The 72,089-nt window shown below is 34.6% G+C and overlaps 1 protein-coding gene across 3 annotated transcripts; it reads right to left on the bottom strand.

Annotated features, from left to right (window-relative positions):
- Window positions 1-5,026: 5,026 nt before the first annotated feature.
- On the bottom strand, window positions 5,027-35,632 carry LOC124353750 (polycomb protein suz12-A-like). 3 transcript variants are annotated; one of them, XM_046803738.1, is made up of 12 exons: window positions 35,422-35,632; window positions 25,491-25,537; window positions 21,836-22,016; window positions 20,150-20,241; window positions 14,359-14,539; window positions 13,579-13,793; window positions 11,948-12,125; window positions 10,970-11,163; window positions 10,074-10,327; window positions 8,754-8,939; window positions 7,017-7,221; window positions 5,027-5,218 (listed from the first exon to the last, which is right to left on the bottom strand). In XM_046803738.1, the coding sequence occupies exons 1-12, from the start codon at window positions 35,516-35,518 to the stop codon at window positions 5,042-5,044; spliced, it is 2,007 nt and encodes a 668-aa protein (XP_046659694.1). In that variant the 5' UTR covers window positions 35,519-35,632; the 3' UTR covers window positions 5,027-5,041. The 3 variants fall into 3 exon arrangements, with proteins under 3 accessions (XP_046659694.1, XP_046659692.1, XP_046659693.1); XM_046803736.1 differs by having other exon boundaries at window positions 14,359-14,599; XM_046803737.1 differs by lacking the exon at window positions 5,027-5,218 and adding an exon at window positions 5,295-5,486 and having other exon boundaries at window positions 14,359-14,599.
- Between the last annotated feature and the right edge of the window lie 36,457 nt (window positions 35,633-72,089).

Below are 72,089 nucleotides of genomic sequence, written 5' to 3' on the forward strand. Positions count from 1 at the left end.
TGACATTTTATGTTTCACACAAATAAGCAACAACTTATTATTAACATTTATTACACATCAGTCCTTCAGAATGCAAGGGCTTTTCACACATTTTTTGTACAGTATACTATGCTGGTCACAATGCCTTGTACTCAAATACAAGAAGCCCTATACATTTTAGATAGGGTTTACTTTCCTTTGAAGTTCTCATCACAAAGTCTGAACTGGCCCTTGTATCCTGGAGGTCTGAGCTACATCAGAAAGGCACTTGGAATTTAAATTTTAAAGTTTATCTTAAAAAAAAAACCAACACAACTTTACACACTAATAGTTCAGGATTCTAACTTTATACTTGTCAACACCGCAGGTTGATCCATACACATGCTAGATTTAAATTTTTGTTGTTCCAAAAATAAAAGAAAAATATCAATAATAAAATAAGTCTTAACCCTCGATTAAAGGTTAAACTTAATTTAAATATGTTAACTGTATTTCATGTGATTCGAAATTGTGATAAAAGTAAGCTGTTACTAGGTTATAAACACAAAACAATTCGCAACAAACAGATAAACATCAATTACGGTTTTGTGTGTTTACATTACTGTAAATAGTAAAAACTTGACATTAAATACTGTAAGGACACTCATCAGTTGTGTCTGTTTACTCCGCTCTACATTACCCCCAAACTGATTTTAAAATGCACCTAATTTGAGCAACTCCACTCTTATCCAAACTTTCAACAGTTTCAGTACAACAAACAATTGAACATGACTGAGCGAAACTGGTCTATAATGACTTCAAAGTTATTTAGCAGTTATCTGAATAATCCATTATCTTTATGTCTCACACCATGAGATTATAATAAAATTATTCGGCTAATAAATATTACATAACCCAATTTATTAAAATTTTGTCATCACAATATTAATTCCAAATTAAATATAAAATTGAAGTTTACATCAAATTAATGAATTCCAGTTCAAAATCAGTCACAATCATATCATGCTCACATTTCTTTGAGAAACACAAACATACACATTAACATAAACATTGCATGGCTTTTCAAAGTATTTGAGTATTTCTAACAATCTTACATCATTACGATATAATGTTAGTGTAAACTTAGCGGCAGTGGTTTAGCATAGTTTTCCACAACTATAATCACAAAGAAATATAATTGGCAGTCAAATGTGGAAAACAATTACAATTTCAATACAACAACAAAATTTAACACCCACAGTACAAATTAATCTCACTTTTGTTTTTAGGATTTTTTAAATATCACAAAATCCAAACATATTTCATAACAATAACCAAAATGGCTTTTGGGACATGCTCCAAACATAACGAAAAACAAAGCAAGATACAAAGTGAAAATCTTCATTTAAAATATGAATAAAATCTTACTAAAATCTTAAAACAAATACAACTAAAATCGAAGAATAGGCTGAAGTAAAATACTAAAAAAAGGTTAATGATTTGGATGTATTGTCCATAAAGTTTAACTAATTGATTCTACACAATAAAACTTAAGTTTTATTTTTAAAAGGTAACTAAAACAAAATAGACAGGATTTGTAAATTCTAAAAGTATAGAGTAGAATCTTACAACACAGCCAGAATAAAGTGACTTTTGATAAAATTAGTATTGATGGTATGGTTATAGTGATTGATATCACTCAAAAAGTTTGATTTAATTACTACACAGTATTATTACTAATAACAATACAGTTATTATGGTCAAATTGCTTAATAATATTTTTTTTATTCAGTGAAGTTTTTATTTATATTTCTTTTCCATACAGCTTTTGATCAGTCTTTCAATAGTTTATTTTCACCTGAAAGTTGCTAATAGAACAACAATAAACAAATAACTTTAAAATAAACAACTCAATACAATCCCTAAATAAAATCCCAACTTATCAGACATTAATAAATGACATTTCAATGTTAAAACTTGAAACTACTATGTACAACTTTCAACGTATTCACCTTTATTATGCTTGTTCGGTTAGGTAGAATAATAGTAAAACTAAAGTGCCTCGATAGGTTCACCATAATTATTGTTGTTTTTAAATTACATTTAATGTTTGGAATTTTTGTAAAATAATGTAGTTTATTTCATTTACCATCTACATTAAAGTATTTTATTCTTTAAAATATGACATATTAATCAACTAGAATCGACAAAACCAAATATTTATGGCAGTGAGTTAGCCTTTAAGGTTATTTTTAGGCAGCGTTCTTTTACATTAAAGCATAAACTAAACAGTGAGGTAGACAATCGTATGGTACATTATTGATATTGAAATAAGAGGACTTTTTGTTAATACTTTCAATAAATAAAAAATAAACTAAGCTTTAATCCAAAGCGTTTCCTGTTTTTGTTTCCATGATTTTGAACATATTTCTAAATGAAAATCTAGCGTTATCTAATTCTCTACAAATACAGATGTTGGGTGCAAACTAAATGTTTGACGGTGGATTTTACAAAAAAAATCTAACTGGAGTGTGGCTGAGTTTGCTATTGTTGTATTATGAAAAACTGAAATATACTGATTTTAAATTTCTCATACAGGACACTCTATAAACAACATCATATTTAAGCTTTAAACTAATTTACATCGCACTTCTCTAAACATAATGTTTCAATTTTACCATAACACAACAATAGCAAGTAATAGTACCAATACTAATATCCTTCATGTTTAGGTCAAACACTGGAACGCAAACTAAAGTTCTTAAAAGCTATGTTGGTGTATCTACCACTAATAAACCTCTTGCGAAATTGGATGACGTTATAGAAGAAGGCTAAAAGGTACAACACCTACACACTAATCCCGACCAAAAATATTTGAAAAATTAGGCACAGGCCCTGAGATTGACAAAGATAGAAAGTCAAGACACTGTGATTGTACTGCTGACTGACGTGGTGAACGGACCGAGCGAACTAAGCATACAACAATAATGACTAGCTAACACCACTTTTGGTAGTACTGGGCAGTGTGTTGACTACACCGTTCTCAAGTGTCTTTTTCCGCAATGCATCCGTTGCTCCTGCAAACGATTTTCTTCTCAAAAGCACCACAGGATTGTTTGTTTCAATGACTGTAGATGATTTCCTTCGCAACTTTATAGCTGCCATTTCTTTTTCTTTATTTATACCGTTCTGGGACGGTTTAGTTGCTGTAACTGCACCACTGACTAATGCTTTCTTTTTTAAGATATCGCTTTTCTCCTTTTCTTTATCGTTCTTCTCACCTGGTTTTTCAACCACTTTGATCTTATTTACAAGCTTTTTATCCTTTTCACTTCCTAAATTTGGTTTCCCTGCAAACATAGTTTAAAATTTACACATTTCTTAAATTGCAATGTGTAGGTTCTATTGTAACATGAACTTAGGAACATTTATAATGTGTGATATGAACACAAATCAATTTAACAAAGCAAAATATGGAATGGGATAATAAACAAAGCATTCCACTTAGACAACATGCACAAACATTAAATTAAATAAGAAATAGTGAATTTCTTTTTTAAATTTTGTTAAAATTGATGTAATTTGTTCAATTTGATTCAAGTTGAAAGTCAGTAGGCCAAGCTTTAATTCCGAGCAGAATGATTATACTAATTACCTGCAATGTTGAGTTTTTTCTTGGCAGGGGGCGTTGATTGTGAGTCATCACTACGGACCTGTTCACTTGTTCGTTTCTTGCTGACATTTTCCGGTTGCTGTATGGGTGTCCGTTTCTCACCCTTGGGCTGCAGGCTAAAGTTAGAGGGCTTGCGTCGTTCCGCTGGTCCCTGTGCAGGACTAGCTAGCCTGCGCGGCTCTAGTGCACGACTTGCTCCCTCCGTCACCCAGTGCTGCCTCTGAGCGTGACACGACTGCTGCAACACCTAGTGAACAGAATCAAACCATTTAGAGAGTGTGGTTGTTTTGCAGGACTAGCCAGCCTGCTCGGCTCTAGTGCACGACTTGCTCCCTCCGTCACCCAGTGCTGCCTCTGAGCGTGACACGACTGCTGCAACACCTAGTGAACAGAATCAAACCATTTAGAGAGTGTGGTTGTTTTGCAGGACTAGCTAGCCTGCGCGGCTCTAGTGCACGACTTGCTCCCTCCGTCACCCAGTGCTGCCTCTGAGCGTGACACGACTGCTGCAACACCTAGTGAACAGAATCAAACCATTTAGAGAGTGTGGTTGTTTTGCAGGACTAGCCAGCCTGCGCGGCTCTAGTGCACGACTTGCTCCCTCCGTCACCCAGTGCTGCCTCTGAGCGTGACACGACTGCTGCAACACCTAGTGAACAGAATCAAACCATTTAGAGAGTGTGGTTGTTTTGCAGGACTAGCTAGCCTGCGCGGCTCTAGTGCACGACTTGCTCCCTCCGTCACCCAGTGCTGCCTCTGAGCGTGACACGACTGCTGCAACACCTAGTGAACAGAATCAAACCATTTAGAGAGTGTGGTTGTTTTACAGGACTAGCCAGCCTGCGCGGCTCTAGTGCACGACTTGCTCCCTCCGTCACCCAGTGCTGCCTCTGAGCGTGACACGACTGCTGCAACACCTAGTGAACAGAATCAAACCATTTAGAGAGTGTGGTTGTTTTGCAGGACTAGCTAGCCTGCGCGGCTCTAGTGCACGACTTGCTCCCTCCGTCACCCAGTGCTGCCTCTGAGCGTGACACGACTGCTGCAACACCTAGTGAACAGAATCAAACCATTTAGAGAGTGTGGTTGTTTTGCAGGACTAGCCAGCCTGCACGGCTCTAGTGCACGACTTGCTCCCTCCGTCACCCAGTGCTGCCTCTGAGCGTGACACGACTGCTGCAACACCTAGTGAACAGAATCAAACCATTTAGAGAGTGTGGTTGTTTTGCAGGACTAGCCAGCCTGCACGGCTCTAGTGCACGACTTGCTCCCTCCGTCACCCAGTGCTGCCTCTGAGCGTGACACGACTGCTGCAACACCTAGTGAACAGAATCAAACCATTTAGAGAGTGTGGTTGTTTTGCAGGACTAGCCAGCCTGCGCGGCTCTAGTGCACGACTTGCTCCCTCCGTCACCCAGTGCTGCCTCTGAGCGTGACACGACTGCTGCAACACCTAGTGAACAGAATCAAACCATTTACAGTGTGTGGTCCCTGTGCAGGACTAGCTAGCCTGCGCGGCTCTAGTGCACGACTTGCTCCCTCCGTCACCCAGTGCTGCCTCTGAGCGTGACACGACTGCTGCAACACCTAGTGAACAGAATCAAACCATTTACAGTGTGTGGTTGTTTTGCAGGACTAGCCAGCCTGCGCGGCTCTAGTGCACGACTTGCTCCCTCCGTCACTTAGTACTGCCTCTGAGCGTGACACGACTGCTGCAACACCTAGTGAACAAAATCAAACCATTTACAGTGTGTGGTCCCTGTGCAGGACTAGCTAGTCTGCGCGGCTCTAGTGCACGACTTGCTCCCTCCGTCACCCAGTGCTGCCTCTGAGCGTGACACGACTGCTGCAACACACTTAGTGAACAAAATCAAACCATTTACAGTGTGTGGTCCCTGTGCAGGACTAGCTAGTCTGCGCGGCTCTAGTGCACGACTTGCTCCCTCCGTCACTTAGTACTGCCTCTGAGCGTGACACGACTGCTGCAACACCTAGTGAACAGAATCAAACCATTTACAGAATGTGTGGTCCCTGTTGTACAGGACTAGCTATTGCGCCTCTCCACAAGTGCACGACTTGTAAATCCCTCCGTCATAATTAAAAATTTTACTGCACAGGACAGCATCTATAATGTATAACAAATGAATAAAGAAACACTAAAATAATGATTTTGAATTCCTCTTATAATGTCATCCTTTCAGCGATCCTTTTCAAATTACAGATGGGTCGATTCTGATACTCAATTGCTCAATTTATAGTTGTATTTGAGAAATTGAACATTCTCAATACTGTGGCTCTTTTCACTCGATTGTGATTCCAATATTTTTAAAGTATTTTATGACAAATAATGAATCAAATATACCAGAAGTACTTAAAATAAAGTTGGAAATTAACCATGTCACAATATCACAGCTGTGATGTATGTCGAAGCTTAATCTTGAATTCACTGGATCTTCCAAAAAGTCTATCCTCGGACCACAGCTGATTGGCATTACGCAAATTACTAAAATGTGTTATTGTTGTGTTTAATGTATGAAAAACATAGATGGATTACAAAATTATACTAGTTTTGTACATAGTCTTTCGCTTGCAGTTTCTATTTTCTACATCTATGTATGTTTGTGCATCGCAGTTGTCCATTTTGTCTATGCACAGACATCTACTTCTCAGTAGTAAACAGACGTTCTAATTAATGTTTATCTTGTAATTTGTGTAGTTGTGTAAATATGTTCTCTACTAGAATACATGTATGTTTATGTTTTAAAATGTTTATCATGGTTAATGTCTGAAAGTTTTTGATGGCTAGATTTTTTTTATGGTAACAAAACAAATCTAGTTAGTGTATTATAGTCTTAGTCTTAGTCTTAGTTACTATTTATGGCTAAAGAAGGCATAAAGCCAGGTTTTAACATGAGAATTTAGATAGGAAAGGAAGAGCTGACTGAACTTTACCAGACTGGAAGATATTTATTCCAGTTCTTCTACATAGAGTGTGTCCTTTTTAATGTATCTATCACGAGTAAAAGGAAAATCCTTCCATTCTGGCGAAGTTAAGCCGGCTCTTCCTATCCTCACCAGATTCTGTAGTTACTATTTAGTTATTATTATTTATTCAGGGATCGGTATCACATTCCAGAATCGAGACAACATTTTGGTATTGGTATCGGAATCAAATCTTTTTGGTATTGCTCCAGTCCTAGTAAAAATTTTAATAAAATATTTATGGAATCGGGCTATATTATATCTCAGTAACAAATACCACAGGAATTGGACTTTAATTTGGAATTAAGACATTGAATTTGAGATTAGAATATATGTTTATGGAATTAGTACAGCACTAATTATAAAGTACACACACTATCTCACAGGTGATGAGGGCACTGACCTTACTCTCGTCACCACCCTCCTTGACGAGATCCTGTAGCCGTTTGATGGTGGTGTAGACAATAGCCGATCCCACCAGTCCAAAGTCAAACAAGTTACACAGGTGCAACACGTAGTTGCGGTAGAGGTTCTTCTTGAGCAACTCCTGTCCCTTGGCCTGCAGGAACATGGAACAGGCCAGCGGTATCTGGCAGTCGCCTACGTAACTGTTCCAACACATGCAGATATATTCAATTTGATTACTCAACCATTGCTATAAGAGAGATCATACATGAACAACTGATCCAAATCAAACCTCTTAAATCCATATCTATCATAAACATACATGCATATGAAATACAGAAGGCTATAAATAGATTCTGTTATTATTATAAAGAGGGGTCACTAGGCACTTCTGCCCACCAATCACTGTGAACAATGTGATATACTCCACATATTTTATATTTCATATTTGCTACAAGAGACTCTCAAAATAGAGTAGGAAAATTTTAGGGTTCACATATTTACATACGTCTCTTACCACATACATGAAGTTAATTGTAAAATAAGACAAGCATTATTACACATTTCTATAACATTCATTGATTAACAAATTTGCAATGTATTGAAGACTTCTTAAAGATGATTTAATTTTCCATAATAGATAAATAATAATAATACAAAAAAAAGAACAAGAAACTAGAAACAAGAACTAGAAGATGATATATAAGGATACAAGAAATATATAAGGATAATATTAGAAAAAAGGTAAAGAATTTATTTTGTGTAAGAAGAATAAACTAAAATGATTTCTGAATAGTTATCCTAACAAAAACTACATAGCCTAGCCAATCTAATAATCTTTATTTAAGATTACACAATCTCAGGTGTAATTTTTCTGAAGATAATTTTTTTAATTTTAGCAATTACTTGCCTTAAAAAACCACATACAATTATACTTTTTGTATAACTACTTTGTATCAGTGTGAGTGACACCTTATTTGTGTTCAAAAATAGGCTTTAAACTATTTTTAGGCAGTTATGCACTATTTTGTGTACACTCTTGTTTATAAAACCTATTCTTCTAAGAGTAAATAGTTTCTGTTGTAATTTCTTCCAAGTTGAAATTCTAAAATAAAAGTTCAAATTTTTTGTTTTCATTACACTTGGTTCAAACTTACATGGGAAACAGCATGCAGATATAATCAAACTCCAAAGATTTATACCTTACTTGAGTAATAAAATTGACATTTGAACTCGTTCCATTACAATGCCTAAGATAAGACTATAATGGTAAAGATATTTTTTTACAATTAGTGAGAAATAACCGGCAATAATATTGTCTGTCAAAAAAAGGACCAAGTATAGTATTTGGAAAAGAAGTATATCTGTTATGAATTAAAGAAAAAGATAACAAAATAGGCCTAAATGGGATTGATGTTAATAAAAGAGTATGTTTAATCGGTCTGTTATTTTTTTAACTGGACTTTAAGTTCTGACTCCAAGATGACACTGACACCGACAAAAGACTTTATTTCAACATTATGTACAAAAGAAGAAATTTAGGGCCTTAATGTCCGTCTTACAAGTTACCCTAATCAACAAGTGTCTTTTAATTATTATTTACATAGTCAGATAAAAGAGTGCTCGTATGTCAATACAGTTAAGCCATAAAATGCGATAAATGATACTAATTCTGAAGATCGATCTCTCTTAATTTTCACCACACCAGTTGACAACATATGACTGCCTTACTCACCCGTGCCGCATCACATGCAGATTCCACATTTTCATGAGCTCCTTCTCGCCCTCATTGACATCTGTGAAATCGTCAATCATCATCATGGTCTTGGCCTGGAGCCACTTGGGGTCATTCTCATCCTCACTGTCCACGTCCATCTCCTTGGGGTAGATTGGCAGACATGTGGTTGTGTGGTGATACAACCTAGACAAATATTACTGTAGTGGGCACTTAATATATTTTTGGATAAATCCTCATGATTTATTATCATTACTCAATTTCTTATCCATGAGAATGCCTTAGAACAAGTATGTGCTTAAATATTTGACAATATTCACAAAATGTGCTGGATAAAACAGCTCAGAAGCTTAGTTAAACCTTACCCCGGATTATCTCTACTTGATAGGGTTTTTCCATAAATTACTAAGACTAAAAATATCTGTTATATACAGTTCCGAGATACAAAAAATATGTTCATTACAAAATGTCAAGGTAATGCTAAAAGTATTCCAGACAACTTTTGTGCTTTGTCTAGGTTCATAAATAATGGAGTTGTGAATATTTTTTAAAGTTTGGATGGCTGCACACTAAAACGAAATGGCATACAAGCTGGCAATTGAACGTATAATATTCATAAGATCAATTTTTGTAACAAGCTTCAAACTGTTTAGGCCAGTTATTGTTTCCTTAACTCAATTATAGAGTATACATATATAAACACTTTTGAATGGGGAGGTTTTGTGTTTTGTGAGATAGGCTACTGATTTAGTTATGTAGAAATTTTCCCTAAGTTCTACTGAGAATAGTTGCAATAAGCTGATTTTGTGAACAAAATTCCATGGAAAACCCCATTTAAGGGAGTATAATTTTTAGATTTCATTCCACACCATGCATCAAAAGGGAAAGAAACCATGGCACATCCAAGAAAAATTTTTTTTAAAAACCGTCTTCCTACTTAGGTCTAATTAATCTTTGGATGAGTCTTTCCTCCTCAACTCAATTAAAAAAAACACTGTTCAAAACTGTACCCTTGTTTAAATAGTACATTACATGAATAATGAATGTCTGGCTTTGATTTAAAACTAAAACGTAAAGTAAAGAATGTCTTATATTTTGATCTTGTTCTATTTAATCTCATTCCAAAAGAATCCCTCAGGACTCCTCAATTCTTCTCTCCTCCAGTAATTCAGTAACTACACAGGACACAGATCTTTAACAGTACAAACCTACAATTAATAGCTCAAGTAATACATTTTATGTAAGGTGCGAAACAGAATGAATTAACATAAAATATTTATAATTTTAAAAATAAAAGTTAAAAGCGACAGCTGAACCTACCTGTTGTGGCCAGTGATGTAAGGTCTTTGGCCGTCAAATTCGTTCTCATCCAATTCCAAAAACTCAGACAGCGAGGGTTGCGGCCGCTTGGGATAACAGACGAGGATGTTGGAAACACTAGTACGACGGACCGGGCCGTTTCTCGAGAATGCCATCCCGGGTGGTTGTGAGATGAGATCCTGGGGGCTCCCAGAGTACGAACCGTCATAGTATTCATTGATGGCCACATCGATCCGCGCTCCTCCCGGGATAGGCTGTGTAACATGATTCATAACAATTTCAACACAGAAATTAACTAATGTAAGTATTCATTTCCTTCCATAACATATTTATAAAGGCATCCTATCAAACTAAGAAGGCAATTCAAATTATGATAACAAATGTGGCAAATTATTGTATGATCACCTGAATAGGTATATACCTATTTATTGTTAATAACAGCTCCAACGTAAAATATTACCTCTTCATTATTCATAACCTGATTTTAATAACTTATACACCATTGTCTCACTCCACTACCTGGACTAATATGGGTTAAAATAATTGGACTACCACAAGAACACAAGAATGTGTATTATTCATCTATCAGTCACCAAAATTGTATATCCCTAGCTGTTACTTGTCTAGACGTTTTTATTTATCATGTGAAAATATCATTTACTACTACAATCGAACATAATTAGTTTGCGATTGAATGATAAGGTAAACTGTTATTAGGGACCTACTGAAAATCCTCTCAGTGAGGTATCAGAATCATGTTAGTAGCTCAGCAGTAGTTAAAAAGGGGATGAGGTTACGACAAACTTGCATGTAGGTAGTATGGGGGAGTATGTCACTGAGTACCTCTGAGTGAATTCCATCATACTCTAGCCTTGTAAAATTCAAATTGTACTCACGACATAAGTGAAGGTGAACCTAGAGTGACACAGTTTGAGGTGTTTGAGTAGACAGTAGAGTGTTGTACAGTCCAGCGAACACCACGGACAGTGAAGATCCTCGCACGCTTCAGTCTGCTGCCGGCTGTTGTTGTTGTACAGGAACTGGTACACAATCTGAAGGCGGTTCTCACATTTGTTGTCTTCTTTCTCAGCTGGAACAGACAAGTCATTTGTCATTTACCTAGCAATACCGTTTACATATTGAAAATAGTATACATGGATAGTTAAAAATTTCTTGGCTCACAATTAGATCATGGGTTACGCTGGAATGATCTTGTAGAAGTGATCATTACAAAGCTACTTCTGGTCTTTAAGTATTTAGAGTTATTTATGCAAGAAAGTTATTTATGTCGCTTTAAACGTTATACGATAATCACATTAACTTCCACACATCTTATAGTATGTGTGCTTACGGAGAAAGTTTTCATTCATTATTCTCTGGAGACCAACTAATGATACAAGTTTATAGTTAGTGCGAATTTGGTAAACTACCGATAAAGCAAAAGTGAGACGGTAAAATTTACTGTCTAAACCATTTAACGGTTTACATGTACATCAAAACATATTGCAATCAAATATTCATAATAATCCTAGATATAAAATTAAAGTAACAATCTATCTTTGTTTTGTACATTTTTTACTTGAACAGTAATATTTTCTTTCAATGTTAATTCTTTCCATAGCAGTAAACAGACAATGCAAATTTTCTTTAGTATAGTTTGATACTTTAAGTGGCTGTACATATATATATAAAAAATTTTGATCCCAATTGTTTCATCAGTTATTTTTAGATATGGTAAAATTTGAAATCCTCCATAGGACCAACAAGTTTATCTTCACAACATTGTTCAGATCATATTACACTCCAAACTGTCTAAAATAAGAAAATAAGTTAGAATGTTCCACGATTAATGACAGATAAGTGGTAACACTGACCTGGCCTATCATTTTCCTTGTTGCTGTTGGTATCTAACGTATCTTCCACTGCAGGATTCACAAGTTTGGGTCGGTCGACAAGTTTGGTGACCGGTTCCCTCGACCATCTCAGTCGAAACTTCAGCGTAGGGCCTGTACTGAACTGTTCAAATGATGAAGACAACTGGTCTGCTTGGTCCTAGCAAGAAAACATATTGAAAAATAATTTTCAAAGAAAAATTTGATACCCAAAATAGAATACAATTTATTTTGATTCCCCACCATTCTAAAGAGTGATCTTTCACAATTTTATCATCTCATTCATGAAGGCCTCAATAAAGTTATTGACTATAATGCCAAAAGTACAAATAAGTGAAATAATTAGATGTGATGATCTTTATCGTCAAAAGTAAATTAATCAAATGCTTTCACGCTTGTTATTATTGGCATTTATCCAAATTCCAGGAAAGCCATATAGATGAATGATGGTGTAGCTTTCATTCTTAATAAGCACTTTGGAAAACTTAACACTTCAGCTTGTATACATGCACAGTCTGATCTTTGAACGGGAGTATGTGAGACAGGATTTTATCTGATCACTTTATAGATATATCTTCACTAATACCTCTATTGATATAATTACTCATGATCAAAGATCTTAAAGGCCATTGGACAATCAATCGACACATAACAAATTATATTAAGCAGCTTGGACACACCCCTTACAGCAGAGTAATCCCATTGTTTTAAATACTAAAGCAAGTTTTTCTACAAGAAAACATAAAACAACTATTCACTATGAGTTTCCTGACTCATTTATTAAACGTTTTCAACAGTGTTGATTGTTCTTTATTGCTAGTTAATGTAAAAAAATTAGCATTCAACAAATCTTTAAAACGGTCCTAGTTATATTTGTAAAAATAAATTTTGTAAATGACAAAATTATAAAGTCAAGTTCAAACTGAAACTAAGCCAAATAAACGTAGACATACTGTACCCCAAGGATTCATTACATTATTTCTCCTATCTCTTTGTTATTTAAAAGATATAAAAAACTGGCACCAATTGGAACCACAAAGACTCAAATTAAAATTAATAAGTGTCAAGCAAGACAAAAGAAGAAATAGCTATAGAACACAATTCAGCACAATTTTACGATAGACGATTTAATTATAACTGAGAAAACAAAACTCATAGTTTTTACAGCAATATAGTAAGGTTTAGAGAGCTTATTAGGGCACGTACTATAATTAATAGCTACAGCTCTAATATACGGCTCTCTAACCGAGAGGTCACAAGTACAGTTCCTAGGGAGGTCAATAAATATTTGTATGTGGGTTTGGACCATTTCCCATAAAAAACATTTAGATGTTCAATTGAAATACTGTAGGTGTAAAAAGAACCCCCTTAAAAAGTGTTTTTCAGTATAAATTATATTCGAGAAACAAAGTTAGTTATTTTATTTATTCTGTTTATAAATCAAGCCAAGCTTTAAACTTACTAAATAACTAAGAAAATTATTAATAAAAAAAATGTTATATACAATTCTACAATGAAAGCTAAACTTAGTGTTCAACAATACTTGTACGTTTCAAACTGCAAACATTCAAGAATGTGTGTTGGAGCTCAGCATGTTGTACTGTTAATTCTACCTCCTTGATGGGTCCGATGTACTCCCAGGCAGAGAGGGCATGTGAGATCTTTGCTCCCGGAGTGAGAGCCTCCAGCAGCAGCTCATAGTCCCCATCGGACAGCAAGCAACGGTTCTGCTTGTCGTAGATGATGAGGTCAGTGCCGTACTGGTGCCAGCCTCCTTCTTCACCCTCCCCATCACCTTTCACTGACTTCCTTCTCTTGTGTGGCGGCTCTGTACAACCAACGAGACAGCTTGTTATTGCAAACATTCAGTGTTCAAGCAGCTACTACAATGGGAACACTACTTGTGACTAATATACAACTAGTGCGCTTGACTAGAAATCAATCATGACACATTTCAATGGGTAAAACTTGCAAAAGTTAATTCCACAGATTTTTCATAGAACAGCTTATTATAATACTATTATTTGAAAGGTTACAAACAAAAATATAATGTAAGAGGCTTGTAATTTTAAGTACTGTGAGTACCATTTTGATATATTAAAAAACAGGTAAACTCTTTGTAACAATATTATTTTTAAATGAAAGCCTACACTTTAATCTACTTTCTAAATAATTTCCACCAATATTAAAAAGGCACTTATCATATTGAACAACAACCCTGTTGTATGCTGTCATGATAGGACAATGACTTCAATACGATCATTTTGACACTATTGTCATCATCTCGGCACTGAAGATGCTTCTTCAGTTGCAAAAACACATGATAGTTACTGGGCAGTATGATATTAAGGCTGTATTGTATAGTAAAGTTACAATTGACAGGTACTACATACCGGAGTCAATGTCCCCGTTGGGGATGGGGTTGTGGGGTCCAACTCGCAGAAGCAGATGGTAGGACTTGACCTGGTTCCCCTCAGTAAGACTGAAGCATTCTGTGGGGATAGACAAGGCCGGCACCTTCGTCAGACTATCCTCAGGTGGGTTGTAAGCTACGAAGCTGGTGCCCAGTGACTTCTGTAACAACAGTGCACCCGGGTTGGCAGCCGTGACAAATGAAAATTCACGGGAAGTACCCTGTTTCACAATAAATAATGTCAAAATAATGCACTGTCTTTCTTCTTTCAAATATTAGAAATGTCATTTCACCGCTTTAACATTATCAGACAGTTCTATAAAATCTAAGTTCATATGGTGTTATAATCCTCATCGTTGATATTTTATTGTTGTGCATAAAAAATAAATTTATATTTAAAAAGCGACCTTCATGAATACGTTGTTTATGTCATTTTAAAGATTTAAGGGGACCAAGAGGGTTGTATCTTCTCCATGTTATTTTGTATATTTTGTTTACAGTTTTGTCAGAAACCATCAGAGATATTTCAACAAAATCTTCAACATGTATTCTTTACATATAGTAGTACACTTTATCATGTGGATTTCAAAAAGAATACATAAATTATTTTTTAGATTTTCAAATGTTATATGAAATGTATTCAAACAAATTAGACTTACAAATTATTGTTCTAAATTGAAAAAGAAAAGTAATTTTGTCATTTCCCCACGTTAAAGTGTGCATCAGGATGTGAAGAATATGTGGTAAGAATTTGGTTCAATTATACGCAGTACTTCCTGAGAAAACCGTGCACCAAATTATAAAAACACTGTTTTCAGGAAACGGCGACAAAAGAAATAAATGAACAAAAATTAATGTAAAACTTGTGTTAACAGAACCTTTATTATTTAAAACATGCCAGCTCGTTAGCTTGGATCATCAGGGTCTTCTTTAGTGTCCTCCAACTTGACTTTTCTTCTGTCTTGGTAGTTTTTTCATGTCTGGTGAGTTGCGTTCGAAATCCTGGATTGTGCGTTCATCCATTTTTTCATACTAATGATTGTTTTTTCCAATGTTTATGCCTAAATTTATAAAAATCATACACTTAGTTGCATTTCCACTGTTAAGATGATACAGCATCAAACAACCAAAATGTAGATTTTTTTAAACCAACAATGCCAATTTTTTGTAACAACAACCAAATCACAGTGTTGAAACTTTCATTAGAATTTTGTTTCTTATCATGGAGACTTAAAAACAAAAATAAATCTTTGAAAGATTTTTGAAGACTGGCTTTATAAACTCCATTATGGGAACTGAAATATTATATTTGTAAGTATAAGTTTTTCCTTCAGCAACAGCCTATTCGTGGCTGCACCAACTCGTTTTGCCTTTAGGGCATGTCCGTGGTATGAGTCATCATCAGTCCAATTTTTTGTTCATATTTTTCTCTTGTGATACTCTTAATGGGCTATATATAGTGAAAGTTTAGTTGAAATTGGTAGAAACATTAAAACAATATTTTAATAAACTGTTATGTAAATATTTAGAGGAACACAGTTGATACTATACTGGCATCTAATAAATAGTTTTAAAACATTTACAAAACCGTATTTTATTTTTACTTTTTTGCTTTTTTACTAAAAACATGTTACTAGTTAAATTTAAATTAACAACATAATTCACTAAAGTGTAGATCTGCTTGACAAATGTAGTCACTTGATCCATTCATATAGTTACATACATATGACCAATTCTGAAATATAACTGTTGTAGCTCTAATTTCTCAAATCTGATATTTCTATAATAGAGTTTTGAGAACCACTATAACACTTTCTACTATATATGAAAGAGAAACAAAATAAATAAAAGAAAACACAAGTTAAAGTAGTGCCAAAATAGTACTATATTTTCTATCCCTAACTAAAAGATTCCTATTTTTAATCGACTCTTTACTTAATCAGTTATTAAGTAAAAAAACCTATACCAGAAAAGTGAGGTCACATTTTATTCTTTTAACCCTAGAACTGTTAATCGACATAATTATGTCGGTTAATGCCGCTTTTGTGGTGTTAACAGTCAAAATTTTGTCGATCAAACATTCCCTCGTATAATTACTTTTTATAATATACTCCGGTAACGTATCGATATAATTCATGCACCATTGGATTCGGGAAGAAAAAATTCTAAGGAACAGAGGAGTTTTATTCCTCTTTGTATTATGGTTATGACGTAGCAAGCTTGTTATTTTTGAACGTAAAAGAAAACGCGACGCCGTTTGTTGTGACCGCCATATTGCCGCTGCCGTTCCGTATCACTTTCGTGCCGAGCTGTGGATATTTGTAAGTTTTTAATAGTTTTACGCGTGTTTTAGTGTCGTATTTAATGTGTAGTGTGTTGTTTGATGTCGTAGTAGTGTAAACATATATATTTTTAGAATAAATCAATTTCTATTTACTGAAATATGTTTGAGAAATTACCGGCTTTGTGTAGGCTATGGCAAAATGACTTGGCTAAAATTCATTTCACATAGTTTGTTATTGTTTTCACTTACTAAACGTTATTTATAGCACTCTTTTAGCTCTGAAGTAACTATTTATTTTTGGTAAATAGATAGTTTTCACAATAATATATATATTGCCTGTAATTTCTTTGGTTATATATAATAACTGTTTGGGTTATTCTATATTTTTTCAATATCTTTAGTTATTTATAGTTTTCTAACTACATAATATTTCCTATTACTTATAAACCATAAATTTATAAATTTTGATATAGTACAAGCTTTAGAAACTATTTTATATTTTGCTGAATGAAAATGTTTCGCAAAATTTTTGAATAATGGAAAAATTTAACTTTTTTACTTTTCAAAAAAATAATTTATGGTAATTATTTCATTACTACTGTATATTCTATTTTATTCTAAGTAATAAAATATGCAAAATAACATGTATTCATAGATAAATGTATTAGCAAAAACTTGTTTTACCAAAGTCTTACGTGTACACCCGATTTTCAGAATTTATACGCATCGCTGCTTTTTGTTCTATAGCTTTATGATGCTTTCATAAATGTGTATAATGTTTATGTTTTTCTGAAACTAGATAAAATTTGACACAGAATGGCTATCTCACTTATAAATATTTCTCACTATAACTTCATTTGCTAGGTATGGTCCCCCCCAAATTTAAGAAATATTTTTCGTAAATTTTATATTTGATTAAAAAAAGTGTTTATTAGAAAATTTTTGATGGTTAATTTTACAATATAGTGCAATTCTACGTTTAATTCTGAACACAAAAATATATACTCTTATTTATATTGCTTTTATTTTATATTTTTAATAATTTTTTTAAAAAAACCTTGCGCGAAGCTCCAAAACAGCCCGACACTACAGGATGAAATGACCGCCAGTTCTAGGGTTAATTTACGTAGTGTATTAAAATCCCATAAAATGAATATGGACCCTATTTTACATTTTTTTTTAGTTGTTAGTATTGTTGTAAAGATTTTCAAAAAGCACATCAATAGGTAGAGTGATTATACCTCTCAGCTGATACCTAACTGAAATATAATGCATTATTTAACACAATTCTGTTAACGGCTAATCCATTCAATTAAGGAGTTCTTATGCAAAAGCTTCTTTTTTTGTTCCGAAACAAGGTTTCATATTGGCCTGAAACAAGGAAAGAGTGTGGGCAACTATATTTATGGAAGCTGTCTGTATTGCTGCCTAATGAGAAAACTGTGTCCTTCCACACTCTTTTTCTTTTGTACAATTACTGTAGTAGCCACTGTCACCACCATTCCTTCCGGAGTTGTACCTAATCTAATTAGCCTGTCTCAACTACGAAGCTAAATACTGTGAGCTCTATCAATATTAATTTTATGGAAAGTAATAATTATTAAGCTGAGAGCTACTTACTGTAGTAGCCACTGTCACCACCATTCCTTCCGGAGTTGTACCTAATCTAATTAGCCTGTCTCAACTACGAAGCTAAATACTGTGAGCTCTATCAATATTAATTTTATGGAAAGTAATAATTATTAAGCTGAGAGCTACTTACTGTAGTAGCCACTGTCACCACCATTCCTTCCTGAGTTGCACCTAATCTAATTAGCCTGTCTCAACTACGAAGCTAAATACTGTGAGCTCTATCAATATTAATTTTATGGAAAGTAATAATTATTAAGCTGAGAGCTACTTACTGTAGTAGCCACTGTCACCACCATTCCTTCCTGAGTTGCACCTAATCTAATTAGCCTGTCTCAACTACGAAGCTAAATACTGTGAGCTCTATCAATATTAATTTTATGGAAAGTAATAATTATTAAGCTGAGAGCTACTTACTGTAGTAGCCACTGTCACCACCATTCCTTCCGGAGTTGTACCTAATCTAATTAGCCTGTCTCAACTACGAAGCTAAATACTGTGAGCTCTATCAATATTAATTTTATGGAAAGTAATAATTATTAAGCTGAGAGCTACTTACTGTAGTAGCCACTGTCACCACCATTCCTTCCGGAGTTGTACCTAATCTAATTAGCCTGTCTCAACTACGAAGCTAAATACTGTGAGCTCTATCAATATTAATTTTATGGAAAGTAATAATTATTAAGCTGAGAGCTACTTACTGTAGTAGCCACTGTCACCACCATTCCTTCCTGAGTTGCACCTAATCTAATTAGCCTGTCTCAACTACGAAGCTAAATACTGTGAGCTCTATCAATATTAATTTTATGGAAAGTAATAATTAATAAGCTGAGAGCTACTTACTGTAGTAGCCACTGTCACCACCATTCCTTCCTGAGTTGCACCTAATCTAATTAGCCTGTCTCAACTACGAAGCTAAATACTGTGAGCTCTATCAATATTATTTTTGTGGAAAGTAATAATTATTAAGCTGAGAGCTACTTACTGTAGTAGCCACTGTCACCACCATTCCTTCCTGAGTTGCACCTAATCTAATTAGCCTGTCTCAACTACGAAGCTAAATACTGTGAGCTCTATCAATATTAATTTTGTGGAAAGTAATAATTATTAAGCTGAGAGCTACTTACTGTAGTAGCCACTGTCACCACCATTCCTTCCTGAGTTGCACCTAATCTAATTAGCCTGTCTCAACTACGAAGCTAAATACTGTGAGCTCTATCAATATTAATTTTATGGAAAGTAATAATTAATAAGCTGAGAGCTACTTACAAATATTTATATTAACATATTGCATAGTAAATAATAAAAGTAATTCAGTTCTTACCTTTATGGTTTGATAATCAAAACCAGCAATGAAGTTGTACATGCTTAACCCTTCTGGTGAAGTAGATTCTTTTTTATTATTTAATGTCTTGGCTTAAAGCTAATTAGTTTGGGGTTGTTTTAGGCGGATTTGTGGTCATCAACATTTTGTGATCATCCTTACACTTCATAGTCAATATTTGTGGTTGTCAAGTTTCGTGGTAGTAACACTTCATAGTCATCAACATGGAATTAAAGGGATCCGTAATCCAGTTAAAGGGAAATATTTTTATTATGAAAATTATTCAAGAAGTTTATGATGTTATAAAGGAAGTTTTCAGGGTTTAGGAGTGAAAGACTATGTTGACTAAAGGCTATGTAAATTTAGTCAACGATATTTGATATTTGTACCAGACAAGACGTCAGTATGTTACATCACAGTGTAATAATAAATCAGTATTATCAGCCCTGAAAGGCTGAGATTTATTTATTGGTGTATAACCCCTGTACTTCGATATAATCTTTAAGATCTTAGGTCAGTTAATATTAAATTTACCGTTTGAACAGGGCACGAACTCTCTTTCCTCTTCTTGTGGCAAATTTTGAGTAGAAGAGTTTCCACCTTTACAGCATCTTCATTGCTGCCACCTGGATAAATCCAGAATAAACTAGTTACCAAACATCAACAGATTATTTAAGGATAGTAGATAGATAATTATTGTACATTTATAAATAGACTATAAATATATATAAATCTTTTGACAGTGTTTCTTACAACAAACTAATTGATAGATGTCCAATCTATATATATAAAAATGAATGTTTGTATGTTTGTCCTTTATGGAATCGTGAACTATTGGACCGATCATGATGAAAATTTGTACGGATATGTATTTTTCCACGGAGAAGGTTTATAAGCTATGCCCATCCCTTTCCCGATTCAGGATTCCGCCCCACTGGTTACAGAAATACCCATAAGAAATGCATTGCAGCAAACATATGTTAACGTCTTTTCAAATTTTTAATCAGCTGTTCTTTGTAAACATATATTACACTTATAGTTTTAAAGCATAGAGTAAGCTTAAGAGAAACGACAAATTTTGTTTAAACTGTTTTTGCAATCACTGTTAAACATAGACTTTACTATCCAGATAATACAATTCAAATTTGACGTAAAAATTCACCTTTAACTGCAATATTTATTTAATATAAACCATGCTCATGCTTGATCAGAAGAGTAATGCAGATATCATAATTACTATCTTACGTTGGCTACAAATATAAAGAATGTTATAAAATCAACCTTAGTTGTTTTTTTTTGACAGAAGTATGGTTCTCAAAACTCCGTGTGTACATATTCTCTCGATCGAGACAACAAAGCAAGCTCAATCGTGGCATCGGAGATATAACTAATTTAATCTAAAATTTATTATAGTAAAAAAAAAAATTTACTAAGTAATATAAGGACTTCGGTTCTTAAGATTTGCGTGCGAAGCCGTGGGTAACAGCTAGATAGAGGCAGGAATATGGTACATACCTTCATAATACGCCCAAGAGGCTCACGATGGAACGACTATCAATTATCTCAGCAATGTTTAGAATGTGATAGAAAAAGAATAAGTGAATATAGTGTACTGTTTTCAACGGGAAATTGCGTGCGAAGCCGCGGGCAACTTTTGCAAAAAATTATTGAAATGCGCAGCAAAGCGCGCCGGGCCCGCTAGTTTAGACATAAAAGGGCCACCCACTTCATGTTTAAGATGATATTTTTATAGTGAAATGCACATTAAAATAACTTTGATAATATTACGCTATAAGTAAAAAAATAGTTAGAAATATTAAACATGTAACAGTTTTAGTTTTATTCAGATGGACATAATAAAAATATGTGATGCACAGCATAGTAGTTAAGTAACTCACCTCAGTAATACCACGAGAATGTCATGCTAATGAACTAAAATCTGAACTAAGACTACTGACTGAAAGTATAAAAATGTATTTACAATAATTTTTATTTTAGATTGTATTCAATGGGTACCACAGTATTTTAGATGGGAGAAGTGTAATTATTACTTTATATGTGTATTAAAGTATATTTGATCTCTACGAACTCAAAAGTCAATCAAAATTTTGTATAATACAATTTTAAAGTTTTTGTATTTTCTATCTGCAAGTGTTCAAATATAGCAGGAATCAAGAGAACACTTGGAATTAAGATTGAATTTAAACTATTGCAACGTACCCTTTTTATCGTAGAAGCCCAGAAAGGTGAGAGTCATATAGCCCGACATTGGATGTTGGCCAACACTCTGCGCTCGCTCCACACGTTCCAGTAGAGAGTCTATGCGGAATGCCTTCCGAGACTTGTTTGACCGGGACATACGTCCTCGCATGTACGTCAATGTACGATTCAAAAATATGGGCTGCAAACATAGCATGTATTAATTTTCATCTGCCATCGGTTTATAAACACATTGGAGGATACAGTTCAAGAGCAGTAAAATTTTAAAAATACACAAAGCGGGATCAAACATGTTACAATGTTACAATCCCATATAATTGTAATGAGTTGTTCTCTTAAAAGCCGTGCTAGTTTTGGTGGAGGTCGAAAAGGAAGGGTATCAAAAATTTAAATATACCAAAGGTTACATATATATAACCTATATTTTACATATTGTAACACATAGGTCATTTTTGTAACTATATACAGTTAAAAACCTAATAATTTGTTTTAAGCTTGTCAAGCTAAAAATTTATGACCTGTAAAAACGTTTAGGTTTGATAATTTTAACACAAATTCCCTTCGATTTTGACCCCCACAGAAATTGTGGAGATGATGACTAAATTTTTTATTAGAAGGAAATTCTTATGCCAATTTCAGGAGAAACTAAGTTGTTTGTTTATACAATGCAAATTTCTTATTGGCTCCCAATCTAAATGCACTAGAGAAATATTACGCTTCTTATTATAATATGGTTAAAATAGAACAAGGAAAACAAACAAACAGCAAATTTCTTTAACTGTTATTAAATAAGTACCATTTTGGTATATACAAAAAAAAGTAAATTTTGTGAATATTTTATGTTTACATGAAAGCATCTGAAGTATTACCTACTTTTCTCACATAATTTCCATCAATATTAAGGTAGTTATCATATAGAACAACAAACTTTTGTATAGACATTGTCACAGAACTTTGCTACTGATTTAACAGCCACTACACAACATGGTAATTCTAATGTTACTGTCGTCATTGTGGTGCTAAACTCCAAGATGATACTTGTTACAAAAATACATCTAATCACTGGGTGATGTATGGAGGACAATCATATTGTTCTCAGCCAAATCATGGGATAAGATCTTCAGTTTGTTTTGCCTGATGTGGTCAGGTATTGTAATGCAGGAAAACAATCTCTTAAATCAGTACGCCTCAATTTTTACTTTGAATTGCATTTTAAGGTCTCAAAGTATATTTTGGAATTGATCGTGTCACCAATAAGAAAAAACCAATAAGCATACCTCGTACCTGTCTCAAAACATAGTAAGTTCAGTGATTTTCTGAGCTGAAAATAATAATGTCTCCTTGAATTTCACTTTCTTGGTTGATATGGAATGTCTATTCCGTAGACTCTTCATTTGATTCCGGTGTAAAGTAGACCATCCATGTATGAAAATGTGTGAGACATTTTGGTTTGAATAATCATTACCTTCAGCATTGCTACTCAAGAAAAGTTATCAAGGGGCTGCCTATTTGTTTTTTCTGACCGCCTAAACAAATGATTTTTTTGTACTCATTGTGAGCTCAATTTTCACTGTTCCCTAAACTGCCTTAGAATTAATCGCCTTTTGGTTCAATCGCCGGCTTTCCAGGAATTTAGTTCTACTGAAATATTCAAAGCAATCTAATTCAATATATCTTTATTCAGTAATGGTACAGTACTGTATGTGTAATGGTACCCAATTAAATAGATACACATTTCATTAAAACAAAAGAGAAGTGAAACTCACAGATCCAGACAGTCTTACAAAGGACATATTTTTATATTCTATCAATCAGTACTGTATGTAACATTCAAGTTGACTGCAAGCAACTCTTATAATAAACATTATAATACTTAATCTTCAAAGAACTCTTGGAATAAATAAATAAACTTGTTACTTAAATATTGTTTTAAAGACTTTATCAAAGGAGTTTACGGTTTGACAGCAATTCCACAGGCAATCTAGCAAAAAGCTTGTTATCCATGTATGTAATTTCTTAAAAAAAAAACTAATTTGTGATGATAAATTATTATATTGTAACATGTGGTGTAGCCATGATTGAATATTAATTAAGAGTAATCACTATTGTCAATTATGTGTTTAATTGTTTTCAGTCATGAACAAACTATTAATATGTATAATCAAATCTGTTTTAGTTTTAGGTTTATTACAGTTCTAATTGCTTTCTTCTGCTGAAGTAGAATTCCATTAAAATTATTCAAGTTGTGGTTTTATACATGCTAATATATCATGGCAATATATCCAATGAATAATTTACAATTTTTAGTGATTTCAAATCGCAATATCTGGACTTCAGACAAAATGCGTTACCAGTGAACGTTTTCTGGAACACAATATTTACATGATAATTCCACTTCCCATTTTGCACTATTAACTTGTATGATATCTTCTTCACACAAATGTTTAGTACAAGGAAACATTTTACTTTCTTTTTTCAAAGTCCAGTAAAACAATGAAACAAGTGATATTTTTAAAAGACTTTATTGAACATGTGGCATGACTCTATATTCAATAGACCAATATTGAAACAAACGTACAAAAGAAAATCACAGGCTTTTAAAATATCTCATAGTGTTCACAACATAATATATTTTAAATATAAATGTAAAATATTTTATTCAATACTACTTCCACAGTTATATTTTCTATGAGTTAAATGTATATTCAATAAAATAATAAACACCCTTATATAATGTTTTATGGCTTAATCTATTTTTTGTCAAAGGTTATGTTGTTGGTGATTTGTTCGAACCAACATTTTCTGTATCCAACAAAACTTCAGTCTCTAGGGAGTTGGTTAAGAGGGCACTTAGTGTACTAAAAATGTCCTAGAGAGTACCTTTTGAAACTTGAGGGAATTCTTTTGATAACTATGAAATCAAGAAGCATTTTTTTCATTTTCTGTATCAAATTATCAGTGATTACTGGGCGTCATTTCTTCATCATAACCATTCTTTTGGTAATTTCTGAAAGTTCTTTGCACAGCATTCCATCCCTCAATGTTTTATCAGTAAAACTTCACAAAACAGACTGAATTTCAACTGTTTTCACGTCTGTAGCACTAGGAAAATGAATAACGGTGTGTATTCCTGTTTCTAGGATTTTCATTTGGCGTAGGTATTTTAAATACGCATAACAGTTATAAATACGATTGATTGATGCCCTAATGGTTATCTGTAGCTTGCCAACATATGCAATATGTTTACAAATGATGGAACTAATGTATAATGATTCAATATGCACCAGCAAAAAAAATTGTACAATTTGCACTGCTCGCAGACTTTCATGACATCCAGTAGCTGCAATTTTCATCATAAACCTTTACAACTTTGGCAAAGACGGGATAGTTATTTTGGCATAAAAACCATAAATCCTAAAAGGTTTAATTGTCTAATTTTAATAATTACTAATGATATCTTCTCAGGATTAATTTGTAAAAAATTATGGTCAATAAAAAACATTAAAATTAACTTATCAGTATAGTTACAAATCAATCAAAGTGAATTCTATTTAACAGACCTTAAACTAAATTTTAGAAGTGATTTTCCAAAACTTCATGTATATTTAATATAATAATTTTAGTCTCATTTAAAAAAATGACACTGAATACTTACACATAACATATTCCTCGATCGTAAAAATCTGTAGATTTGGGTCGGTTCTGAAACAAATTTATCAATTATTTATATTTAGACTTGGTAGCAAGACTTATTTTAATACAAAACAAAGTCAAAGTAACTTGGAATGTAATCCGGTCAAAGAAAGGGAGAGGTATAAAAACTTGATGTTTTCGGAGTTATTTCTTCTTATAAAAATAATATTCATCTGAGATGAATGAAACTCCAATAACAGTAATAACAAAAATCAGTAATAAGAATTTTAAAACCATTGGTACACTTCATTAACTCCTAATCCATTTCTGTGTATTTCCCAAATGAACTGAAAATATTTTAAAAATTTATATTTTAAAAAGTGACAGAGATGTTACAGGTTATAAACCGGTTTCATTGCTTCCATAATTTTCCAAAATATTTGAAAGAATAGTGGATATTCAACTGATCAAGTTGATTTGAATCAACTGGATTCAAATAATTTATTGGACAAGGAGCAGCATAGATCCAGGACAAATAAATCAACTAAAGGAGTTCAGTTTATTAAAAACATTGTTCTTAAAATCTTATGGAATACAATCAAAAGAATCTGCTTGATTTTCCTCATACTTAAATAAGTATTAGATATTAGTTTCAAAACTATTAATTTTAAATTGTATTGTATTTATACGTTTCACAGCTACTCAGGCTCTGCATATATATGAGTAAGTTACAGAATGTGCCCTCTGACATTAGTGGTAACGCAGTGTACGTAGGTGACATTAACATTAACATTTTTGATGAATTATCTATTATTATGCACAGTGTAATGTACAATTTTGGTTATGTATCAATGATAATGTACCAACCACGATAACTGTAATAAATAGATGTCTCGATCTTATTTTTGTTAAATGGAGAAATATTACAAGTCGTAGTTCAGTTTTTGATTTAAATCTCACTGATCATTGTTTAGTAGGGTTAACACTTATTTTTTAAAGAGTATTGGAGAAGAGGAAATACAAAAATGTAATAATAAACTATAAGTTAATTATGAAATTGTTAATGATAAGCTGAACAAGTATAATTTTAATGATTATTATAACATTAGTGATGTAAATGCTTTAATAGGCTAATACAACTTTTAAGTGAAATTGTAAAGAGTAGCACTATTAAAAAGAATAAAGGTAATCGTAGAATGCCTGAGTCAGTCCTTGCCTGTAAGAACAGGGGTGCCACAAGACTCGAGTTATCTCGGCAACCCACTTCTTAATTTTTATAAATAATCTTTTAAATTTGGATTTCTTCCTTAATATAGCTGCTTTTCCCGATGACATCGCTTTCTTGTACACCAAAATAGATTGACAAATTTATCCAATAATATAAATAAGGACCTATGGATAGCAAAAGCATGTTCATTAACTTTGACTTAATTGATCTACCATGAAACAAATTGTAGTGGAATATTTTACAATTGCCGAGTTAGTAATTTTAAGTACCTAGGTGTCATTTTAGATACAAAAATTATATTGGGACAAACATGTAATTAATTTCCTAAGTAAACTTAGAAAATCAGTCTCTGAAAAGTTTTCTTTTTCAGAAAATTTTCTCAATTACCCTTACTTAAGGGGAGTTGAAGGTCGAAGGGTCAAAAAATAACAAAAAAATTTTTTTTTAGCTAAATTTGTTCTCTGTATCTTTCTGTACATTTTGATACCAAACATGGCCTATAAAAGTTGTTCTAAGTATTTTTTATTTAATTTTATAAAATAGTCTGCATAGCCAATTTGCGACCAGTTCAGCTTTCACCAACTTCTATTGACGATAATTATTTCTGTATTTGTTTGCACTTTGCATAGTACTCAAAGTGAAGAGTAAAGGTTGAAGAAAAATCAATGTTGGCAACACTTACTGCATATTATTTGTTGTCTATTGCTGTTTTTTTTGTCTGCTTAGACTAACCTAGTATTGTTTACTGTTGTTTTCTGGTTTGTCAGTGAGAAAGGTAAACAAAGTGTTGTTGTTTATGTTTATTATTTATAATAGTGAAATATTTTAGAGTTTAGTTGTAAATATGCCGAGAGAGTGCAAATAAAAAAAAAACGTAAGTTTCACGGTAACAGGTTTACAAATGCTAATCCAAGGCAGGAAGCAGAGACTGAGTTTAGGCCTAGGCCTTCAGTCATCAGTTCTGCTGAAAAAGAAAATTGTAGGCAAATTAGATACTTATGATAGCTTTGATGCTTCAGATAGAAACTTATTAATTTCATACAACATTTTGTGTTCAGTGTTTTTCTAACTTTGTAGCTTGTAAGGAGTGTGGATCTGACGTTTTTGATAAAAGACGATATAGAAAAGCGTAATGGGCTGGCAAGTAATTTAGTTCTAAAGTGTACAAATGATGACTGCACATTTAGTCATGAATTTTACTCTTCTAATTTTATTGATAAAAAATAATACTTTTGATATCAATCTAAGAATGTTTTATGGTTTGCGGTGCATTGGAAAGGGGCCAGAAGCTGGAAAACTTTTTGTGTGGAATGTTGAACTTGCCTTCGCCTTGCACCTATGTAAGTAAATATACGAATACTCTCAGAAACTCTCTAGCTACTGTTACTGATAGTTGTATGAAAAAATGCCACATTAGAAGCAATAAATGAGAATATAGATGATAAAGATGAAAAAAAAAATTAGTACAGACATTCCAATTGCTTTTGTTGGAACGTGGCAAAAGAGAGGATTCGTATCCAAAAATGCGTGTGTTGTACTGTTACGAGTGTTGATACCGGAAAAGTGTTGGATGTGGATGTGGAAGTGTTGACAAAGTACTGCAGTGGATGTGAAAAAACAAAAGGCAACGAAGGTTAAAATAAAAAGTCATGAACCTAATTGTTTAAAAAATTATGAGGGGGACAAGTGGCGGCATGGAGTGCGTGGGCTGCTGTTGCAGTTTGTCGACGATCGATACCTACGCGTGGCGTACGGTATGTAAAATTTTTAGGTGACGGCGACTCTAAGGCTCATCTGGCTGTAGTGGAAGATAATCCTTATGGTGATGACACCCCTGTTGAGAAGCTTGAATGTACAGGGCATATTTCCAAGAGAATGGGCACAAGGCTGCGAAAAAATTAAAAAGCAAGGCTTGGCGGTAAACCTCTGTCAGATGGTAAATCTATAAAAGGAGTAGGTAGACTTACAGATAAAGTTATTGATAAATTTCAGTCATATTATAGCAATGCAATTAGAGCTAATGTAAATAGTTTGGATAAAATGAAACGTTCTGTATGGTCCATATATTTCCATTACATCTCTACGGATGAACACCCGAGCCATCAGCTATGTCCACCTGCACGGAAACTTGGTGCAAGTACAATAAAGCTGTTTATGAAAAAAAAGACTTCAAGCATAAAAAATACAGTTCCTGTTGCAGTAATGGAAGTTATAAAACCTATTTTTCAATCATTGGCTGATCCTAGTCTCCAAAATGCCTACATGGAAAAACCGACTTCAAAAAGGCTGCACAGGATGCAACCAAAGAATCCAGAATTGCTAAAAGAAGAAAGAAACTTGAAGAAAGAAGAAGGAGCATCCTCTCAATACTGCCAGGTGGATTTTAAGGTAAAATATTCACAATAATAAGCTGATTTTTTACATTTATGTCGTTTTCCGAAAGTTGCATTTTTTAGTTTTAGGAACCATTATCTCAGGTACTAGTTAGAGTTATTGCTTTGAAATTTTTACTGGCTGTTTGTATATATGTAATGTACAAGATAAACTACAATGAATAAAATTCTTCAACTAGAAAAAAAAAATATATAATATTAAAAATCTTTGAAAAAAAAATTTGCGATTGAAAAAAAATTTATAATTTTCAAGTTATATTACCTATCAAGCTAATTGTAGTTTATTTTACTTATTATGATGCAACAATCAAGCATAAAAAAATTGTATGCTGTTAGTTGCTATGGTTACCCAGATATGTGTTCCTAAAATTCTTACTTTTAACATGGGCGGGAATGGGGCCTTCAACTCCCCTTACAATTTTATAAAAATTTTTTGATACATTCAAACTTCAATATGGAATAACATATGGGGGGGGAGAACTTTTACTTACCTCGTTAATAAAATCAGAACAAATCAAAAATTTTGTTAAAGAATAATTTTACATAAAAGAATGCTAGAGAGTTCATTTCCCCTTTTTGCTTCTTGAACATTTTACCCATATAACACTTGTATGTCTATAAAGTACTGAGATTATTTTATTTCAGATATGGCAATAGGGGTAACATAAATATTCCTCATGACATTTGAAGTTCTCGGATATTTAGATTAACAAAAGTTAATAAATACATTTTCAGACATTCCTTCCAAATCGAAATTTTCAGGCTGGATCCAAATACTTCAAATTCTGTAATAAATTACCTCAGCATCTTAAAAGTATTCAGGACTTAGCAAAGTTATGCATGAAACTTAAGATCTGGCTACTTGAGCATGACAGTTTAGAAGTCCTTAAAAAGTGTTGTAATAGTGCAAGTAGCTAATCAATCAGTTTTAATAACCTTTGTAAGTCTGGTTATTATTATTAACACGATAAAAAATATTGTCCTAATACTGCTCTTTATTGTATTAACAGCATTTTGATTTATCATTTATCCTTCTTAATAGTAGTGTATATTTGTTAAAATTGTAGCTGATGCCATTGAGCTAAATACTTCAGAAATCAGAGATTCTTTATTAATAATCTTTAAGATTAAAAGTAGCGTCAATGAAAATAAGATGTACATAGGTGTTAAGTCTTATTATAAAAAGTATTAGTGGTCTTGATTGAGTTGCCTCCAAGAATAGAATTCCTCTATTGTATAGATGGTTCTCTGCAGTAGCCAGTTCTTCATTGCTGTCTTCATTTTCTTGAGATTATCTTGATTATTCTTGATTTCTTCTAACAGAGCATTAAAGAGTTTCTTCCCAGCGTAGGTAGGTTTTTTCTCCAATAAGGCTGTTCTGTGAAGAGGTAGTGGGAAGTCTTGACCATGTCTTGTATTATGCTCATGGAGGTCACCATTTCGAGGAAGGTCTCTTGTTTGGCAATACAATATTGTTTCTATTATGTAAAGGGATGTTACCGTAAGTATTTTCAATTCTTTAAACGTAGCTCTACAACTTTCTCTAGGTCCTAGGTTGCCCATTAAACGTATTGATTTTTTTTTTTTTTTAAGGACTTTTGAAAGGTTGAATTTTGTTGTGCTTCCCCATGCTGCTATTCAATACCTAAGATGACTTACAAATAGCGCATAGTACGCTATTTTAGTGGGTTCAAGGTTGCTAGTTGCATGGGTTCGTCGTAAGGCATATAGAGATGAATTTAGCTTTAAGCATAAATTGTCAATGTGATTTGTCCAAGTTAAATTATTATTTATTGTTATTCCTAAATAATTCATGTGTTCTGCTTCTTGAAGGTCAGGGAGTTCGGCCACATAGTTTTTATTAGTTCCTATAGTGATTTGCTTAGTCTTGGAGCTGTTTAATACTAGATCATTGTATCTGCAATATTGTTGGGCCACATTAAATGAGATGTAGGAGTTTATTTCATGTTCAACATCCTTTTGGGCAGATAGCAGAACAGTATCGTCAGCATACATAATAGAATTTAGTAGTTTTACAAGAAAGTTGGCAAGTCATTTGTAAATAAAATATATAGGATTGGCCCTAGGACGGAGCCTTGGGGAACACCTTGAGTCACTGGTAGCCTTCCAGACCTGACAGTGCAGGTGTCTCCATTTCTTCTCTGTTTGACCTCCACAACTTTGTATCTTTCACTCAAGTAACTAACTCTCAAACCATTTCAGAGCTGACTGTTGAATGCCAAGAGATTGTAGTTTGGCTAGGATTAGGTTATGGCCAAGACAGTCGAAGGCATTACTCAGGTCTAGAAAGATACTGGTGATGGTGTTGCCTTCTTCTAGGTTGTCTATAATAAATTCAACAAAGTCCATTATTGCAGTTAATGTAGACCTTCCTTTTCTGAAACCATGCTATTTATTTGACAGGAGATTATTGGCTTGCAGGTGAGTGAGGAGTCTAGATAGAGTTATTATTTCTATTACTTTAGATACAGTCGGTAGTAGTGAGATGGGAAGGTAGTTTGTGTCTTCGTCTTTATTTCCTTGTTTATGTTTAGGATATATTTTGGCAAGTTTTAGGTTTTTCGGGAATCTGCCTTGCATAAAGGATAGGTTAGTGATGTGGTGTATTCGTCTTAAGAGTTCAGCCTCGCAAAATTTTATGATTTTAGAAGACATTTCATCCAACCCAGCGGAGGTTTTACTTGCTAGTGAGTGGATTGTTTGTTTAATCTCCTTTACTGTGGTAGGGGTCATCTCTGTCATTATGGTTTCTATGTTGTAAAGTGAATTATATACTATGTTGTCATTTGATATTTGTTGTTGTTGTAGAGTGTTGTCAGCAGTATTAATAAAGAAGGTGTTAAGGTGGTTAGCGATTTTATTTGGGTCTGTTTCTTGTACTTTATCAATTTTTAAATGAGTCAGGCCTGGTGTTGTTTGGTTTTTAGCAGCTCTTTCTCTATTTATAATTTCCCAGATTGCTTTGGTTTTATTGTTAGCTTGATTTATATAGTCTGCATTGGCCTCCTTCCTAAGCTCTCTGAGTTTTAGATCATAAGCTTTCTTCTTCCAGTTTGCTTCAGTCTTATCTTCTATTCCTCCAGTAAGATTGAACTTGTCCTTCGCTTTAATAAATTCTTTCTGTAAGCTCAAGGCTTCTTTGTTGTGGTATGTATTCCTTTTAGAGTGATGTAGTTTCTTGGTTTTGAATGGACAGGCAACATCTAAGGCCCTAGTAAAGGTGATAAGGAAATTGTCATAAGCGTCATCAGTGTCATTTGATTGTGTCACATTTTCCCAAGTTTCTGTGGCTAAGAGGTGTTTTAGGTTATTTAGATTCCTTGAGTTTGTATCCCTATATATGTTGAAGATGTTGAGTTGTCAAGTATTTTAGGAAGATCAGCTGTGCAGTATTGACCGGTATGATCTGAGAGACCAGTGTTACAGACTTCTACTTCAGTTACTATGTGACTGGACTCTTTCAGTTTGTTAACTATTTTGTTTTTGAGCATTTTTTTTTCTAAATAGCTGCTACATAACTTGATAACATGGCAGTTTAATTTCTAAGACATTATTATACATACCTTGCTTGGATAAAAAAGGAGAATAAATCATTATGTTTATAATAGACAGCAATACGTTTAAATTTAACATGTAAATGATTTTGAAAATTGTATACACTTAAGACATTACAATTTCAAAATATCAAACTGTAAAACATGGAGTACCTCTAGGATCTATATTGGGTCTTTTACTATGTTTATGCTATCTAGAAGGCCTCACAGAGGAAGTTAGTATGAGTTATATGTGTTTATATGCGTATTATATTAATTTAATAATTAAAGGCTAGTTAAACAATTTAATAGAAACATCGGCTAATCCAGACATATTAAATTATAAAATGTTTCTTAAATTGTAATCTACTAACTCAAAAATGTAATTTATATTTTCCAATTATTTATTAGAACAGGGAGACTGTAATAAGCAGCCTACACCCATTATTCGATTGCTATTATAAAACAATTTGACATATTCAACTTCAATGTATGTAAAAATCGTATACAATTAGTTATAATAAATTACCGTAATAAGAAGAATCTCGTACATTATAATTTTAAATATATAAATTTTTCAAAACAACAAAACCAACTATGGCCTAGAATATTTACAATATTTATAACTTGCCCAGCTTGATATCAATAGGTAACCGCTTTTGTGAAATGGAGGAAAGAATTCTCCTTATGTATTACCAGGAACCAAACCCAGATGTTGAAGCTACTTAAACAAATCTTGTCACCTATGAGGAATGTCTTACATATTTTCCTCATAGTCATCGCCATTTTCCAGGTCTCAAAATATTATTTACTTCTTGTTTATTGTTTACATTAAAATTACTATAACTGATAAGTTGAAATCATATGCTAAGTTAAATTTATTGTAATATCAATTATCCTTTGGATAAAAACAATCGAACCATTCGATAATAGCAATTGAATAACAAGTGTAGGCCGTAGTAAGCTTAATTTATGCTTATTAAAATCTACCCATTAGAACTTAACCTGGATATAAAATTTAATCAGAATTCACTAACTAGAACAAATCAGACAACTTTTTTAAGACTAACAACTTATATTAATTTATCTTGGACAAATCATGTTGTCTTGTAGTGAGTGCAATGTCATCAGGATCTGGAAGGTTTCAAAAGTTTAAAATATTATAAATTATAAATTTGAACTATTAAAAAATTTGAAATGTGCTGAAAAGCAAACTGTAACATACTTTTAGAAAGAGTACTTCTTTGGTAACTTTGAATAAAAATTTGGATTTGTTGAAATTTTTAACAAGGTTTCAGTAAAAAAAAAAAAAACAGTGAAATCGTAGGACTTTGACATTTGGATACAAGAAGCAAAATTTATTAGAGCTGTTTTTTTTCAAAAAGATCAGTCAATAAGAGACCTTTGAAATTAGATACAGCTCAACCTATCTTTACATTTGAAATTCTTTAAAAAATGACCCCTAACCCTCATAAAAGGTATTTTGGGATATTTTTTATGTTTTACCAAATTCTTAGAGGTCAAAATATGGGATTTTTGTTAAATCTAAGAAGATAATTTCTTGGTTCAGCCGCTATACTTCGTGGACTAGTTATCTACCTCACCCTTTAGAGAGGGATAAAATATAACCTAGACTATCTAAAATGAAAATATATTGCAACAAAAAACAGGTTTTTTTTATCTTTTCGTGTAGCTCAATATTTTCTAAACTGGTTTCGCAGTTAATCATGTAGTAAATAGAACTAATTATTTTTAGAAACTCTACTAAATCCACCCCAGTTAGCTATATTAAGACACTGCCATAACAATTAAATTGGGCAGTGGCAGTTTAATAAAGATTAAATACTTACTTAATCAGAATAATTAATAAATATTTGTAAGTGGTTTTAGACAGATTTTCCATAAAAACCTTTGGTATACTCAGCTGAAATACCGTGGGCGTAGATAGAACCCCCTTCCAAAAAAAGCCTACCTACCAATTAGAATAAATATACAAGCCTGCCTCAATTTTGGCTACAGTAGTATGTGGCCACCCCCACAATCAAATCAGGAAATACCTAAACTAATACATATATACAAAATTATAGTTATTTAGAATTAATTATTGTGTCACAAGTACACATCCTTTAAAATAGTAACTAAATGTTACACGGTTTTGTTTGTTACATTTTATAAATACACATAGCCTAGATAGATTTTTATTCGTCATTACATTATCACCTTTTAGATATAAAAATAGGTGCACTAAGTTATAATGTAATTTGAAATACATATTAAGGAATTCAGTTTGACATTTTGGTTTCGGTCATTTAGATAATCATGAATATCAATGATTTTATTGTGGTAGTGGCCACTTACTATATTGCAGCCTTAATTTTAAAAGAAGAATATTAGTTTGTATGGTTAGGCTGGTGTTTTGGGGGAATATTCACAAATATTTTTGGTTGACCACATACAAACTTAGGAAGCAAATAACTTATACAACTAAAAAGTCTATGTATTAGCAGTTGGAATATCAATTAGTATAGACAAGAAAGTTGATAGGTTATGACATTTATATTATTTTACTTTTAATAAAATAATCCCTAGTGGTAATACTTATTTAATTGCTCCTATCAGAAAAAATTAAACTAATTTGTGTAATATCACAGCCTTTTCATGCATATCATTAAACTGAAACATAATTTGCTGAGAATATGAAATTCACTATTCAAAATCAATGACTCCATGTCAACGGTTGCTGAAACAAACCCAAGCGTCTTCAATAAAAACACTCACTTTCAAACGCTTGAAGAAATAACTCATGGTCAGCTTGTACAAGATCTACTCTTGTTTTAGAAGAATCTTGATCTTTATCACGTTTCTTTGGAGGCATTTTGTTAAATTTTGAACAATAATATCACTATCACACACACTCAAAATTCACAGAACAGGGCCAACCTATAACCAAAACCCGCGAATCACCACACAACTACCACACACACAGGGATCGAGATCACCTTCTTTCAGTAGCCGCCGGTCGCCTTCCCAGCCGTTTAATTTTTTTCTACACACGACTTGCGTTTTTAAATTCACAAGACAATACATTTTATACTATATAAAGTTCGTTTCAGTTGAAATTGGTTTAAAACTAAGGTAATTTAAAATCAAACGTATTCTTGTAATATTAATATACATAAATGTATTGGTTTAGTAGATTACGTACACTAACATATATCGTGTCTTGTCATATCAATGAGTCGAAGCAAGACGATGTTTATTTATGAATATAAATTCAATGGTGTTGCTCTGAGGGTAGTTGATAAAGTAAGAGATCTGGGTGTGATTTCGACTTATTCTTTTTGTATCTTAGCCCTTATGAGCATATGGTTAATGTAATTTCTAGAGCATCCTCTTTGTTTGATTTTATTTACCGCTAAACCAGAGGCATTAGATCTCCTCATTCACTGGTCATAGTGTATAAGATACTGATAAGTTCTTTTCTGGAGTAATGTTCCATCATCTGGTCTCCGGGTCAATCTGACCATTCAGATAAGCTCTACAAAGACCAAACACGGTTTATCAGACTCTTGGAAATGAGGTTTGGCTAAGGGTTTTACGATAAAGCTGTGATTGAACTTGATGAGCTGTTTGACCTCTACTACAAACTTTTACACTGAGCTTTAAATGCCTTAACTTCGACTTCTTGTTCAAATTAGTGAATTGCCTCATCTTTTTTTATCTATGGCCTCATTGACTGCACGTATTAGCTCAATGGCATAGACTTGTCCGTTCCCTAGAATATACACATCATCAAGTTGTGCCCAACACACGAACTATGCAATAAACTAAGGAATCTTCAGACTTTTGAAGATCGGTGAAATGTTCATCTTCCATCGACTTCTATTAGAGATTACTCATCTTCTTTAGAAGTGAAGTTACCAGTTATCTGAAACACTCTTCTGGATCTACTTTGCTGTATTTATGAACGTGATGTGCCTTCTCAGGTTGCATCTATAAGAGGATCACACACCGTGTTTTTATTAAATGTGTTTAAGTGATGCCTCAAAGATCCACATCAGCGCAACAGAGAATTTAAGTTCCCTTTGCCAATTAGTGTTTTCCCCTTCTCCATTATTATTGTTAATATTATTACAGTATGTTTTATGTATTACTTATTATTCGTCGTAACTACAGCTGCTTGTTGCTGATGTGACAGTTGATTCTACCACATTAGTTTACAAATATTTATATACTACTCTGGTATTTATATTTGTTGCTCTAGTTATTATTTATTATTATTATATCAGTCACTGCAGAAGGTGTGTTTGTTTATTGTTAAGTTTGTTGTGGCTGATACTGCTACGCCAATATATTGCTAATTGTTATTTTCCCTCCTTTTTGGACAATTATTCACTAATGTTTATTTTATATTATAATCCTATAATTGCATTTATAAATGCTTGTGTATTGGTAGCCATCTTGGCGTGAACATAATCTGTGCTGATGTTTTGTAAAAGAAATGATGCGTTGCTTTTGGAATTACTAAATAAAAAAAATAACAACATGCCCAAATTATTTTATATATTTGGTAGTGATTTGGGAAGACAGACACATACATATTTTGAAAAACAACATTTATATGTGTTAAGGGAAGACATTGTACGAAGATAAAATAGAGATAATTAAGAAATGAGTTTAGGTGTTAGAAAATAATGCAGGTTTCTAGTCTCCACTCTTCTTTCTTCTTATGTAATTTCATGGAAAGGATTGATTATTATCAATGATGTATACAAGATATAATTTACAACACATGTGTTACAATTATGATTAATATTATATAGTTTTTTGATCGGTTAATATAATCATATACTTTTTAGAGATGCATGTAGAATGCGAGATCACTAATATTTTGTCTCTAACAGAGCACAATCTCAACTAAGCCCAATTAGATGTGTTTTGTTTTCCAGGTTATTCTAGTGTATATGCGTATTGGCGTGGAATGGAGGTGTTCGTAACTAAACAGGACCTCCGTTTTGAATACGTGGATTTGTCACAGTTTAGCTCAGAACATCTCTTCTGCCAAATAGTTTCAGCCAGAAGCGGATTTAAAGGTCTGCCATCCATGTGCTACCGCGATAGTACCACCCTCCATCCCTCCAGCTGAATGCCGTATCAAACCTTTCAAGACCTACCACCTTTAATGCTACAGATTTGAGCATCTGTCATTTTTTAAACACTAAAAACTATAAAAACAGCCGCCATTTTGTTTTTTCATCCACAATCTCAACTTTGAGAACGGCATGAAGTTAGATAACATTTTCTAGAGCAATCATGCAGCGGACTGTAATTGGTCGTGTATTGAGTAGGAGACTGAACACGAATATCAAGTTGTTTCATCTGTCATCAGTAAAGCGATATAATATACTATATTATAAGGTACAGAAACTAAGGCTTGTAAGAGGAAAATTATCGAACCATATTGAGAGCCTATTGTACATACTGTACTGGTATAGTCTGCATTTAGAAAGTTGTTATTTTTTTCCTTGTAATGAATTTTACCATTTCCATTTACTTTACATTTAGCTTATGTATATATTTCTGAGGTTTCTCCATAACAATTTTCCACATCAAATATCTACCACCCTGGGCTATAGTCCTTTAAGCAAATATGGAAATCCAGCCTAGAATTCAGAGTGAGTCTTCTATCTAATTAAGATTCAATTCATGTATACAGAATTCTAAGTTATGATTGTGGACAATTGTATTGTGACGTTGAGAACACAATAACTGTAGTTCTTAACAGACTACTATTAAACTTGGCACAAAAATAACATTAGCAAACAGCTTGATTTGGTTTATAGCAGTCTCAACCAATCAGGTTGACAGCGGTTTGCATTCGTAGAAAAATATTAGTATATCAGCTATGTCTCAACATAAATAAAAAATGACAATTAAAAATGTATTTAATAACTGTTGCTCTTGGCCCGTAAAACTTAGGAAAAGAAACAATGATATATCAGTTATTAGCTTTGTTTAGTAACGTAGCAAAATGTTGTAGAATTCTAATTCATTCACAACAATGTCTGTTCTTGCAGGGTTAGTATATATCATAAGGTTTCACGATTAATAACCATAACATTATCCATTTTATTTATATAATAAATTTACATTGTGTCACCAATCACCTATGTCAATATTAAATAAGGTACCAAAATACTTTTAAGCTTGATAACTTCCATAATGTCAAATAAATTTTAAAAACTCAATACCGGGACAGTATTTACGCACAGTGTTTGAATATGTTCGTTAGCTAGCCTCACTGAATAAAACTATAAAGATGGCAGCATATAAAGTTTGTAAAATATTTGTTACCTTAACTATTTCTCATCATATTCATATTATCTCTGAAAGTTTAGAAACAAAAGTTTAATTGTTAGCTACCAGGCGCCATGTGTGTGTGTGTGTGTGTGTGCGTGCGTGCGTGCTCGCGCGCGAATCGTATATACAGGGTGATTCACGAAGATATGAAGAAACTGGGGAGCTCATTAAACATGTAAAACTAATTTTAAAAGTTGATATAAATGTAAATGCTTTGTTAGCGAGTTACGGCTTGCAAAAGATTTCGCCCGGATTTCAGCTCATCATGTAAAACGAGGTCTTCCTGAAATCCTGGGAAGGTTGGTTAAGGGGCGAATTCAATAGTTTCTTAAGGTTTTTGACCTGATAAATTGAATAAAACAGGTCCCAGAACGGCAAGTTAAGTAGTTTTTAAGGAAACCAGTGTCAAATGCAAACAAATGGAATGAAAAAATCATAAATAATTTAGTATAATTTTCAAAAGTGTCTCCGCCTACTTCAATGCATTTTTCTGTTTGTTTAAGGATGGCTCTTGTTACTTTCCATAGTTTAACAGGGCTTTCCTTTAATTGCGTAAAAATCTTCTTTTATGTCTAAGTAGCACCTCAAGGGAATTAACTTTGACCTCGTAAACTTTCTCCTTCATCCATCTCCATATGCAAAATCCTAATGTCCTATGATCTGGTGATCTGGGTGACCAGTGTATATGACCTCCACGACCAATCCATTTATTTGGAAACTGTTGATTCAAGTAGGTGGAAACAGTATTTAAAAAATGTGGTGATGCGCCATACAGTTGTTGTCACGTTGCAAGAGGAACACTTTCAAGCAATATCAACAATTCTTCTTGAAGAAACTGTAAGTATATCTGACCTGTTAAGCACTTTTGGAAAATAAATGATCATCCAATCAGCTCAACATGAATAATATACCACACCATAAATTAATTCTAAAAAGCTGTTGAAACTAGGTTCAATTTTTGAATGGAGATTCACTTCTGCCCATGAATGGTGGTTTCATAAACTGTTGATACCATTAGGAGAGAACTGTGACTCATCAGTAAAGAAAATAAACTTAGATTCGTCGATGAGTGTTTAATCAAATGCAGTACTCCAAGCGATGGGCTTCTGGATGTGAATGCTGAATATTTTGTTTATAGTAGGGACAGAGTTTGTTATTCATGAGTGTTATCTGTAATTTACTTTGCGTAACCCTGAACCATTTATAAATACGTCTTGTAGTAATATCTTGACTATGTCCAATAGGAGCAACAATGTTTTCCTCTACAATAACATTATGTTGGCAAGAGCTGTCATACTGGAACTTTGCGCTAGGAAGTGATCATGTTTCTCGTAAGATATGTAGAACTAATTGTTCGAACATTTTGAATTCTGCGGTACGGTGACATTGTGTACATTCTTCAACAGCGGCCGTAGCACTGCCTTCACTTATACCTTAAATAAACATCACATCAGCGTATTCTTCATTAAATAAGTGGTGGCATTGCTACTCCAATAATTTCATAATTACTAAGAACAGAACAATATGCACGTGACTGAAACCCAAATTACTACAAACAGAACGATACACACATGGACAGAAACAGTTGTTAGCTCTCAAAATTATTTTAATTCTATAGTTCAAATCATATCATTGTTAAACAGCTGCTTATTGTATTGCCAACTTATGAAATAAAAATTTCTAAAAAACATACAATTTCAGCAGCACCTGAATGTACTGCTAAAATCAATCTACTGTATGAAAATATTTTTTATCAAATTTAAAATGTCTTGGTAAACATTTTTGTCTAATGGATAATTAACAAAGTTATTGTCCGTTAAAATGTAAAAGGCGTATTGTACTGTTATGAATATCAGAAATCAGAAATCAGAAATCAGAAATTCTTTATTGTCAGACAGTAGAACACTGCAAAATAGCGTCAACAATATTATGTAATAGTTAATTACATTAAGTTATTTTCAGAATAGCCCAATAAAATTAAATATAAAAACGTCAGATTAATTTAAACAGCACTAAAGTTTTTGTCAATGCTAAAATAAATCAAACTAAAGCTTACATAGGTGGCTGGTCTTAACATAAAGCTTAACATAAGTTAGTCTGACCAGAGCACTCGACAAAGTCCCTGACACTGTAGTAAGCCCGCTGTACCAAATGCCGCTTGACCTCCCTCTCAAAAGAAGGACTTGTTTTTGTTTTCATAGAGTCTGTGAGTGCATTATATAGTTTAATGCCGCTGGTTAATAAATGTCTTTCAAAAAAACTTGTTCTATGGGCAGGAATGGTAATCATATTGGAGTGACGTAGATTGTGACGATGTAGGGGATTTTGAGATTTGAAAAGGTGGAGGTTTTTGTGAACAAATGTCACGCAGTACAAGATATAAATCGATGGGAATGTTAGAACCTTTGCCTCCCTAAAAAGCGACCTACAAGAAGCTCTACACGGTTTCCCAAAAACCGCTCTCAACGCCCTTTTCTGGAGTTTAAAAACGAATTTTGTTACGTACACTTTCACATCCCCAAATGACTACAGCATATGTGAGAAAGGGGTAGATAAGCCCATAGTAAGCAGCCAAGGTCACTCTGGTATCAGCAAACTTTGACAGGTTTCTAATAACAAAAATCCCCGAGCTTAGTTTCCTACAAACGAGCTCAATATGATCGTGGAAGCTTAATTTATTGTCAATCTGAACGCCTAGAAACTTTAGCGACTTACCAGATGAAAATCTCTTCATCCCCCAAGTGGAATGGAATTTGCTCCAAATCCTGAGAACTTCTGATAGAAAAATGGATCATTTGAGTTTTCTCGTTATTTACTACGAGCTGGTTATGCTGAAACCACTGGGATATTTTTTGTGCTTCTTCAGAAGCCAGAGTCATGAGGTCCAAGTGGTTTGGGGCTTTCACTGTGAGGGATGTATCGTCTGCAAAAAGACAAATTTTGGCATTGGGACCAGAAATGCAATTTGGGAGGTCATTCACAAACAAGAGGAACAAGATTGGTCCCAGTACTGAACCCTGCGGGACTCCTCTTATTACCTCACATGGTTTTGACGAGGCTGTTCTTTGACAGCCATAGCTGTCCAAAAAAGGAAGCTGAAACTGATTGCGTCCTCCCACGCAGGTAAGATGAAATCCAACAGTACGATACACCTCTAATGCCAAGTAAGTGAAGTTTTTTTAGCAAAATTTTATGATTAACCATATCAAAGGCCTTGGTCAAGTCGAAAAACAATCCCATAGCTAAATTGCCCGAGTCCAGAGCCTGTGTCAAAAATGAAATAACAGAGTCAACTGCGTCAGTGGTTGATTTTCCTTTAATGAAACCAAACTGACTTGCAGAGAGAACTCCGTTTCTCGCCAGAAAAGACAACAATCTATCCAGAAATATTCTTTCAAATATCTTAGAAAAGGTTGTAACCAGCGAAATAGGTCTGAAGTTACTACAAACGTTCCTAGCTCCTCTCTTGTAGAGAGGGTGGACTATAGCGTGTTTTTGTGAATTAGGAAATTCACCCACTGAAAAAGATAAATTAATTAAATAAGCAAGTGGGGAAGAAATTAAATCATGGATCTGCCTGAAAAGCTTAGACGATAGTCCATCATTTCCACAAGATGGCTTAGGTTTTAAAGCAAGTATCACACGCGATACTTCCTGCTCTGTGGTGGGGGACAAGAACAGCGACTTGGTTACAGATTGTGGTGTAGTAGTTTGTGTTGACTCGCTTAGGCCATGAGAAATATTTCCACTGGTGTCATGGTATTGACCAATAGTCGAGAAGAAGTTGTTAAACATATTGGCAACCCTGACAGGATCCCTAACTTCATTGTCATCAGAATCAAGCAAAGTGGGGAAAACATTATTATTTTTTCTGGAAGGCTTGCTGTCATTAATGAGAGTCCAAATGGTTTTTGTCTTATTTGCTGATTCAGAGATCCTACTCAGGAGTTGATCCGACTTAGACTTCCTTATTGCACTTTTATAGGAACGCCTTAATTTTCTGTATGCCAATCTGGAGGGATGTGAGGATCCTAGGTCCTTCGTAAAGGAATAGCAAAACTGTAGCTGATCCTTGAGTCTTAGAATTTCGGGACTCTCCGTGACGATCCTGTTAGAAGAATTAAGAGGGTGTATTCTTGTCTTTGTCAGAGGAAAAGTTGCTTCAAAGTAATAAGAAATTAGATTTGTAAATTCATTAAATCTATCATTGAAGTCCCCTGATTTAAACACACTACTCCATGTTTCATTTTTTAGAAAATGCCTGAATGTTTGGATATTGCGGGACGTTATCCTTCGCGACATTCTAAACTTAGGCAAAGGTATGGTCTTAGCTGGGAGGACGATAACAGCTTCCTGACCATGATGATCTGATAACGCAGTTATCACCACATTGCTATTTATCAAGCTAGGATCAATGTTAGTAAATATATTGTCAATTGCAGTTTTTGAACCCTTAAACTCCCTGGTGTAAGAGGTTATGGTATGTCTTAGACCAAATGTTTTCATGATATGAATGAAATGTCTACTGGATGCCTGATTACTCAATAGATCTATGTTGAAGTCTCCAATAACAACAAGTCTATGACTCCGCCGAACAACTCTAGCAAGACAGTCACCAAACAAACGGAAGAATTCTTCACAGTTATATCCAGGAATTCTGTAGACAGCAATAATTATAATACTCTCACCGTTCCAAAGCTGAACTTTTGCAGCAGATAATTGACAAGAACTCTCGGAACAAAACTGGGATACATCAACACGTTCACAAACCACATTACTATTTGCCAGGATACATACTCCACCCTTTTGCCGAGATTGGCAACAAAAGGCCGACACATTGTTATACTCCAATAGAGAGAAGGACTCGAACTGTATTTCCGATAGATTGTGCTCAGATAAACAAATTATTTCAGGGTGGTCGCTCTCTAGGTGTATTTCTAGGAGGTCTTTGTTTGTTCGAATCCCACAGATGTTCTGGTGGAAAATAGTGAAAGCTCCCTTTTTGTAACCGACACCTGTCGCAGAGGGAAAGACTAATGTCATTTTCTCTTGCTCCGTAACCTGTCCCGTTCTAAAAAATTATAATTTGCCTCAGAATTAGTCCATGTTTTCGATTCAAAGTTAGAATTGTACACTATTCGGGTACTAAATATTCGTTCTGCTTTAGAACATTGTTCCATTTTGATGTGTAGGGGCCTGTGCTTTACGCCATTTTGAGGACTTCCTCGAGATCCAAGCCCAGGAGATAAAGGCCTGATTTTCCCAAAACAGCTCGGTAGAGCATTGACTATGAGTTCCGCAACCCTTCGCTTCCCGAGCTCGTTAAAATGCAGCCCATGCCTCGTAAAGAATCGCCTTGGGATACACTCGAGTGAAACAAAGTCAGCATGATCATGTCTCCCAACCGTAGCAAGAAGATCCCGGTTAACACCATTAATGACATCATTTAGATTTGGAGCATCAAAATCTCTTGGGAATACCCAATACAATTAACATTGGTGTCCGCCAAACCCTCCAGTGCCCGACCGAGAGACACGCAAAGCCCATCGCAGTGGTCAGGGACATTGTTCGTACCAGCCAAGATGACAACATAATCCTGTTTTGTGAGTTTGCGGCCACTGAGGTTGCTTGCCCTTCCATTCCCCCCCCCCACCCCCCCCCCCCCCCACCCCCCCCCCCCCCCACCCCCCCCCCCCCCCACCCCCCCCCCCCCCCACCCCCCCCCCCCCCCACCCCCCCCAAAGATCAGAATCATTGGCATGGAGTACAGAACTACAATCGTTACATTTAATTAAATTTTTCAATACGTCTTACAATGACGCCACAAATATAGTATAAAGTTTCCATCCTTAAAACTAGAAACTAATCATAATTTTCCATTATATACATGGCACTCCTCAATTTCATCATCCAAAGACAAATCCAAATCACACTTATCAGCATTAGGGAGCTCAATGGATGCCTTCTTTCTGACAATAATCCTCCTTCGCTTCTCCAGTGGCTGTTGTATATGATTTTGGAAAATAAAAAATTGTTGGAACTGCTTCATTTTTGAGACATTTTATTAGTGTGTTATGCAAAATTAAATGGTAATCGTGTTCTGTAAAATGTTTTACTGTATAAAACAGTATGTTTTGTGTGGCTTAATTTTTTTTTCTCTTTGTCCGCAGAAATCCATTTTTTTAGTAAATTGTCATCATTCAATGGAAAGCCAAAACAAACAAACAAATAATAAAATACAGGTAACTGAAAATCACAAAGTTCCCATAATTATAAAGTCGAGTAGGTCAGTATATACTGTTTTTTAGCAATGACTTATAATTTTTAATGCATTCATAAGTGCTATAACGACCGACATTGATATCTTGGATCAATGCGGATAAAATAATTGAGTGATAAGCATGTTTTATCCAACTATATAATCATTGTTTCATGATTAAAAAAACGAATAGCTTATTAATGTAGCCTACTCATTAACAGTCGTACCGCACTTTTAAATATTTGGATAATCCAGTTAATAATTTGGCATTACAGAACATAATATTGGTGAAAATTACTATTTTTAGAAGTTAAAAATAAATAATGACATGGTTGATATAGTAAGAACTTACTTGTGACAAAGAAATGTGGCTGCCTTTAGTCCATCTTGACAGTGCAGTTGTACGCAGAGCAACTCTTCACCATGCCACGAAATAACAAACATTACTAACATTGACAAAATGAAAGGAAAACAGACTAGTTGAGTTGCTCAGATCAGGCGTCTTGACGGAATAAACAGGAATAGAGGTTTGCCAACAATGCAAATAAAAAACAATGATTTGTGTTTCGGCATGAAAAGGCGTGATGATGTATCGTCCCGTTGATCGCCGCTGAACTCATCCGTGTCACCTAAAAACATTGTATTTTGTATAGGGAATTAGTCCGCTAGGGTAAGATGATCACAAATCACAATACATAACAAATTAGATATTCACATACAGCAACGTACATATTCAGCAATTTCTCTGTGGCACTCGATCATGTTGCACATATTACGTATTATTATAAAACGGTGCTGTTTTAATATTGTGAAACTGAGATAAGAGGTTTAAGAATTATGTCCTAAGTAATTAAATTGTCGAAAAAAATGTTAAAGTGTTTGGATGTATATTAATATAATTTTTTTAACTATACATATTTTCATAATATTACGAATAAATAAGGTCGTTAAGGTAAATTTGTACAGGTTATAGCCACCTTAATGCACCGTTAGTTCTAGTCTTGGCCACTAGGAGCGCTGGAAAATTGAATTAAATTTAAATTTAATTTGAAAGCTGTTATTTTCTATTAACCTGAGAAATGGCCGTCTGTAACCATACTTAGTTTAAGTACAAGGTGCTCTGAACAGTATTATTGAAGTAGGAAGAATATCAGATGACTATTAATTGAAGAAAACATTGACTATTGGTTCGTACATAATATGGCAAGAACACCGAATCATATTTCTGTGATCACAATCCAGAAATACCGAAAGAGGGAAACTGGGCAAATTAACAATAAATGAAAAGGTGTGACGCTTTCACGCATACATTTTTACATATTGCCAACTTAATTGCACATTTTTTTTCTAATTCCCCTTCTGATATCCAAAGAAAGTCAGCCACAGTCGAGGAACCGACGATAGGTGACACGTGCCGAAAATGTAATTTTAAATTAATATTTATCTACCCTATTTATTTACTTAAAACAATCAATTTTATTGGTTGGATACCTAAACAAACCAATTAATTAGGTATATAATTATTAAACCACAAACGAATATTTTAAGAGTTTTATTATGTTGACAGATATTTTCACTATATGTGACATTTTGAATTACTTAGAACTCAACTACCAGCTCGTGTGTAGAAAACATATATTTCCAAGTAAAATATGTAATTTTGTTTATTTACGGAAACCCGTACCTTGCAATAATATATTATTTATTATATTTATCTTCTGTGCTTGGTAATAACCGAAAAGTCCCGAAGAATTTCTTACATGAATTAAATTGTCATCCATAGTTGAAACTATTAACAATTTTCAATCACGTTTCTAAGTGTATTGTTGCACTTTGATAACCCATTTATAATTATATTGTTCTGATTTATTTAGGTTAAAAATGTATAGCACAAAATTCCATTTAATGGAATTTTTCAATCATTTGAAGATTTTACATTAGGCACAATAGTTACAAATTTGTAGGTTGGAACATTCTTGAATTGCCAAATGCTTTTCTGTGGCACACCAGAAATAACCTTTAGTTGATCCTTTAAACAACTTGTCACTAAAAGTTTTAAAGATTAAAAATTTATACATAAATCTGATAGTTTGATGCAAGTTTTTTATTTTTGAACGATTTTCTTTAAACATTCTAAGTATTTGAATATTCTGCTTTTAAGACGCTAGTCTATAAGGTTGATATTCACACTTAGGTTCATAACTTACATTTCAATATTAGTTGCAATAATATGGAAACTATTTACAGTGGTATATTATAGTTTTCCCTAAAACATTGATAACATAACATAAAACAATAGAAATAAGCGGTTTATTACACAAATTTAAAATCGCTTACATGAACAATAATTTAGTGTTCGTAAAATGTTTACCAAATTCTTCGTTTTCATACTATTGTGTATTGTGGGTATGGTGTTGGTGTGTGTGGCCTCGAAGTTGGTGGAAATGTTGGGGGGGGGCTTAATCCTGCTGCCCCCCCGTGTCTACCGTCCGCGCCCCGACCATACGCGGACGTAGTGTAGCGGTCATCCTGTCTGTTTTGTCCATTCAATACCCGCTCCCAGGAATTCTTAATTGAACACACCGCCCCACATTCAGGTCGTATACTCAATAGTAGATTGACTGCAGATGAATTCCTCGTCAGGATGCAAGGAGTTGTGAAGATCGTCCCAGGAAACTTTCAGGACGCTTTTTTTGGATAAGGGAGTTTAAGAAGATTGTCTCAAGAACCTCGGAGTTTTTTTCCCGAAGTTTTCTTCCAAAACAGAAGGAAGCGTGGAGATCTCCTTTAGGTTCTCTGGATGCCTGTTCCTGTTCAAGTTCACGGATGTATTTGAGAGGACTCTTCTCTGCTGACTCAAGAATTCAAAGAAGGAGGCTCTTTCGAAGCCTTTTCGGAACTGTTGAAATTAAAGCCTCCTGTTGTCTACTCCGCTGGGCTGCGTCCTCCTTCAAGAAACCCTGGTGGTCGGGACTTTGGTTGACTTTCCTTTTCCTTTACTGAAGACGAAGCTGTCTCTAACAAAAAGAGTAGACGACTGTAGCGAAGGCTTGGCTAACTCTTTCTTCGTTTAGAACCCTTCTTTCAACCGGGTGGATAGAACAACTCCTTGTAGTGTACCTCCTGAACTTTCTTTCGACCCCTCTTTTAGAGGTTAACTTTCAATTAGATTTAACCGCGATTTGTTTTTACAATACAAGAGCTCTTAAAACACGTGCAACAAGCTCAAGCCTTTAATTAAAAGACACCTTTTAATTAAAAGGTGGTAACCCACGGAAATAATTAATAATACAGAAGTTTTCCAATTTATTTGGTTTCCATGAAAACAAAAAAAATATAATTATTTTGGATTAATTTATATATATTAAATTTATTTATGATACGGAAAAATGATATTATTAGTAAAAGTTTATGCCTTCTTGAATCGTTGTGAAACAATTTAGAATCTAGTAACTCAGTAATATTAGTGGCCATTATGGTTTTATTAGCAGATCACGTTTATAATGCAGTCAAATTGTTTTTTACACAAAGGTTCTGTAATAAAGCCCATCATTATGTAGTTATGGGTGAAAATTAACTCGAAAACTTATAAATAGAACACACTTTTGATGTGTGGTATCAGCAAAACATCACAGTTTCAGATTTACATCGCTGTATTAGAGAACTGTTTCTTGAAAAACGTTTTGTTATCGCGCGGTAAACTTTGGTTGCACGCTGCACAGACCTTGTCTCCACCGATATTCTGGTTGCTTTAATTCAAGGTTGACTCACATCGACCGAATACTCTAGAGTGAGTCTAAGACGTCTCAATAGGAGCAAACTGGTGGAGGAATCGTACACACATATTTAGTATAGAAAACGGTTTTAGCGCATGCAGTTTTCAAAACTCTACAAATAGACCGAGTATCAAAGGTCCTGACAGAACGCAACGATAGCGATATCGCGGACGGACAAAAGATGTCCTTAGATATTTTTGGCCTCAAATTTAATAGAGTTCTCCTTGGACCAAGAAGAATCCATGTAGCTAGTTTCATATCTATGGGATCTTTATCACACATGCGGGCTGACAGATAGATTCAGCTGATTCTATTTGGGTCAGATTACAAAAATGCGTACATTCCATACACTAAATACTTTAATTTCGCGTTTAGAGGATAACACATTTTCAGTTTTTTTCCGTATTTTTGGAAGTTTTTCTGGGACTTTAAGTGTATAAATTTAAAAAAAGTAATTATGTTTTATTTTACCAGGCGAAGTTAGGGCTAAGAAGCTCTCTCTAACACTTAACCTGGGGACCATCAACGGCTTAAAGGTGACTTCCGAAACCACCAGTCAGTTTGAAATTACGAAAAAGGTTGCTAAATCAATGCAGTGGCCCATGTCCAATTGTCCATGCCCTGAAATAACCACTCCCTCGATCCTATTCAATAGTCACGGGCTCGCTGCGCTCACCTATTCCTAAAATTGTAGTGAAGACAACAAAACTGTCTTATTGGGCCATGTACTAATACTTTAAGTGTTATAATCACAAGTCCGGCTTCTCTTTTTTTATTCCCTTCAGCTACTGTAAATATTCCGTGCCACAATGCCCATAGTACCTTACGTTTATATATTCACAATCTTGGTAATTTAATTTAATAACAATGTTTTTAATAATATCCATAATACACTAAGTGGCGCATATACAGGGTGTCCAAAAAGTCTATACTGAAATTTAGATAGTATTATACATTTGTCATTGCTGTTTAAAGTGCACTATAATCTCTCAAAATGCTTGGAATTTTCTGTTTTATTAGAAACTTTGGGATCTTATACTTATTTTCTATTTTCATCCAGAAAAAGAAAATAGTATGGCTATTGCTACCTTTTTAAATAAAAATAACCACATTGGTCCAGTTTTTTCGTACCAAGGAAAAACATTTTATTTTTTATTTATTTATATAAAATCGCAGAACAGTTTATTTATTAGTTTAGTCAAGTAAGCTACACTAATTATGTTTTTACATCAGTGTGACTATGCCTTACAGCATTTTAACAACTAGCAAAAATGAGTAAACCAGCATATTATTCACTCCGCTGCAACATACTCAATAAATTACTAATATAAAGCCCTGATGACGAAATGAAAGTTTTTCTCTAATGCCATTGGTTTATATCACTTGTGGATCTCATTTCATCCAAGTAAACTTGCCAGTTAACTCAGTTTATGGGTATCATAGAAGAATTGGCTGTTATGGCATGTTATTACTTTCACTGGAAACAGATTTTAATAAATAAGAGTACTTCGTACTGCACTTATTGACAAGCGAAATAGTGAATTTAGTCTTCAAAGAAACAACTCCATGTTACTTGTTACTAATTTTTTATCTTCATGCAGCAACTCCATTATTCACGAAACTTGTTATCCATAACCGTAATTAATCTAAAATAACACATTAATTAAAATGTTAGTTTAACTGGGCTTTGCAATCAAATGCATGTAATGTTGACAATAATTTGTTCATGTGATTAGAAAGATTTTTAGAAAAGCGTATTGGGCATTTTAGGCAACCGAACACCTTACAGACTAGACCTTGCTTGTCAAAAATAGTTTATATCCTACATGTTACTTTTAACATGTAAATAATTATACTGTTTTATAGTTGTTGTTTGCAAGCTATCAGAAGGATTACTTTCATATTTATCCAATTTTACATTTCTGACTTTTTTATGCTTTCCTAATATTGAAAACATATGAGTTATGCAGCTAAACCATATCGTTTCCAATTAACTCCTCTGCAGGATCTCATTCTGCAGCAAGGACTGCAGGTAGGCGAAATTACACAGTCCTACAACCGATCCAAAGTCAGCAATCAGCGTGAGCTGCGAAAAAGCATATATAAGTTTTCTTTAGCGATTTTCAGTATATTGAAAATGTGGAACCCATGTAAATTTGTAAATCGATAACGTCACCTAAATAATTTATACTGGTTTACGCACTCAATAATTGCCACAGCTGCATCCGACAGCGGATTGGCCGCAGGAGTGCATCCTCAACACCTCGGGCCTGTGGACTAATGGTCTCTTTGAGTAAAAATGTGCAAAAATTTGGTTTTTATCGATGTTTTACCGAAGGGAGGTCAATTTCAACCATCTTTTAATTTTTAATAAGATGCTCGTCGTTGCAGCCGTTATAAATAATTGGTTAAGACAACTGCCTTGCACAACCCATATTCTAAATTAATATAACCACTTTTCTACCCCGTGTATTGCGACTTTTTGTAACCTATTTTCAAAAATAACTACGGAACCAATGAAACGATTGTTCTTAAACACCAAAAGAACTTAGCTTTTCTAGCAATTTATTTCTCCCTTTAAACGAATCAAAAGATTTTGGTAAATCCTTAAGGAGAGTAATACGCGTTCTTTCTTGTTAATGCTTATGGAACGAATTTGGTAATATCACAGTAATGCATCTTGCCGTACTTATATTATTCATAAGCCATATTGTATTTCAGAAAAACGATACTATTTCTTTGAATATAGTCTGAAAGCTGTAATTTTTTATCATTTATTTAGAATTTTAGTCATGACTGTTTCTGGCAAAAAATATATTAAAAGCGTTTTTTTGCTATATTTGTAAAGAGCAATTGCCTTAGCTATTTTAAAAGCATCAGGAAATTCACATGTTCGAATGCCTAAATTAATTGTGTGCGGGAGAAGTTTCCATCAACACGTGAATAATGTCCCTTGATGAACTTTGCTTGAATTCCGCTCACAGCCCGGGACCGAGCGTCTTTTCACACTGTTTAACAATATCAAAGAGTTTTTCGGGGAGTTATAGGGCACATCACAAATTCTGACTCAACGGCAAAATGTAAATCTGCAACTTTTACTTTAGGCTCCTACCTAATAGCACTTGCTAAGCGCTCACCGACTGAAGCGAAGAACTGATTGCAACTGTTGCTAATTTCTTTAATTTTAACTGGAGACTCCAGACTCACCGTGTTCATAAACACCCTCCACCGGGAAACGATCCTCCGCCCCTGTCCCGGCCAACGATACCATTATCAACCTCAAAAATTTCCCACAATCAAGACACAGTCTCTTTGATTTGGACTTCGTAATAGCAGAGGTTTACAAGCTTTATAAATAATTGATGTAATCATCCATACAATAATCCATATATTGCTATATTGAATATATTATCTGGTATAAGTTAAATCTAAGTTAAAGGGCAGTTTTTTTAATTTGTTTGTTGAGATTATCCTGCGTTCTTATGGAATTAATTAAACCTGAATGTAAGTCCATTTCTGATTGAGTTACATGTTTTCAATCTAGTACGGCTAAATTAGTTAATTAGATGTTGTAAAATTATGCTTAATAATGTTATTAGAAATGGATTTTTAACGCCTGAATGTAAGTTTCCTGATTGACTTACATGTTTTCAATCTAAGTACGGCTAAAATTAGCATTAATGTTTGTCCAATTATGCGTTAATAAGTGTTTTATAGAAATGGTACTCTACGCTTATTATTCTATTTCTAGACTTTTTGGCGTTGTGTAAGAGCAAAGAAAATTTTAGGCCTTTTTCTGATATGAGCATTGTTTACAAAATAAAAAATGAGAATATTGTTATCATATTGTTTATTACAGTTTTTGTTTTGACCAAAGTTAATAGTTAATATTATTTTATGTCTGTTTATAAAACATTAATAAATAACTAAAGGAGTTTTACAACACACACACACACACACACAGACACACACAGCACACACACACACACACACACACAACACACACACAAGACACACATCAGAGACACACATCAAATCCATACAAGAAGAAGAATATAGACCCATACAATTTTGACAACTTACAATAAACATATATAAGTCACACACTCTTTTAAAATTAAGATAAACTAGCAACCTATTTTAGAGTTAACATTAACATAAAACAAATTATCATACATATAAAGATAGAAATACATAAACTATTGTAAAAATTGAATCATCAGACAATAAAGTAATTTCCTTAGACCCAAATACCACAGAATACATTAAATATTAATATCAAAAACAATAAGGAGATTGTTATGCAAAGTAAGTTTACAACACCTGGAGTTATAAAGTGAATTTAGATCAGCTGGTGACTGTACAATAATGGAATTTATTCTTTTGAATCATGGACAATATGAGACTGAGAAGAACCTTTTTTCCTCAATAAATATATTTAAAAAACACAAAGTTAATCAACTTTTGAGTTATTAAATACAGTAGTCATACTTTTTATTATTTGTGTTAAATTGGCGAATCTCGATTTTTGAATCCAAGAACAGAATAGACATTTACTACATGGTGACCACTTGAATATTGGATGGCAACCAGAACTCTCAGATCTCCAAGGATTACTACTGCCAGTATTAAATCCACACTTAACTGGACAAGGATGATTGGAAGATGAATAAGTGTCAATGGAAACACACAAAGTAAAAAATGGACTTGAACTCAAGTAAGATGTACCCAATTTATGATTCCAAATCCAAAATTCAAACCTATTTTTTGTACAAATTCAAACCTAACATGCACAAAAACTTTTCTATGTTGGATATAATTTCTTTATGTGCCCATGGCAGTATAATTTCACGAAACCATGTATCATACATGTGACAAATAAACCTCAATAATAATTGTAAATCAATACGTTTATTTATTTATATCAATAGCTAGTTAAACAAGGGCAAAGAACGAGTTAATAAATAAATAAAAAAGCAAAAAAAGTAAAAATTAATATGTTGTTTATTTTTAAACCAGAAAAAAGTTCGTGGTTACGTGGTGGTATGTTCGAGTATATGTGTACTTAAAAAGGTAAACTTTAACCAAATAATTGATAGAGATCTTTATATGTTTTATAGTGCATTGTAATGAATATAAACATGTCGGTTTCACATGTTATGCGGCAATAACCGTTTATAACTTCAAAGAGAAGATGGGGGTAGATTTATGAGTAAATAAAAGCGGCGATGTAAATCAAAAGTTGGACAGCATTAGCTTGGCAGGTATAGTCGGCTCACGAATACCGCGTCACAAATTAGGTACACTCGGGTCTAAATAATAATCGGATGGCTGGGGACAGCGAGGCACGCAATGTTATTTAAAGCTGAACAACGGCTTGGAAACTTCCCTCCTGAATCAATGAATCGAACTCTGTCCGCAACGCCCTCTTTGTTAACTTCCTTTGACCTTTCCACTGGCGCTTCTGTAAAACTGCTTTATATTGTTGTCATTGTACAACATGTAACTTCAAAAAAGAAAAACTGGTTATGTCCGTTGGGAAGAGGCAACAGCAGACGTACAGCCTGTGAGTCTGATAAAGAAATTGCTCATTGCCGAAAGAGGAGTTTTAACATGTAGATGTACAACTTGTGAGTCTGATAAAGAAATTACTAACGATAAAAGGAGGAAAAGTAATTGGAAGATGTAGAGCCTGTGAGTCTGATAAAGTAATTAATTGCTAACGATAAAAGGAGGAGAAAGTAACTGGTAGATGTAGAGCCTGTGAAGTCCGACAAAGAAATTGCTAACGACCAAATGAGGAGAAGTAATTGGTAGATGTAGAGCCTGTGAGTCTGATAAAGTAATTGGTAACGATAAAAGGAGGAGAAGTAAACTGGTAGATGTAGAGCCTGTGATGTCTGATAAAGAAATTGCTAACGACCAAATGAGGAGAAGTAACTGGTAGATGTAGAGCCTGTGAGTCTGATAAAGAAATTGCTAACGACCAAATGAGGAGAAGTAACTGGTAGATGTAGAGCCTGTGAGTCCTGATAAAAGAAATTGCTAACGACCAAATGAGGAGAAGTAACTGGTAGATGTAGAGCCTGTAAGTCTGATAAAGTAATTGCTAACGATAAAAGGAGGAGAAGTAACTGGTACATGTAGTGCCTGTAAGTCTGATAAAGTAACTGCTAACGACCAAAGGAGGAGAAGTATTATATTAGGGAACTACAATAGTCCTTTTAAAAAATAATGTGAAAGCAGCCAATTAATCATCGAAAATGTGTAACCTTTCTGTCAATAGACATATTCCACGAGTTATAGTGGAATTATGGGTAACGGCGTCCATCCCTTTCACATGTACCTAGATTGGCGAATTAAACAGGGGTGCCAGTACCCATACCCGTCCCATGTGTAATGTGACGGGTGAATTAAACAGGATTGCCTTCAATGTTTTTTCGTCTTTCATTCTATCGGTTCCGATTATGTCGTTGGAAAAAAGAACTGTAAGAAATGTAAACTTCCCTTTAGAGAACCGTTAGGAAACTTGAGATCGTGGATTACTTTGTCTGTGATTGAGTTCGGCAGTTGCTGCAACCTTTATTGTATTAGTAACACAAGAGGTAGGTAGTATAGAATCTAATGCTATAAATTGAGGCACGGCAAAAGTGAGCGTTCGAATTGCCATCAGTGGAGGAAAAGGTCAGATAACATCTTATTTGAACGGTAACGATCGTAGTATGAGGTGTACATCAAGTGTTGGCTTACAGAACTGACAGAAATCTCCCGGCCTCACACACCTCTTTCGTATGAATGACGGTAAGTAATACAATCAAAGCTGCAAATGCTAAAGAAGTGCTGTAACTGGCTACATCCACGTTATAATGTGCGTCTTACATTCAATTCAAGTTTTCTTTATTGCAGTAGATAAATTTACAATTGTATTGCTTGCGTCAGTAAAACAACTTATTCTAATACAATTATTCAACTTTTAAAAGTTGAAATTGAAGTTTAAAACATTAACTGATCAATGAATCAATGTTACGCTAATTAAAAATTTTGTACAATCGTCAACACCAAAATTTTATTCATTTCGGCAACAGAGTTAACAATATAGTTTTATTGTTTCCCAGCGATGTGTCATGAACTCATCAATGGAATAAAACGCATTCGACACTATCAGATATCGTAATCGAGTTTTGAAACGTTCCTTTGTTGCCAACTCTTTGATGCAACCCCGGGAGTCTGTTGATCACTTTAACACCAACCTGAGATGGAAATTGTTCATAAGCCATTGTTCTTTGAGACTGAAATCCTCAGGTTGTCCCTTCCCACCGCCTCGTATTATATTCGTGGACGTCCACTACCATGTGTCAAATCGCATTTGTATCCACAATACAGGACCACCACCAGGACATAGAGGCAGGGCAAAGTCAGTAATCCCAAACTCATGAAGGCATCTCTGTACAACTCTCTACATTTTAAATTTACAATGATTCTGACTGCCTTCTTTTGTAGACGAAAGGCTCTTTCAAATTTTGTATTTTGTTGCTCAGCCACCCCACAATCTTATTTCATAAGAAAAGTGTGGGTATACGAGGTCTGTCCAAAAAGTATCCGACCGCCGACCAGTAGGCGGCTGTGGCGTAACCGACCGGCTAGAACCGGTTATTGGAGGGGAGGAGCGAGCCTACTCCTTCCCATATTAGGCATTGAATACGATCCGGTCACTAAGTGAGTCACAGCGCTCTGTTCCGTAAAGTACTGCCGTGTGTGTGCGTCGCATTTCAATATGACTGAACGTGTTGACTGAATGTTTGCATTAAATTTTGCCAAAAACTTGGCCATTCAGCATCAGAGACAATTACTATGATACGGGAAGTTTATGGTGACGTGTCTATGGGCGATACACATTTAAAAGAGTGGTTTAGGCGGTTTTAAAAATGGCCGCATATCAGTGGAGAGTGATGGACCGATCTGGCAGGCCTTCAAACGGCCAGATACGCTTAAAATATTTAAACGTGTTCGTGCAACAATTAATGAAAACCATCGATTGACTGTCCGAGAGCTGGAAGAAGATTTAGGGATACCAAATGCTGACAGAAGACCAAAAGAACTGTCGACTTGAAATCTCACAGGACAATCTGGATTTGATAAAAAAGTTACCCCAGGGCTATTTAAAAAAGTTATTACTGGTGATGAATTCATGGATTTAATGGGTACGACCCTGAAACAAAGGCTCAAACCTTCACAGTGGAAAAACTCACAAAGAGCAACGGCCGAAAAAAGCAAGACAAATCGAAGCAGTGTCAAGACAGTGCTGACAGTTTTTTTTTTAACCATTACGGCGTTGTTCATCACAAATGTGCTCCAAAAGGAGTACCAGACAGTGAATAAGGAGTATTATCTTGAGGTCCCAAGGTTGGCTACGAGATGCAGTGCGAAGGAAACGACCTGTAACTGTGGGCCATCCCGTGACAGGATCCTGCACCACGACACAACGCGCCAGCTCATTCCTCAAATCTTATTCAGCGTTTCTTGGTCAAACACGACATTAACCAACTACGACAGCCTCCCTACAGTCCTGACATAGCTCCTTGTGACTTCTAGCTGCTATTTCAAAAATTAAAAATTCCTTTGAAAGGAATAATATTTGATCGTGTTTAACAAATAAAACAAAATGCGACGAAGAGGACCTGTTAGCCATTCAGCAAAATGAATTTAAGCAGTGTTCCCGGAAGTGGGAGGTAGCGTTGGAATAAGTTAGTGGCTTGTGGAGGGGAGTACTTTGAAGGGGACCGGATTGCCATTGCCGCCGAGTAAACGTCAGTTTATGCCAGAACGTCAAGGTCGGATACTTTTTGGACACACCTTGTACTACCCAATAATAAACTATCCCGTAGAGCAAAGATACCATTGGCAACTCTGGAACATAGCACGTCGATGTGGTCACTCTAAGCCAGCTCTATCGAGGTGCATTCCTAGGAATTTAGTAGAATCGACTTCTTCTATAAGAGAATCAGTTCACTATAACAACTAGTAAATCTTCATTTTCTTGCTGTCGCAAGCTGAAATTAATACATTTTTTTATTGTTTGCAAAAAATTGAATGGCATGAATTAATTTCCATGTAAGTTTCAATTTCCGTCATTTTTTGAGTTAGATCTTAGACAGAGAGTCGTGTTATCTGCACATTGAAAAAGATGTCCACTTTGAATAGTATTTTTTCAAATGTTTAGCGTACGAGTAAATAAAAAAGAACGGGGACAAGAACGGATCCCTGAGGGACCCCACTGTTCATTCTTACTTGACGTGAGATTTGAGTTTTCAATTTGGACACACTGATACCTGCCTTCAAGAAAAGACTGAATTGACGTGTTTTGGTAGGCCCCCTAACACCGCAATGTTCAAGCTCACACAGGAGTGTAGCATGATGGACGCAGTCAGAGGCCTTGGACAGATCCAAGAAGACAATGAGCGAATATTCTCGTCTACCAAAAGCCCCTCGCCTATTACGTCTATAAGCTTGTTTATTGCATGAATTGAGTAAAAATATATTTTTTTAAAGCCAAACTGGCTAGGTGAAAAATATATTAAACCTCCTCGGTCTGTACAAAAGTTTCCTGTCAGAACAGGGCGTTATGGAGTTACTCAGCGATAACACCAAAAACATCCTTGACATCCTCGAGAGTGTAAGAGACACGTTACTGATTGGTGACCTAAGAATGCTCGTGAAAGATTCGAAAACTTTGTCGGTTCGAAGATAAAGAAATTCCTTCAGTGAACAACCTCTTGTCGATAAACATTATTGAAGCCAAGTTAAATGAAAGAGCTTAAACGTTTTCGGAGAAAAAAAACAATGAATGTACATAATGTTATTTCTACCTTTAAGATTTAATTTATACCGGTCTGTTCGCGGTAGCACGCGACTATCCAGTACCAACATGCGATGTGACAACAGGGCTGTGTTTTAACCGCGAGTTTTCATTGGAAGGCGGACAAACGTACTGTCCCGTGCCGGCTGATAGTTACTCCACCCATCCCTTACAAGGCATTACACTCATTGCTGCCGCATTAGGACTGATTACTGCAATGCATGCAGAAGTTGGGCATCACCCATCAACTTCTCGTTTCCAGGGGGAATAAGAAGTTTGCTCACTAGATCTTTGTGTACTTTGTCATCATAACTGATATTTTACTTAAGAAATCACAAATTTTTGGTATTGAATTGTGCAAATACATCAAAATAACTATTGACATACCCTCCGTTTCTTTCCCTTGAAAATCCGTTACTAACGTCTTTCATGTGTGAATATCCTCGCAGAGTGGAATCTTCACCACCTAACATCAATTTTTAAGCATTAATTACCTTTTGAAATATTTAAAAATGTAATACTTTGGACAAAATATGTACTCGTAGTTATACTTTAATTGTTGTTTGATTCTTCCTTCGATTTGATTCTATCGTTTCGGCCGAGGGTGCACTGTTATCTTACCAATCTTTCGGTAGGGTTTGAAGGCATTAATAATCCTTAAATTATACATGATATGAACAGTTTTATGACACACACACACACACACACACAACACACACCACACACACATTACTGTTAAAAATTACATACTGGATACTAAACTACCAGTTCAGGTAGATTTTAAATATCAATCGTTGATATGACAATGGATATGAGAATATCAATGTCGTAGGTGTTATACACTGGATATACGAGCGCATACCGCCCTTGCATCTCATATCCAGCGTATCCATATTGATAGTAATTGATAGTATTGATAGTAGGACAGATCACATGCCAAATCATTAAAATTAATGATTTCTCACTAACTGCAGTGGTTTTGGTGTATTTTTGGGTGTGCGTACCAACCTATGTAATTGTATTGTGTAAAAGGTATTTAATATATATTTTTTATCATACTGTACAGATAACACCTGTTTTTGGTACTTAAGTTGGTCCATAAAGTCCATAAGTGTTTCTTCGTTACCTTACAACAGAGATCCCAAAAATCAGTTGGCGCACCAAGTGTTTCAGTTCGCTAACTTCAAACTTTTTTTGCTTCAAAAGAAGTAAATGCTCAAAACACAGCTGTCTTTTATATGAAAACCAGCCAGTATTACTATGTTCGGTTTATTATGTAATAAAAATTAAATAAAATGTGTCAATTTTAAATTCGTTTTGACGCATGATTAAACCAGTTGTTTACCACACGGAGCAAAAGCGTCTTGTACACATAAAGTAGCTATGGTGGGAAGGGTTGATTCAATGGGAATGTTGAGTTTGGCATAGCACATAGATTTTTTATTACAGATGTATTATAACAAAATGTTACAAAAATCTGACAAAATTCATTGTTTATTACACATGTTACTACACATTTATTACATTTTTGGGTTACTCGATTTCTTCGTTTTGTACGCAAACCGTATAAAAAACATACGCCAAATTGATGAATGTAATGTTTCCAAGAATAAAGGCTCCATTATTAAAATGTAATTTTAGAGGTTGTATAAATGTGGGCGCAGCTCCCATATACAGTGATAACACTAAACAATGCGATTGCCAGTTAATTGTTTGTATGTGTCAACAAAAAATTCCCTCGCTTGCAAATAAATACTTTCAGATTTTGGTTGGCCGTAGTTTTAATTTTTTGTGGCCACCTTGAATACACCATCCTGAGTTCAAGTTAAATATTTAAAACACATTGTGGCATATATACACAGGGTATTGTGGTGTATGATTTGTAATTGATTTTTCATTCTGAGTTCATTGTTGATACGTCATTTCATATCTCAATCCGTCCAAAAATATTAAGGAAAATGCAATGTTTAAATGTGTAAATTTAATTTACCACAATTCACTTACTCTACCACACAGATTCTGCATAACGAAAACCAGCTTTTACAACTTACAGACTAGTAAGTACCTAAATGAAATTAATAATCTTTTATTTCAAAAATATTGATACAGCAACTAAACCAATACAAATTTAATTATTGATGTTGCCTACGGTAAGGACTTATTTATTGTTTGCTACAAAAACAGTTTTTTTTTTCGTTTTCTAGCTTATTCAGAATTGAAACTTCAGGTAATTTATAATTTAGTTAGGGAAAAAAATAATACCTAAAAGGGATGCCTGCTAGGTGCGTTAAGCTATGTTAGAAATGGATGTTTATACTTTTACAGTTTTTGGCCTGGCAAAGTTCATTATAATCGTATAACTGCTGGTTGATAACAAGGATAAGCTCAACCTGCTTAATCCAATAGAGTCGTGTGTAGAGTTACTCGGTAACCAGTTTGAAAATATACAATTCTGTATGATGCAAATTAAAAAATGGTATTTATTAATTAACAAAGCAAAAAAATTATGATTGTGTGAGATTTTTGACACTATGCATAAAGTTAACGGAACTGTATTGAGTTTTTTGGTTACTGACCATGTCAAAATTACTTAATATAACAGAAGCCAATGGTAACTGTTGACAGACAGTTACTAGAGAAGTTACTGATTAACTTCTTGATAAAGTGACTTAGGTACTAACTAATCAACTTCTAGGTAAAAACTTTAAGTTAAATTTAAATTAGTCGTTTTCACTACTAGGAGCAAAAGTGGTTGTTTTTTCGGCGGGCAATCGTATTTTAAGCGGGGGAAATATGATAAAGCGCCGAAAGACACTTTGCTCCGTCTGGTGAAAACGGTCTTTATCATATGGCAAACAAAAATACAAACTCAGATGTATTTACTTTTTAATAACCAGTAACTCGAAATAGTTATATTGTCAAGTGTTTTTTTTTACATTTAATTCTACTAAAACAAAAACAAAGTTTGAGATTAGCGCACTGAAAAAGCTTGAATTTGATTTTTCAGATCTCTGGTATAAGGTAACAAACAACAATTAGCTTTATGGACCAATAAGTAATGAAACAGGCCACCCATTATTTGTTAAAAACAGTACGATAATAAACTAGTCCAATCTCGAGTCCAACCCAAACACCTTTGTCTTGAGTGAGGTTGGACATTTGCTGCTTTCTATTCAGAGGAATTCTCCGTAAACGCAAAAACATTGAAAGTCCTATTGAAACATAATGCCAAATATCACTACAGCAAATACATAACTTTTAGTTACTACTCCAAAAATAAATTTATTAATGTTAAAACTGTGAAAATAACAAAACCCCATTTTTTATAAGTATGGCCGCTTTAAATTGTAAGAGGTGAGACGCAGAAGTTTTTTCCAAATTGTTACAAGGTAAACGAAAAAACAATCACTTCCTGTACCAAACAAGTATCAAAACATCCATTATTCGTTGGCAGTATGATAAATTTTCGTACATTTTCGATCCACCGAAAACACCTTTGTCGTGGAGTGAGGTTTGGACAATGGTGCTTTCTTATTCAGGTTTTCCCGCAAAAACATTGATAAAGTCCCATTGAAACCGATAAAGCCAAAATTATCATCTACAATAAAAAAACAATACATATACTTTTAGTTTATTCCAAAAATAAAATTAATGTGTTAAAAATCTGGGAAAATAACAAAACCCCATTTTTTATCAGTAATCGCTTGAAATAAACAATTGTAAAAGTGAGGACGCAGAATAGGTTTTCCAGAATTGTCTTACAAGGTAACAAGAAAACAATCACTTCCTGTACCAACAATATCAAAACATCCATTATTTGTGTAGTATGATCAAATGTTTCGTACATCTTCGATCCAAACCGAAACACCTTGTCGTCGTGGAGTGGAGGTTGGTCATTGCTGAGATTTTCTTATACAGGTTTTCCCGAAAAACATTGAAAAGTCCATTGAAACATAGCCAAATATCATCTACAACATACAATATCCTAAGTTATAAAAAAAAATTAAATAATGTTAAAACTTGGAAAATACAAATACCCTCAATTTTTGTAAGTAAGTAGGGCCGCTTGAAATAAACAATTGTAAGAGTGGAGACGCATGAAGTTTGTTTTCCAGAATCTTGTCTTAACAAAGGTAACAAAAACAATCACTCTGTACCAACACGTACAAAACATCCATTATTTGTGCAGTAATGATAATTTTCGTACCGTACATTCGAGTCCAAACCGAAACACCATGTCGTGGAGTGAGGTTGACATTGCTGCTTTTCTTGTTCAGTTTTCCCGCAAAACATAGAAAAGTTCCATAGAAAATAAGCCAAAATATCATCTACAAACAATACATATCCTAAGTTATTAAAAAAATAAATTATGATAAAACTGGAAAATAACAAAACCCCATTTTTTATAAGTCGTGGCGCTTGAAATAAACAAATTTGTAAAAGTGAGACGCAGAAAGTGTTTTTCCCAAATTGTCTTACAAGGTAACAAAAACAATCACTTCCTGTACCAACAAGTATCAAAACATTCCATTTATTCGGTGCAGTATGAAAAATGTTCGTAAGCATTTCCGAGTCCCAACCGAACACACCTTGACCTTGTCGGTGGAAGTGAGGTTGGACATTGCTGCTTTCTTATTCAGGATTTTCCACCCGGCCAAAAACATTGAACAAGACCATTGAAGTAAAAATTTCAATATACGACAATACATTATCTCTAAATTATTTCCCAAAAATTAAAATGTAAATTATAAACACTGAAAAAATACAATAACTCCCCCAATTTTTTTCATAAGCAATGCGCTTGAAATAAACAATTGTAAAAGTGAGGTGAGCCGCAGAAGGAGATTCACCTTACCTCAAGTGCGTGCTGTTGGGCAACAAGGGTAGGGTTGAGAATCCAAAGCTGGAGGCAGGTGGGGACAGCTAACAGTCACAAAGTAACGAGCTAATGTTCCCAAACATCGACTAAACAAGGGGTAGGGGGGTGCGGGGGTAATTGAAAAGGTAATTGACGTGCGTGTCTCGTGTCACGGGGTAAAGAATAACCGGCGACCTTATACAGTATTTATGGGGTTAAGAGGCCAAGCCCCGGCTACAGCAGCAGAAAATAGCACACCAGGAGACTTCGGGTATTATTGATATATGCGCATTAAGATAAATTAATAAACTCGGCTCGCGTTTCTAAACGCGGTCGCATAATCATCATTATGATCAAAACAATATCATCATCATGCGGTCGCAATACCTAAGGCACATGTTGGTGGAACGTGCGGGGGTGGAGTTTCCAAGACTGACTTCTGACGTCAATCCACAAGTGGAAATCTCAGTGGGCGCTGTATTTTGATAGAAATAGAATAGAAATAACATTCTTTTATAATTGTAAGGAGAACAATAACAAGTATTATGCTTTGCAAAAGGCAACTGATAATTTTTGAACACAGACCACACCCAACACATTTTAATTTTCCTCATGTCAAAATCCCACCCAGCTCCAGTGTCAGTCAGCCAAATGGGTGGTCTCCCAGTTTTGTGCCAGAAACTGCGCCAAAAACTCGCTGTTGGCTAAAACATTCACGAGCTTTAGACCGTTCTGGGGCATTTATGAATAGAATCTGGCAACTCTTGTTAATGAACGTGAACACCCTGCTTGTGTGGCCAGTGTTCAAAAAACTACCGACCTTTGTCTCCCCCCCCCCCCCCCCCACCCCCCCCCCCCCCCACCCCCCCCCCCCCCCACCCCCCCCCCCCCCCACCCCCCCCCCCCCCCACCCCCCCCCCCCCCCACCCCAGTTTTTATTACATAATAACCGAACATGGTAATACTGGCTGGTTTTCATATAAAAGACAGCTGTGTTTTGAGCAGTTACTTCTTTTGAAGCAAAAACAGTTTGAAGTAGTGAACTGAAACATTTAAATTGTGCGCCAACTGATTTTTGGGATCTCTGTTGTAAGGTAACGAAGAACACTTATGGACTTTATGGACCAACTTAAGTACCAAAAACAGGTGTTATCTGTACAGTATGATAAAAATATATATTAAAACCTTTTACACAATACAATTACATAGGTTGGTACGCACACACCAAAAATACACCAAAACCACTGCAGTTAGTGAGAAAATCATTAATTTTAATGATTTGGCATGTGATCTGTCCTACTATCAATTACTATCAATATGGATACGCTAGATATGAGATGCAAGGGCGGTATGCGCTCGTATATCCAGTGTATAACACCTACGACATTGATATTCTCATATCCATTGCCATATCAACGATTGATATTTAAAATCTACCTGAACTGGTAGTTTAGTATCCAGTATGTAATTTTTAACAGTAATGTGTGTGTGTGTGTGTGTGTGATGAACTGTTCAAATCATGTATAATTTAAGGATTATTAATGCCTCAAACCCTACCGAAAGATTGGTAAGATAACAGTGCACCCTCGGCCGAAACGATAGAATCAAATCGAAGGAAGAATCAAACAACAATTAAAGTATAACTACGAGTACATATTTTGTCCAAAGTATTACATTTTTAAATATTCAAAAGGTAATTAATGCTTAAAATTGATGTTAGGTGGTGAAGATTCCACTCTGCGAGGATATTCACACATGAAAGACGTTAGTAACGGATTTTCAAGGGAAAGAAACGGAGGTAAGTCAATAGTTATTTTGATGTATTTTGCACAATTCAATACCAAAATTTGTGATTTCTTAAGTAAAATATCAGTTATGATGACAAGTACACAAAGATCTAGTGAGCAAACTTCTTATTCCCCCAGGAAACGAGAAGTTGATGGGTGATGCCCAACTTCTGCATGCATGCAGTAATCAGTCTAATGCGGCAGCAATGAGTGTAATGCCTTGTAAGGGATGGGGGAGTAACTATCAGCCGGCACGACAGTACGTTGTCCGCCTTCCAATGAAAACTCCGCGGTTAAAACACAGCCCTGTTGTCACATCGCATGTTGGTACTGGATAGTCGCGTGCTACCGCGAACAGACCGGTATAAATTAAATCTTAAAGGTAGAATAACATTATGTACATTCATTGTTTTTTCCGAAAACGTTTAAGCTCTTTCATTTAACTTGGCTTCAATATGTTTATCGACAAGAGGTTGTTCACTGAAGGAATTCTTTATCTTCGAACCGACAAAGTTTTCGAATCTTCACGAGCATTCTTAGGTCACCAATCGGTAACGTGTCTCTTACACTCTCGAGGATGTCAAGGATGTTTTTGGTGTTATCGATGAGTAACTCCATAACGACCTGTACTGACAGGAAACTTTTGTACAGACCGAGGAGGTTTAATATATTTTCACCTAGCCAGTTTGGTTAAAAAAAAAAATATTTTTTACTCAATTCATGCAATAAACAAGCTTATAGACGTAATAGGCGAGGGCTTTGGTAGACGAGAATATTCGCTCATTGTCTTCTTGGATTTGTCCAAGGCCTCTGACTGCGTCCATCATGCTACACTCCTGTGTGAGCTTGAACATTGCGGTGTTAGGGGCCTACCAAACACGTCAATTCAGTCTTTTCTTGAAGGCAGGTATCAGTGTGTCCAAATTGAAAACTCAATCTCACGTCAAGTAAGAATGAACAGTGGGGTCCCTCAGGGATCCGTTCTTGTCCCCGTTCTTTTTTATTTACTCGTACGCTAAACATTTGAAAAATACTATTCAAAGTGGACATCTTTTTCAATGTGCAGATAACACGACTCTCTGTCTAAGATCTAACTCAAAAAATGACGGAAATTGAAACTTACTTGGAAATTAATTCATGCATTCAATTTTTTTGCAAACAATAAAAAAATGTATTAATTTCAGCTTGCGACGACAAGGAAATGAAGATTTACTAGTTGTTATAGTGAACGATTTTCTTATAGAAGTCGATTCTACTAAATTCCTAGGGATGCACCTCGATAGAGAGAGATCACATCGACGTGCTATGTTCCAGAGTTGACAATGGTATCTTTGCTCTGCGGAATAGTGTATTATTGGGTAGTATACCCATACTTTTATTATGAAATAAAATTGTGGGGTGGCTGAGCAAAATACAAATTTGAAAGAGCTTTTCGGCTACAAAAGAAGGCAGTCAGAATCATTGTAAATTTAAAATGTAGAGAGTTTTACAGAGATGCCTTTATGAGTTTGGGATTACTGACTTTGCCCTGCCTCTGTGTCATGGAGGTGGCCCTGTATTGTATATATAAACACGATATGACACTGGGTAGTGATGTTCACGGATATAACGATGGGAAGGGACAACCTAAGGATTCAGTCTCAAAGAACAATGGCTTATGAACAACTTCCATCTCAGGTTGGTGTTAAAGTGATGGAACAGAATCCCGGAGTGCATCAAAGAGTTTTGGCAACAAAGGAACATTTCAAAATTCGATTAATTAGTGTCGAATGCGTTTTATTCCATTGATGAGTTCATGGCAAATCGCTGGGAACAATAAAACTATTTTGTTAACTCTGTTGCCGAAATGAAAGAAATTTTGGTGTTGACGATTGTACCAATTAGTGTAACATTGATCAAAATTAATGTTTTAAACTCCAACTTCAACTTTTAAAACAGTTGAATAATTGTATTAGAATAAGTTGTTTTACTGACGCAAGCAATTTGTCAACTGCAATAAAGAAAATTTGAATTGAATGAAAGAGCGCACATTCTAATGTGGATGTAGCCAGTAGAGCACGTCTTTAGCAGTTGCAGCTTTGATTGTATTAGTTACCAGGAGATACGTCATTCATACGAAAGAGGTGTGCTGAGGCCGGGAGATTTCTGTCAGTTCTGTAGCCAACACTTGATCTGCAACCTCATAACTATGATCGTTACCGTTCAAATATATGTTATATGACCTTTCCTTCCACTGATGGCAATTCGAACGCTTACTTTTGCCGTGCCTCAATTTATAGCATTAAATGCTATACTACCTATCTCTTGTGTTACAATAAAGGTTGCAGCAACTGCCAAACTCAATCACAGATAAAGTAATCCCACGATCTCAAGTTTCCTAACGGTTCTCTAAAGGGAAGTTTACATTTCTTACAGTTCTTTTTTCCAACGACATAATCGGAACCGATAGAATGAAAGACGAAAAAAAATTGAAGGCAATCCTGTTTAATTCACCCGTCTCATTACACATGGGACGGATGGATACTGGCACCCCTGTTTAATTCTCCAATCTAGGTACATGTAAAAGGGATGGACGCCGTTACCCATAATTTCCACTATAACTCGTGGAATATGTCTATTGACAGAAAGGTTACACATTTTCGATGATTAATTGGCTGCTTTCACATTAATTTTTTAAAGGACTATTGTAGTTCCCTAATATAATACTTCTCCTCCTTTGGTCGTTAGCAATTTCTTTATCAGACTCACAGGCTATACATCTACCAGTTACTTCTCCTCCTTTTATCGTTAGCAATTACTTTATCAGACTCACAGGCTCTACATCTACCAGTTACTTCTCCTCATTTGGTCGTTAGAAATTTCTTTATCAGACTCACAGGCACTACATCTACCAGTTACTTCCTCTCCTTTTATCGTTAGCAATTACTTTATCAGACTCACAGGCTCTACATCTACCAGTTACTTCTCCTCCTTTTATCGTTAGCAATTACTTTATCAGACTCACAGGCACTACATCTACCAGTTACTTCCCCTCCTTTTATCGTTAGCAATTACTTTATCAGACTCACAGGCTCTACATCTTCCAGTTACTTTTCCTCCTTTTATCGTTAGTAATTTCTTTATCAGACTCACAAGTTGTACATCTACAAGTTAAAACTCCTCTTTCGGCAATGAGCAATTTCTATATCAGACGCACAGGCTGTACATCTGCTGTTGCCTCTTCCCAACGGACATAGCCAGTTTTTCTTTTTTGAAGTTAGATGTTGTGCATGACAACAATATAAAGCAGTTTTACAGAAGCGCCAGTGGAAAGGTCAAAGGAAGTTAACAAAGAGGCGTTGCGGACAGAGTTCGATTCATTGATCAGGAGGGAAGTTTCCAAGCCGTTGTTCAGCTTTAAATAACATTGCGTGCCTCGCTGTCCCCAGCCATCCGATTATTATTTAGACCCGAGTGTACCTAATTTGTGACGCGGTATTTCGTGAGCCGACTATACCTGCCAAGCTAATGCTGTCCAACTTTTGATTTACATCGCCGCTTTTATTACTCATAAATCTACCCCCATCTTCTCTTTGAAGTTATAACGTTATTGCCGCATAACATGTGAAACCGACATGTTTATATTCATTACAATGCACTATAAAACATATAAAGATCTCTATCAATTATTTGGTTAAAGTTTACCTTTTTAAGTACACGTAGAACATACCACCCGTAACCAGGAACTTGTTCTGGTTTAAAAATAAACAACAAATTAATTTTTACTTTTTTGCTTTTTTATTTATTAACTCGTTCTTTGCCCTTGTTTAACTAGCTATTGATATAAATAAATAAATGATTGATTTACAATTATTATTGAGTTTATTTGTCACATGTATGATACAGGGTTTCGTGAATTATACTGCCCTGGGCACATAAAGAAATTATATCTAACATAGAAAAGGTTTTTGTGCATGTTAGGTTTGAATTTATACAAAAAATAGGTTTGAATTTTGAAAGATTTGGAATCATAAATTGGGTACATCTTACTTGAGTTCAAGTCCATTTTTATTTTGTGTGTTCCATTGACACTTATTCATCTTCCAATCATCATTGTCAGTTAAGTGTGGATTTAATACTGGCAGTAGTAATCCTTGGAAATCTGAGAGTTCTGGTTGCCATCCAATATTCAAGTGGTCACCATGTAGTAAATGTCTATTCTGTTCTTGGATTCAAAAATCGAGATTCGCCAATTTAACACAAATAATAAAAAGTATGACTGTATTTAATAACTCAAAAGTTGATTAACTTTGTGTTTTTAAATATATTTATTGAGGAAAAAAGGTTCTTCTCAGTCTCATATTGTCATGATTCAAAAGAATAAATTCCATTATTGTACAGTCACCAGCTGATCTAAATTCACTTTATAACTCCAGGTGTTGTAAACTTACTTTGCATAACAATCTCCTTGTTTTTGATATTAATATTTAATGTATTCTGTGGTATTTGGTCTAAGGAAATTACTTTATTGTCTGATGATTCAATTTTACAATAGTTTATGTATTTCTATCTTATATGTATGATAATTTGTTTTATGTTAATGTTAACTCTAAAATAGGTTGCTAGTTTATCTTAATTTTAAAATCTGTTGACTTATATATGTTTATTGTAAGTTGTCAAAATTGTATGGGCCTATATTCTTCTTCTTGTATGGATGTGTGTGTGTGTGTGTGTGTGTGTGTGTGTGTGTGTGTGTGTGTGTGTGTGTGTGTGTGTGTGTGTGTGTGTGTGTGTGTGTGTGTGTGTGTGTGTGTGTGTGCGCGCGCGCGCGCGCGTGTTGTAAACTCCTTTAGTTATTTATTAATGTTTTATAAACAAACATAAAATAATATGAACTATTAACTTTTCAAAACAAAACTTTAATAAACAATATGATAAAATATCTAATTTTTTTTGTAAACAATGCTCATATCAGAAAAGGCCTAAATTTGCTTTGCTCTTACACACGCCAAAAAAGTCTAGAAATAGAATAATAAGCGTAGAAACCATTTCTAGAAAACACTTATTAAGCATAATTGGGCAAACATTAATGCTAATTTAGCCGTACTAGATTGAAAACATGTAACTCAATCAGGAAACTTACATTCAGGCGTTAAAAATTTAATAATTCATTAAAACAAATTTTACAATCTAATTCACACTCTTTCCAAACTCCAGCAAAAAACCAGAATCACGCCATGGATCACCTCAGGTTTAATTAATTCCATAAGAACGCAGGATAATCTCAACAAACAAATTAAAAAACTGCCCTTTAACTTAGATTCACGTACCAGATATATTCAATATAGAAAGATAATACATGGATGATTACATCAATTATAAACTTGTAAAACTCTGCTATTACGAAGACCAAATCAAAGAGACTGGTCTTGATTGTGGGAAATTTTTTAGGTTGATAATGGTATCGTTGGCCAGGCCAGGGGCGGAGGATCATTCCCGGTGGAGGGCTTTTATGAACACGGTGAGTCTGAGTCTCCAGTTAAAATTAAAGAAATTAGCAACAGTTACAATCAGTTCTTCGCTTCAGTCGGTGAGCGCTTAGCAAGTGCTATTAGGTAGGCCTAATGTAAAGTTGCAGATTTACATTTTGCCTTTGAGTCAGAATTTGTGATGCGCCCTATAAACCCCCGAAAAACTCTTTGATATTGTAAACGGTGTGAAAAGACGCTCGGTCCCGGGCTGGAGCGGAAATCAAGCAAAGTTCATCAAGGACAACATTCACGTGTGGATGGAACTTCTCCCGCACACAATCAATTTAGGCATTCGAACATGAGAATTTCCGCTTTTAAAATAGCTAAGGCAATTGCTCTTCACAAATATGGCAAAAAATGTTTTTGCCAGAACAGTCATGACTAAAATTGTAGATAAATGTATAAAATTACAGCTTTCAGACTATATTCAAAGAAATAGTATCGTTTCTGAAATACAATATGGCTTTATGAATAGTATAAGTACGGCAGATGCATTACTTTATATTACCAAATTCGTTTCCGTAAGCATTAGCAAGAAAGAAACGGATTTAGCAAAAACTCTTGATTCGTTAAAGAGAAATAAATTGCTAGAAAAGATAAGTGCTGTTGGTGTTAAGAACAAAGCATCAAGTTTGTTCCGTAGTTATTTTGAAAATAGGTTACAAAAGGTCGCAATACACGGGGTAGAAAAAGATTATATTAATTTAAAATATTGGATTGTGCAAGGCCTTAACAATATGTTAAAGTTAGACATTAGTGATAGGTTACTTTTATTTGCAGTGATGACACAGCTTATTTATGCGGGCTGCACGCGTGGGACGCGGTTTACCTCCGGTCATCTAAGGATCTAGTTAAATTAAAAGATGGTTTAACAATCTCCTTTCGGAAAACAATGATAAAACCAAATGTTTTCCCATTTTTACTCGTAGAGACCATAGTCCAGGCCCGAGGGTGTAGAGGATGCACTCCTGCGGCGATCCACAGTCGGATGCGGCTGTGGCATTATTGAGTGTAAAATATTTAGGTGACGTTATCGATTA

The sequence above is a fragment of the Homalodisca vitripennis genome, chromosome 2, assembly GCF_021130785.1.
Source record: "Homalodisca vitripennis isolate AUS2020 chromosome 2, UT_GWSS_2.1, whole genome shotgun sequence".
In the NCBI taxonomy this organism is placed as follows: Eukaryota; Metazoa; Arthropoda; class Insecta; order Hemiptera; family Cicadellidae; genus Homalodisca; species Homalodisca vitripennis.

Coding starts and splice junctions, on each gene's coding strand:
- LOC124353750 (XM_046803736.1), bottom strand. CDS start 35,518: ATGCCTCCAAAGAAACGTGATAAAGATCAAGATTCTTCTAAAACAAGA. Junction 10,328..10,969: donor GGTTCACCTTCACTTATGTC/GTGAGTACAATT, acceptor CATGTTACACAG/CCTATCCCGGGAGGAGCGCG. Junction 5,219..7,016: donor AGGGTGGTGACGAGAGTAAG/GTCAGTGCCCTC, acceptor TCTGTTCACTAG/GTGTTGCAGCAGTCGTGTCA.